The following is a 72,089-nucleotide window of genomic DNA, read 5'->3' on the forward strand; positions in this document are numbered from 1 at the left end:
TTTTTTTTCGTCCCCTATTATGTTGTGAGTCTTGTAATATATATAGAGAGTAATTTAAGGTTGAAACTTTGGACAAAATCACATCTTTGATGGGAGAAAATTTGATTGGAAATTTGATGCCAATCTTACTAATTTGGTCCAATCTATTTTTCAATCCTTTTGCCACAAATCTTCAATCAAATATTATGAGTATATTCTTAATAATTGATCACAAAATAAGCTCAAAACAAAATCTTTGATTTTTCATTATTTATTTTAACTAAAATTGAATTTAAATTAATTAAATCCAACAATAAAAAAAATAAATAAAAGGAAATCATATAGTTGGGCTTAGAGGTCGTGGATATGCTTAGGGTCATGATTCAAAACCAAATTTTAGACCCATGAGTCCAAAACAACAAGATTCACCACTTTGCGTTTCATGCATTCTCACAAAATTGTCCAACTTTAACAATCCATAACTTTCTCAATTTTAACCCGATGAAGGTGTTCTAGGAATTTTTGGAAAGCCCAAGATGTCCTCTTTAAACCACTTTGGAACCCTTTTTTCCATTTGAAGATTTTATCTTGATGATACGGCTCCTGACAAAAAACAGCTTCTTGCGAGCTTCTAGAAGGACCTGTACTATTTTGACTTATATCTCCTAGGCGGAAGCATTTCTTGACCTTGGGCCCAACATCAAAGTTGTAGAGAATTGAATTTCCTTGAGAACGTGCTTTGGTTGGGGAATTTCTGATAAAGCATGAGAGACTTATGGGAAGTCAAAGTTTAGTTGACTTTTGCTTAGAAACCCTAATTTAGTAACTTGGACTTTTGTTGATTTCTGAGCTTTCCTTGATGAATAATGATCAAACTTTGATCAAATGATGAACGTTACTTCAAAATGTTGATGTTTACCAAAAATTAGACTGTGATTTAACCATAGTTGACTTTTAGGTTAAACTGATCGATTGTTGACCATTTGAGCATTTGACTGAGATATCTTTGTAAACTGAGGCTTGAAACTTGTCATGGATATGATTTGAATCCTAAGAGATTATATGAAGCTTACTTGAGGCCTTGATACATCCTTTCTCCTTAGCAAATCCAAAACCCTAATTTGAGGACCCTTTGATCAGGGGAGTGTCCATTCAGTCAAGTCTTGAGCTTTTGATACTTGTATGAGCTTGAAAGTAAAAATGTGATGGGCAAATTTTGGGGTATGACAGCTGCCCTTGTTCAATCTTCTTGTACCTGGGGATGTAGATTGGCTTGTGCGCCTGCCGGAATCTGAAGGTGGAAGAGGATTGAACACTTGAATACCAAGAAATTTGCCTTTGATGATGCAGGACCTTTTTCTGGAGATGGGCTTAAAGATGCCATCCAGGAAAAGTATTTCTCGGAGGTGGGCTTAAAGATGCCATCTTGGATTGAATGGGAAAGAAGGAACGTCCTGCTAAAGCCTGAGATTTACATAGCGAGGATTCGCAGTTTGTCGTGTGAAAGATGGTCCACTTGCTATAGTGCTAGCAAGCTTCCGCATTTTGTATAAAAGGAAGGATTTACTTACTATAGTTCTAGTAAGCTCTTGCATATATCCTAGATGAGAAAGGGATCACCTGCTATGGTTCTAGCATGCTTACCTGCGTAAAAAAAAGATCACCTGCTATGGTTCTTGCAAGCTTACCTGCGTAAAAGACTCTCTTGCTATAGTGCTAGCAAGGTCACATGTGTAATAAGGACTTACTTGCTATAGTTCTAGCAAGTTTACTTGTGTAGAAAGATTTGCTTGCTATAGTGCTAGCAAGATGGAAAAGCTCCTAGAAAGGACGATGAGTGTTTTAGATCATTTGTGAACTGTCTTCGGATAATTGCTCAGAATTAAGCATCAAGATTGTATTTGTCTTGAATGAGTGTCAGGATAAGTCGTTGTCCTGATTGTCTTTGCATAGTATCTTAGATGATAATATTTATTTGATTGTGGAATGATCTGAAAAGGCAACGTTAATTTTATGCAATGTCATGATGCATGTGTTATGTAATGAGATTCTCAAAATAAATGAGAATCTTGTATGTTATGTATGTATTATGAACAATGTATGCATGAGCTAGTGGGATGATGTATGGACACCACTATGTGGTTGAGGCGCATTAGTAATTCCGTATAAAAATCTCTGATCGGGGAAAATAAATCCCAATTCGTTGCCGGGGATGATATTTAACCAGCGTGAAGATTTGAAGGAGATCACTACCGAGGGACCTATATGATGAATAAACGTAGCTATTAGAAGCGAGGGCTCGCAGTTTATTGTGTAGAAGGGATTCACCTGCTATAGTTCTAGCAAGTTTTACCTGCGTAAAAGGATTCACTTGCTATGGTTCTAGCAAATTTACCTGCATAAAAGGATTCACTTGCTATGGTTCTAGCAAATTTCCCTACGTAAAAGGATTCACTTGCTATGGTTCTAGCAAATTCACCTACGTAAAAGGATTCACTTGCTATGGTTCAAGCAAATTCACCTGCGTAAAAGGATTCACTTGCTAGGGTTCTATCAAATTCACCCGCGTAAAAGGGATTACTTGCCATGGTTCTGACAAGTTTACCTGCATAAAGATTCACCTGCTATTGTTCTAGCAAGCTTTCGTACATCCTGCATAAGAAGACTCTATTGCTATAGTGCTAGCAAGATCATCTGCGTAGAAAGATTCACCTGCTATAGTGCTAGCAAGCTTATCTGCATAAAAAAGATTCACCAGCTATAGTGCTATCAAGATCATCTGCGTAGAAAGATTCACCTGCTATCGTGCTATCAAGCTTATCTACATAAAACGATTTACCTGCTATAGTGCTAGCACGCTTATTTGCATAAAAAGATTTACCTGCTATGGTGCTAGCAAGCTTATCTGCATAAAAAGATTTACCTGCTATGGTGCTAGCAAGCTTATCTGCATAAAAAGATATACCTGCTATGATGCTAGCAAGATCATCTGCATAAAAAGATTTACTTACTATAGTGCTAGCAAGTTTATCTGCATAAAAATATTTACCTGCTATAGTGCTAGCAAGCTTGTCTGCATAAAAGATTTACCTGCTATAGTGCTAGCAAGCTTACTTGCATAAAAAGATTTACCTGCTATAGTGCTAGCAAGATCATCTGCGTAATAAGATTCACCTGCTATAGGGCTAGCAAGCTTATCTGCATAAAAAGATTTACCTGCTATAGTGCTAGCAAGCTTATCTGCATAAAAAGTTTTACCTGCTATAGTGCTAGCAAGCTTATCTGTATAAACTTCTTGACACATACGCAGAAGTCAGAAGTATAAGAACCAGTAACTCGATGTTGTACATTGTGTATGCACAGAGTGTAGCATGCATAGCGTAGCGTGTATGAAGCGTAGCGTGTAGAGCGTGGTGTGTAAAATGTAGTGTGTAAAGTGTAGCGTGTAAAATGTAGTGTGTAAAGCGTAGTGTGTAAAATGTAGTGTGTAAAGCGTAGTGTGTAAAATGTAGCGTGTAAAACGTAGTGTGTATGATGCTTGTATAAATATTGCGCACGTGCATATAACGGATGTACATGCATGTGACCCTGACGTTTGTACAATGTAGATGTATGAACTGTCTGTATGTAAATGTTATATGTGTGAGAGGATTTTGCTTACAGTATCCTATTGATGTATGAAGATGATGCTCGCGCGTATGTTTATGAGCGAAGATCTAATGATGTGACATGCCGGTTCTTGGACTAGGTTTGGATGCGTAATGATTATGCTTATGTATATGTTGATTGATAAATACCTATATGTGTGTGCTAGTTGGTATGTATATGCTAATGCTAATGCTAATGCTAATGCGTATGTATGCTGATGTTAATGCATATGTATATATGGTGATCCCCAGATTTTATCTCCTCATAACTGTCGCACGCTCGCGAAAAATGAACAACAGAGTCGCCACCAATATATTGGATCGTGAATGAAAGTGAAGAAGATTGAATCGAGATTGAGAGGTTGTTTTCTGATTCTTCTTGTTTCCCTTTTCAGATTGAAAAGACCGATGCAAATTGAGATGGAAGATTATTGATGGATATTGAAGAGAGAGTTCTTTTGGTGGTGATGATTCTTTTTGTGCCGGTTGATTTTGTGATGGTGATGCGATGAAGATGAAGATTGAAGGTTGATGTAGTGTGAAGATTAGAGAATGGAGGTCCTGCGAAGATTGAAGATGGAGGGAGTGATGTTCGATGAGGGTGAGTGATGATTAATGGGAGAAAGTGAATTGTGGCGTGATTTTTTCAGAGGGAGGTGAGATGAATCGAAGAAGAGTTTGTTACAGAGGAGTGAGAATGGTGAAGTGAATTGTGGAGGAGAATTATGGAGAATGAAGGGTGAGAATTGGTGGTTTGAGAATGATTGTGATGATTTGTGGAAAAGTGGTGGAGATGCAGAGAGATTGAGTATGGAGAAGATTGAAAATGGTGGTCGAGAGTGGAAGAATGATGGAGAGGCCTTTGAAGTGAAGCAGAGTCCTGATTTTATAGAACCAATTCTCAGGTTGGTTCAATCTTCCTCTTTTCTGTTACCTTGAGATCTCTTCCTCTCTCAATTTTTCTGTTGGTAGTAACTGAATTGGTTATGTGGTTAAGTTAGTTATGGATTCTGTTATGGGAAGTTAGGTTGTTAAGAAGTTAGTTAACAGTCAGTTATAAACTGTTAGTATTTCTGTTATGGTTTGAGAATTGGTTAGAAGTTTGTTAGGCCTATGTTTTTTGTTAATGAACTGGCTGCTGGTTTGAACTTATAGTGAACTAGTGTATGTGTTGAATAATGATGAATAAGCTTAAACTTGAATCTATTATGGCCCATATGCTGACCGATATTGCTGACTGAATTATGCAGGATTAAATGGCCAAGATGCAGAGTCGAAAGTGGAGAACTTGGAGCTGCTTCATGATGTGCTTTATGGAGGCTTGATGCATGGAGTTTAGTATGAGGACCTATTGGCAAATGGTGAAAATGGAATGGAATTGCATTGGTTTTGAATGTGATTGTGTGCAGGCTGTAGTAAATCAATGTATGAGCTGACTCTTTATGATTGTCTTGGTTGAATGGCTTGAATTTGTAATGAGGTGGATATGTAATGAAAATGGATTGAAATGTATGAACAATTGGTCTTCTTTTTTTTTTTGTAATGATTCGGACCTTTTGGGCTTTTCTTATAGAATTTATGGTTGAATGATGAATATAATACACACCATATTTGCAAATAGCCTTGACTCCAAGATGAACTTAGAATAATTATGGTATTTGAATACTTCTTCATATTCTCCAATTTGAATTACCTCAATTCACTTTGAAATTTGAATGAACGATTTTATAATTACTTCGCCTCTTCAAAGAAACCTTTAATTCAATCTTAAATCAACTTGAGTAAGATAAACTCCTTGAATAACCTTTGAATATAGATAAAAATTCTTAAGCAATAATGACTTCCAAGTCAACAAGATCTTTGATCCTCTGCTTGATTTATTGATTGGTAAAGCCTGAATGTTGAATGACCTGATGAATGTATGCAGATGAATGCAATGCTTAAGCCAGTTAGAAGTGAGATTAGATAGGCAAATTTTGGGGTGCAACAGCTGCCCCTATTTAATCGTCTTAAACCCGAATGGGAGATTGGCGTTAGCCATTCGAGCAATCAAGGTAGAAGAAGATTAAATACCAAGTGAACCTGAAAATTTGCCTGAAGAAAGATGAGATAGGATCCACTGGGGAAGGAATGGTGTCAACTCCACTGAAAAAGATTGTATCAATTCTGGATTGATTGAAATAACTCTGGGTTAGAAATGAACTCATATCAACTCTAAGTTGAAAAAGAAAAGTGGGTCGACTCTGGGTCGAAGAACAAAGGGAAGTCAACTCTGGGTTGGACAAGATGTAAACATCAACTCTGGGTTGAGAACGGAGAGGGAAATAAGTATTAGTGGGACAAGATATAGGCATCAACTCTGGGTTGAGATAGAAAGTAAGAACATCAACTCTGGGTTGAAAACAAGAGATAGACATCAACTCTGGGTTGAGAGAAAGTAATTCAACTCTGGGTTAGAAATGAAATAAACGTCAACTCTGGGTTGAAAAATAAACGTGGGTCAACTCTGGGTTGAAGGATAAAGGGAAATCAACTATGGGTTAGATAAGAGGTGAACATTAATTCTGGATTGAGAACAGAACGGGAAATCAGTATTAGTGAGACAAGATATAGGACATCAACTCTGGGTTGAGAAAAAAGTAAGGACGTCAACTCTGGGTTGAACAAGGAATTGGATAATAACTATGGGTTGAAAGGAGAAAGATGAACAATTAGGGATGACCGTCAACTCTGGGTTGAGTGGGAAAGAGAAATCAATTCTGGATTGAACCAGGGACAACCGTCAACTCTGGGTTGAGTGGGAAAAGAAGGAAGACAACCGTCAGCTCTGGGTTGAGTGGGAAAAAGATCAACTCTGGGTTGAATAAAAGATAACCGTCAACTCTGGGTTGAGTGGGAAAAGGATAAAGGATGACCGTCAACTCTGGGTTGAGTAGGAAAGACAAGCAATAACCGTCAACTCTGGGTTGAATGGGAATAATCAATTCTGGATTGGATTAGATTGAATAAAGGATGGCCGTCAACTCTGGGTTGAGTGGGAAGAAGATCAACTCTGGGTTGAATAAAAGATAACCGTCAACTCTGGGTTGAGTGGGAAAAAAAAAGAGAAGTCAATTCTGGGTTGAATAAAAGAGGACCGTCAACTCTGGGTCGAGTGGGAAAAGAAGGATAAAGGATAACCGTCAACTCTGGGTTGAGTGGGAAAAGGAGTCAAGAAGACCGTCAACTCTGGGTTGAGTGGGAAAAGAAATATAAGTCAATTCTGAATTGAACAAAGGATGACCGTCAACTCTGGGTTGAGTGGGAAAGGAAACAATAAGAAATATCCGTCAACTCTGGGTGAGAGGGAAATAGAAGGATCAACTCTGGGTTGAATAAAAGATAACCGTCAACTCTGGGTTGAGAGGGGAAAGATAATTAACTCGGGGTTAAAGGATGAAGGGAAATCAACTCTGGGTTGAACATAAAAACATCAACTCTTGGTTGAAGAAAGGTGAACATGATTGACTTTGGGAGATGACACCACAATGGTAACTCTGAGTGACCCAGTGAAATATCAATTTGAATGCTTGGTAGGGATCTCATCTGATGAGTAACTTGGCTTATGCTTCATATGCAATGTATGATTTATTTGTGCACTTCTGGAGATGCAATGTTATGGATTCTATATGTAGTGTATTGATTGATTTGTCAGGGTTTTTGCTTTGTGTGGAATAGATTAGGTGGAGTTCTGAAACTCTGCTTGAGAATCAAGGTGGGGTGGATGCCCCTGATTTGTTGATGATTGGATCATGCGGGAGAAATGTCAATGAGAATGCAATGATATGCATGATGTATGTGTGATTATGAATGGAATGATTGTTTCCAAGATACAGGGATCGATGGAGAGTGCCTTTGTAGAAATGTCATAGCTTGAAGGATAGCCCTTGTGAAGGTGAGGTGTTTAGCTTAACTCCTCGACACTTATCTCGACATCTGACACTTGCTTGAAGATGAAGAGATGAATTATTACTAGCTTGCCCCAACTTGTATGATCTTTTGATGTAGGATTTTGATAATGTTTGAATCATGGAGATTTGCAATGGTCTGCCCCAGTGTAGATCATGGAATGAATGCCCCAGAGTGAAAGGAACTCTTCCACCTAATGGATGTTTCAGATATTTGCTTAGTGGATGACCAACCTTTGCCTTTGTAAGATTACTCGATGGAATTTCAATGTTGAACTTTCCTTGGTATCAAGCACTTAATTTCATATTAGAGACAATTCTGTTTTGAAAGAGATAATGAGAATGCAATGCACATGTTAATCTCAAAAGAAAAGTTTTATTTGTCAGAATGTTGTATTAATACTAACTCAAGTGACACAGCAACATTAGGAGTCAGTTTGACATGATTTCACAGTTTGTATGCTTTCAGAACGAATCCTGCTTCAATTAGGACTTTTGAGGGTTGTAACGTGGCCGGTTTCACGGTTTAAGAAACAAAGGATAAAGGCTCAAGTTCTACTTAACCCACCCCTTCTTCGTGATGTCCTCCAGTCCTATGTTCAGCTAGTTCGACACGAGTATTCGCCTTTCAGGAAGGATTGTGATGGATGAGGATTCTTTATGGTTTTGATGGAGGTGGCAGTCACCCTTTGGTGCTTTCGTTGATGATTATAACAACTTGTCCCTTGGAGGATTTTTGTTCTTTTTGCTTTTTGCTTTCCCTAACTTTTGCTTGGACAAAAAGTTTCTTTTGAATTTGGTTTTTGTTGTCCAGCGGGATATGCCCTAATTTTTGCCTAAGTCAATTGCTTCAAAGCTTTTCTTTTTTCTTTTGACTTAGCGGGCTATTGTTTCTTTCTTTTTTTTGATCATGATTCATAACTTTCTTTTCATTCTTTTTTTGTCTCGTTCGGGAACAAGTTGTATGACTTTTGTGATTGAATTGATGAAAAGGTTGTGACTGCCTTCTTCTTAATGAATGAGAGACATCCATTGTGGATTGTGCTCTTATTTTTTGTTGTGAGATCTGAGATATGATTGATCCTCTGATGGAATACCTGAAAGTTGAGCGCTCGGTCGCACTAACTGAAGACTACCTTGCCCCTGGTTAAGATTGAGGGTTTTGTATTTTTTGAAAAGAAACTCCTACTCCTTAGGCTCAAAGGGGTTGACGAAGGTTTCACTCCCTTATAACTCCAGTGTTTAGGAATTGAAACAATGCCTGTACATCGTCAGCAGGATCTTTGTTCCAAAAGCATACAGTTAGAAGTTCATGTGTTTTTGATTTTTCATCATTCTCCTTTTTTAGTTGCTTAAGACAAATGAGTTGAGTATCAATGAGCATAATGACAAAGATAAAATGATTTGAGAAGACATGTATATTGAATTTTTTTTATTTATTCAAACAGAATGAGTTTCTTACAATGAGAAGTACTTGATAACAACAAAAGTAATACAGTTGAAAATGCTTGAGAAGTCTAAACAATGGCAAGATTGGCCTTATTATGATGTAAATGAATGTTCTCTGACAAACACAAAGTCTTTAGGCTCCATTGGTGGAAGGTGCCCCATGAGGAGGCATGAGATTCTTTGATAGTAGCTTGATCTTGTTTATAATCCCCCATGATTCTTTGTTTGTGAGCTCTTGTCAGATATCGGTGTTGAGGAATCGTCTTGACTGATCTGATGGAGAGGAGGAGTGGTAAGAGTCTTGATAACCATGGATGCACATGCATGAATGCAAAAAATGTTAATGAAGATGCAAATGTATCATAAATCGGGATCAAGGATCAAGGCCTTTTGGATAACAACTTCTCATGGTCAATAAGATATGGTCGAACCCTCCAGATTCAGAGGTTCGACGTTGCTTTCTGGATAAATAGCTTGTGCATAAGTCAAAGATGGTCGAACCCTCCAGATTCAGGGGTTCGACGTTGATTCTGATAGATAACTGATGTAGAACTTTTGTATAAGTCAAATGTCCCAGGATCAAAGGTTCGACGTCTTTTATTGAATAGCAGAAATCCGGGTATGATGGAGGTCAAGTTTCCTGTCTCACCCCAATCTCACGGGTATGTAGTCTAGACACGGACAAGTGGTCCCTAATGGTCACTAGGGTCTACAGTTCCCATGGGGTACAAAGTGTTTGAGGCAACAAGGGTGCCAGACACAGTGTTCCATGAAAGAACCTCGCCCAGTTGTGGTACCCCATGTCAAGCTCGATCGTAGCAAGGGCCACGGGAGTCAACATGAGCATCCACGCTAATCCTATGTGTCACTGGCCTGGGTAGTGGGCCTTTTACCTCATACAAACCCCCCACCTGCAAAACAGAACAGAAGACCCCAGGGAACACAGAATATAATCCATATGCATGATGTGCAAACAGAAATAAACATGATATGCAGGCAAAGAATAAGCATGCAAACATATATACAAGGTATAGACATAAAACAAGTAAACACCCAGTAAATAAACAAACAAACGCAGGCTAGGATCGACTCGCTAAGAATGGACCCGCAATAGGTCTAGCAACATCCCCAGCAGAGTCGCCAGCTGTCGCACGCTCGCGAAAAATGAACAACAGAGTCGCCACCAATATATTTATCCCTTAAGGGAAAGGAATATCAAAAAACCTAAGATGAATAAGAACGAGGTCTTTCGACCAGAGATAGGGTACGGGAGTCGGTTACGCAAGGGGAAGGTGCTAGCACCCCTCACGCCCATCGTACTCGATGGTATCCACCTATGTTTGTTGCTATCTAAAGGGTGTGTAAATCTAAAGCTTAATTACTAAGAGAATGCATGCAAATGAAAGAAAAGAAAACACGGGGAAAATAAGGTTTATAAATAGTTGTGCTCGCTTAGGCCCCGCGACCTAATGCCTACGTATCCTTTTCAGGAATCAGAGCGCCGTAGTTCGGCTCTTTAGTTTTTGTTTGTTTTTGTGTTTTTTAGTGGACGAAGTTACATTCGCACTCCGCTGCTCGACCTCTGGAGTCTTAAGCTGGGAATGGAGCGGAAATAACGTGTCCGATTAAAGAATGCCTCGGAGGCGAGATGAAGAAGAGATTTTGAACGTTTCGAGTGGAACCCTAAAGCAAGGGAGACTCGAGTTGCTCTTTGGTTTGTGTTTTTTAGAAGTTGGGAACTTACGCTTGAATGGAACCCTAAAGCAAGGGAGATCCAAGCACTCGAACGTTCCCTAAAGCAAGGGACGTTCAAGCTTCCATTCCCTTTTTAAGAATTTTCACTTTTTTATTAGTGCTTTTTAAGTGTTTTCTTTGTATTTTTTATGGGATTTAATTCAAGTATTTGTTAGATGTTTTAAGGTTGAAAAGGAAAAGAAACTAGCCTATGCATGAAGGGAATTCCTACCTAATGTTATCATGGTTTCTACCTAAGGTTAGGATTTAGAAGAATATGAAAATAAAGATCACAATTAGAAGTCAACAAGTAGGATACATGAAAATAGTACAAGAGTATGAAATAGAACAAGTCAAAATATAGCACAAAAGTGAATTAAAAGTACTATTATTTTTATATTGGTTTTTGTGAGAGAAAAAGAGTTCTAATCAAGTAAAAGACTAAAAAACAAATAGCCTAAAAGCTACTATTTTTATGATTATTTTTATGTCAAAAACTATGTGTCAAAAGTCCAAAAAATGATAGGAGAAAAATCTAAGTAAAAACTATATTCTAATCATTTTTTAATATGAATCAGGGGGTGAAAAGTAAATTATGGGTGCAAAGAGTAAATAGGGCGCAGGGCCCAAATGGTTGGCCCGGAAGAGATTTTTTGTTATGGTTTCCAGTACCAAAAACGTGGTACTCTGGGCCAGAGGGGGTGAGAAGATGAAATCAGGCCCAGGATAGTTCTTATTCAGATTGCAGTTCAAAACGCATGGGCCATGGGTGAGAGGCGAATTCGTTGGGCCCAAGGATTAATTATCTTGATCCAATTATTATTATTATTGTTCAAATCGTTTCAATAAAACCAGGAATTAAATCAAAGTTATGAAACTAAAATAATAATAATAATAATAATAATAATAATAATAAAAGAAAAGAAAAGGAATTAGGGTTCAAGGATTGTGTACCGATTGAACTTCTTCGTTCCTCTTCCTCTCTCTCGACGAACAAACGCGACGGCGCCGATAACACATCTCCGGCGAGAATCTCTTTGCTTCTTCCCTCTGATTCAATTGCTCAATAATCCCCTTTACACCTCCGTTCTCAATCTCTTATCATCGCGTCGGAGGCTTCAAAACCTATCCTCACAAAACGCGAGCGGCGCACGGTGGAGGAAGCTTCTTCTCCGACCAGACGCGCACCGTCGTGTATGACCACAACACCATATTAATCTCGCTCTTCCTTCTTAGTATCAATTTTCCTTCTGGAGATTTGCGAAGTTCTTGAAGGATTGAAGTAATGCATCGTGAGGATGATGAAGATTCGTTGTTATTCTTTGCCGATTTGCGTCATGGAGGTTATGGTAATTTGGATCGTGAATGAAAGTGAAGAAGATTGAATCGAGATTGAGAGGTTGTTTTCTGATTCTTCTTGTTTCCCTTTTCAGATTGAAAAGACCGATGCAAATTGAGATGGAAGATTATTGATGGATATTGAAGAGAGAGTTCTTTTGGTGGTGATGATTCTTTTTGTGCCGGTTGATTTTGTGATGGTGATGCGATGAAGATGAAGATTGAAGGTTGATGTAGTGTGAAGATTAGAGAATGGAGGTCCTGCGAAGATTGAAGATGGAGGGAGTGATGTTCGATGAGGGTGAGTGATGATTAATGGGAGAAAGTGAATTGTGGCGTGATTTTTTCAGAGGGAGGTGAGATGAATCGAAGAAGAGTTTGTTACAGAGGAGTGAGAATGGTGAAGTGAATTGTGGAGGAGAATTATGGAGAATGAAGGGTGAGAATTGGTGGTTTGAGAATGATTGTGATGATTTGTGGAAAAGTGGTGGAGATGCAGAGAGATTGAGTATGGAGAAGATTGAAAATGGTGGTCGAGAGTGGAAGAATGATGGAGAGGCCTTTGAAGTGAAGCAGATTCCTGATTTTATAGAACCAATTCTCAGGTTGGTTCAATCTTCCTCTTTTCTGTTACCTTGAGATCTCTTCCTCTCTCAATTTTTCTGTTGGTAGTAACTGAATTGGTTATGTGGTTAAGTTAGTTATGGATTCTGTTATGGGAAGTTAGGTTGTTAAGAAGTTAGTTAACAGTCAGTTATAAACTGTTAGTATTTCTGTTATGGTTTGAGAATTGGTTAGAAGTTTGTTAGGCCTATGTTTTTTGTTAATGAACTGGCTGCTGGTTTGAACTTATAGTGAACTAGTGTATGTGTTGAATAATGATGAATAAGCTTAAACTTGAATCTATTATGGCCCATATGCTGACCGATATTGCTGACTGAATTATGCAGGATTAAATGGCCAAGATGCAGAGTCGAAAGTGGAGAACTTGGAGCTGCTTCATGATGTGCTTTATGGAGGCTTGATGCATGGAGTTTAGTATGAGGACCTATTGGCAAATGGTGAAAATGGAATGGAATTGCATTGGTTTTGAATGTGATTGTGTGCAGGCTGTAGTAAATCAATGTATGAGCTGACTCTTTATGATTGTCTTGGTTGAATGGCTTGAATTTGTAATGAGGTGGATATGTAATGAAAATGGATTGAAATGTATGAACAATTGGTCTTCTTTTTTTTTTTTTGTAATGATTCGGACCTTTTGGGCTTTTCTTATAGAATTTATGGTTGAATGATGAATATAATACACACCATATTTGCAAATAGCCTTGACTCCAAGATGAACTTAGAATAATTATGGTATTTGAATACTTCTTCATATTCTCCAATTTGAATTACCTCAATTCACTTTGAAATTTGAATGAACGATTTTATAATTACTTCGCCTCTTCAAAGAAACCTTTAATTCAATCTTAAATCAACTTGAGTAAGATAAACTCCTTGAATAACCTTTGAATATAGATAAAAATTCTTAAGCAATAATGACTTCCAAGTCAACAAGATCTTTGATCCTCTGCTTGATTTATTGATTGGTAAAGCCTGAATGTTGAATGACCTGATGAATGTATGTAGATGAATGCAATGCTTAAGCCAGTTAGAAGTGAGATTAGATAGGCAAATTTTGGGGTGCAACAATAAACCATTAAATTTGTTTAAACCATGCAACAACTATGCTCGTGTCGACTAGTAATGCTTATGCATAGAATGTGTTCGAGCGGAACTTCAGGTTTCAGTCTCCTTCTAGACCATTAGGTCCTGAACCAATCCCTTGGTACCCTTTGTTTTTTTTGAATTGTCTAGACGTTTTGATGTATGAGATGTAATGTATTAACCAATGTATGTAATGCATGACCTATGTATATTTGCATGATGCTCCAATGATAGGTTGTTGATAACCAAAAGCGTATATAGCTCACTAATGTTTTAAGGTTGTTTGATAGGGTGGGGTGTGATGCTAGCTTGACTTCCCAATACCTTCTTTTGAACTTGAAGATCGTAGTTAGGAGAAAAATTTGTTGGAGGTTGTAGAGTGTGAGGACGTCTTTTCCTTTTGCTGTGCGTCTTGCCCTGGTTTGGCCTTTTGAATTACTCCACGCCTTTGACCTTTCGAAATTCTCCACGTCTTTAACCCTTTGCAATTCTTCACACCTTTAACCTCTTGAAATTCTCCACACCTTTAACCTTTTGAAATTCTCCACACCTTTAACCTTTTGAATTGTCCACCTTTTTAATCTTTCGAATTGTTCACCCTATGGATTTGATATACACTGCCCCAATATTTAGTTTTGTGGAAGAAGATGCCTCTGATCTCCAAGCCATGAAGGAAGTACCTCGAGAAATAACCATGTCATACAAATTTGATACATATGCTTCGACGTTTAGATTGAAGGGTATGCCCTCGATCTCCAGGACATGGAGGGCTATCCATAGTGTTCTATCCATTTGGTTTAAATTTCTCCATGTTTGACATGCCTCTGATTGTTATTGCTTCGAGATGTGACCCAAGTCGATTGAGCCTTAGGATGAATGCCCCTAGTTAATAGGATCTTTGATTGTATGCCCCTGTAATCTTTGAAATTTTCCCCCTGTTTAGGAGAACCCTCTGGACGTGGTTCCCCCATTCAAGAGTCTTTATTAGAAATGATCGCCTTAGAGTAAACCAATTTCGATATTTCCTTGATGCTAAGTGTGTATTTGTAGATAAAGTTGTACCCTTTTAGAAGTAACTCCAATGCAATGCGAATGCAAGTTTTGAAATCGAAGTCTGTTATGAATTAGAACTGGATGATCGGAGGTGAATGTTTGAAGAAACGTAGTGGTTAGGAACAATTTTAACAACCCTAGGAGTCAGTATAATAAAATCCTTCTTAGTATGCTTTCCTAGTTAACCTTGCCTCAATTAGGACTTTTGAATGTTGTAACTTGGCCTGGATCATGGTTAAAGAAACAACGAATATAAGGTTCAAAATTTATTTAACCCACCCCTTTCTCCTTGATGTTCTCCAATCCTAAAGTTCGTTTAATCCAATGAATGTGTTTCATTCGCAAGAGAATTGTTTTAGTTCCGATGATGAGCAGAAGCATTAGTGAAGATCCAAGCACCGATGAAAAGTGTTGTAGAGATCCCAGCCTTGATGGGAAGCTTCAATGATTTAGCAGTCGCAAGATTATCCTTTGTATTTTGCTTTTGTTTTTCTATCCCTTATTTTTGCATGAGCCAATTCCTTTGAATTTGATCCATCGGGATGCCCTAATTTTTGCCTAAGTCATTTTTGTTTTCTTTTATGGAATTTTCCATTTTGACTTAGCGGGCGCTTTCCTCCTCTCTTTTTTTGAATGCTCCTTTTGAAATATTGATCCTTGGATTTTGAATATTTGTGACTGCCATGTTGACTTTGATTTGTAAGCTTCGACTTTGATACGTCCTCGATGATGTATTGAGGAAGAAGATGTTGTGAATATTGTTTCCATTACTTCCTCATTTTTTGATGAACGCGGGGAATAAGATATGCACGAACCTTGCTTTGCTTGAATGATTATTTTGACCATAAAATACACCATTGAATTAATCGAAATCTACCCTGCCCCTGGTTGAAATGGTTTATTTGAAAAATAGAAACAAACTCCAACTCCTGGCTCGAGGGGGTTGACTACGGATTATCTCCTTATTTCTCCACTGTTTAGGATTTGAAACAATGCCTTACATTGTCGACTCCGTCTTACCTTGAAAGCATATGTTTAGCAAGATTTAGTTATTTGTGTTCGTCATTCTCCATTAAGTTTGTTAGTAATCACAATTTGAAATTGAAATAGAATAGAAGGGTGCGAGTGGAAAGTCGTAATAGTGATAGAATGAAGCGAATGAATTGACTCCAAAACCTGCATGGTTATCCCATTAGAATTGTTAATCATAAGGTACGACTTTTATCCTAGGTAACAACTTAGCGATCGTAGAGATTGAAATTCTGAGCTGATAAAACCTATTGATCCTAGGGGCAATCTCCTTTGTAAATCCATTGACCTTGTTTTACTCCTTAGTTCCTAGACTTGTAGAAGTAAAGGGTAACCTCGAGCTCTCTTTAGGCATGTCAAACCTGTCGGGAATAAATTGTTAGTGATGGGTTTTCGTCGTCCGGAACTTCATGAGTTTCCTTTGACTGAACCTCTTTCACTTTTTCTAAGGGTAGTATCACACCGTTTGCAACCTTTAGTGTTTGTAAATTGATATAGAAAACCTACGACCCTTTTTCCCCTTGGTGGGAAGTTAACATATGTCGCCTTCCCTTCATCGTAATTATGCATCTTTGTTCAGGATATTGCCCCAGTTGGACTGACCCTTGCCCCCCAAGTTATCATAGAGCGTCCTTGTAAGCTTTGCTATGTTCTAAGATGAACCCATTTATGACTAGATACCGCTTGAGTGTATCTATGGGGGAACTTCTTTGCTGAGATAATCCTTGCTCTATGATAACTTTTATTGTATTTACAATCCTGCTACGAAAAGGCTTGGACATGTGGCTGGCATGGTGAAAGGCATCCTTTTTATCTTTGTAAGCCCAAGTTCATTTTCATCTCTCAATAATTTATCCTCCTCTCTCCGTAGTTTGTGATCCTTTTGATTTTCTTCGTGAGTCTCGGGAAATCGGCTAGCACGGTAAGTATGGATACGGGCAAAGGTAGAAATGAAAATGTAAATGTATGGATGTATGATAATGCAAATGCATGTGTATGCAAAAGACTCCTCTTTTTGTGTATATCATGCCTCCTTATATGCAATGCAGACATGCGACAGATATAACCGCAAGGATGGTCTATGCGGATTTAGAGGTGACATTAGACCCTAGTGAAATCCTTGCAAACTAGATGTTATGACGTGCCAATGGAAATCCCTTAGATTAGGGAGTACGCAGAAGGTAGAAGCTGGTGACCGTTCAAGACAGTCACCAAACCTCATGGCCATTGAGGGGCCATTCGACGTGTACTAACGAAGTTGTCCCTCGTGGGAAGGTTCTCTCTGCAGAACACAACCTATCTAAGGACGATGCCGGACGAAGTGAAATCCCTACAGGCTAGAGATGAAAGATGTGTAAATGGAAATCCAAACCCTATAAGTTAGGGGGTGCGCGGGAGCAAGCATGGGGTGACCGTTCAAGACAGTCACTAGATCTCATGGCCATCGAGAGGCCAATTGACGTATGCTAACGAAGATGTCCTTTGTGCGAAGAGTGCGATCTTAGAAGTAGGATCCCTACCGGCTAAGGGGTGCATAGATGTAGGCACAGGGTGACTGTTCAAGACAACCACTAGGTCTCATGGCCATCGAGAGGCCAATTGACATGCATAAATGGAGATTTCCTTCGTGGGAAGGACATGATCTTGGAAATAGAATCCCTACAGGCTAGGGAACGCGTAGAAAGACCTGCAGAATTAAAATACAGATATTCGTGGTATATAAATTGCAAACATAAAATAAGCACCTAACCCTAAGTTCATAAGTTCGATATGAAGGCATAAGGTAGTCTACCATTCCCATAGGTGGTTCTAAAAAGGTCTCATGGGGTCGTTCGTAGCCTCCGAGACTTTTTGTCTCTTTGGATTTTAGAACAACTCATTTTCCCATGAGGTTCGAGTTTTAGGGGAAGGTTCCCAGAGAGATCAGCTAAATACCAAGTCATGCACTCAACAAAGTCAAGCCTCGTTTTGGACATTTCCGGATATCTAACCCACTCTGAGTGGAATTATCAATAAGACTCGTAGGCGATGCAAGTCTCCCCTGGTCTTAAGGATAATTCCCACACTTAGGTTTTAACAACAATTTATATATTACCCAAAAATGCAATAAAAAACAAATATTCAATTAAACAAATATTTATTTAAATTGCTGTAAATAAATAAAATTGTAAATAAATAAATAAAAAGAAAATTAAATATTTAAAAAAAACCTAAACCCTAACCCCAAAATCCTAACCCTGAAAATTTAGCCATAATTAACCATGTACCCTAAACCTTAAACCAAACCTAGGAGCATAATAATTCGCCTTTTTTTATCCCCAGCAGAGTCGCCAGTTGTATCAACCTGCCCTAAAAATTTAAATTTAGAGTCGCCACCTATTATGCCAAGGCGAATAGGAAACCCTACGAAGTTGAGAGATATGGATAAGTTATTATAATCAGGTCAAGGAAAGGTGTTAGGAACCCTTAACCCTTTCCTAAGGTTTTGTCTAAGGTAATGTTTGTGGCTTAAAATATTAAGGCAAGGTTCATGCTTTCAAGGGTTAACAGTAAGATTCAAACCTAATTGGAGTTTTGAAGAAGGGGACTCGCCCTGTTACCAAGTGCCTACGTACCTCCTTATGGAGGATCAGAGTCTACGTAGTTCGGGGTATGTTGGTGTTTTTTAGAGGTTGTATGCCTTTGCAATTTGTATGTTGAAGTGTGTTTTAAATTGCAGTTCGCAGTTATGCAATTATCGCAGTTTTGCAGCTCGTAGTTTGTGAAGATGTTAAAAGTTTATTATATGGCATAAAACCCTTTTTAATATTTTGAAATTTTATTAATTGCGTTGATCAATTAATTTGATCAACATAATTAATAAATTAGCAGGTATCGATTTTATTACTAATTATCATAATCGATTGATTCGATTACAACCGTTAGCAAATTAATTTGTTTTTTGGATTAGATTATTTGAATTGTTTTAAGGGTAATCGTAAATTGAATAATTTATTATTAATCATCGCAATCGATTAATTCGATCAAGACAATTAATAAATTGATCCTAACCTAAATTAGCTAAATTAAATTAATCCTACATTAAGTTAATTATTAACCTAAATTAAATTATATAATTAACCTAATTAAAATTTTCAACTAATTACCCTAATTAAAAATATTAACTAATTATTTATTAACTAATTTAAATTATGGATTGGTATATATATATATATATATATATATATATATATATATATATATATATATATATATATATATATATATATATATATATATATATATATATATATATATATACTCTTTTCATGCCTTGAAGATCACAAGCTTTAATGTTTATTTGATCCTTAGGCTAAGTCTTTATTTTGGTTGATTGTACACCACACTAGTGCTTCCTTCATAGGGCGTAGTAGTTGGTTTGTTTAGTTGAGTTGTATTCAACATTCATCAATGTGTTTATTAATGTTGATCAATTGGAATTAATGATTGAGAGAAAGTGAGACGAGGCTTCTCATATTTTGGAGTCCTAAATAGAAAGATACTAGGGTAGAATTAAGAAGAAGGACATTAAATAATAGGTTTGTTCATCTAAGACACTTTGTACTAATTCTATACTAGAGTTGATTTTCTTTCATGGGTATGGATGCCCTCCAAATGTAGGAGTAGTTTCTACTGAATTGGATTGTCGCTACTGCGAAAAAATAACAGAGTCACCACTAATATATTTATCCCATCGAGGGAAAGGAATATCAGAAAACCTAGCAAGAACAAGGTCTAATGACCAGAGAACAAGGTACGGGAGTCGATTACACGTGAGGAAGGTATTAGCACCTCTCATGTTCGTCGTGCTCGATGGATGTTAACTGGAAATTTTGACAGTAGCTGAGTCGAAAAGGAAAACACTATTACGTGGTTTTTGGGCTTCATTTCAATTAAAGTCGAACAATGGCCCAAGTTGTTTTAGGAATAGAAGATTATAAATTAAACTGTTCATTGGTGAATTCCAATTTGAAGTTTTGTCGGAAAGATGTCGGAGGTTTGGCGCCTGCAAGAAGAGAGGATTTGAATTCGAAATCGTCCAAGTCATCTGTCGAAGACGCGTGAAAGTTTATTATTGAAAAGGATCATGCAGACATCAAAAGTGGCATGTTTCTGTAGGGAGACCGTTAGGGTTGAATAATTATAAATAGGAGTCTTAATGTTAGGATTCCTGGTGTTCACTTTGTACAAAAATTACTCAAATACACTAAAAGTACCAGCGTAGAGAAAAGAGTTTTGCTGAGAATGTATGTATAAGAAACACCATCATTATCTCTCAAAGTTATTTTACTTTATCAATACAAGTTCTTTATATACCTTTTTCGATTCCTTTTACTTTTACAGTTGAAGTCTTTTGTTTTCAGAGTCATTTTATATGTCTTTTAATTTCCTTTAAACTTTCAATTTGAACCTTTATTCTAATCATTTAGAGTTTTGTAGTCGAAGTTACTTTTTTTCATATTCTCAAATAGTCGTAACATTTAGAGAAATTTTCAATACCTTTGTCAAGAAAAGTAGAATTAGAACATGAAGACAACCCAAATTTATGTAAAATCGCGCCCTGAATTCAAATATGAGGTCGTTTTTATTGTTTGAGGACCGTAACTATAGATCTGAGGGCTTGTCACATTTGTGCCCTAACCATGGTGATACATGTTCTGGGCTTCCAAGCTTCACTTTAATGATACAAACCTGTTCTAAATGTCCTTAGGAGCACGTTAGAAACACCAACTTTAACTAAAACGCAATAGCATGTGAAAATACAAAAATTGAAAATATGAGCAAAGTTATTATCCATGATATGTGCATTCCATGCGTGAACAATGCTTTAGGGATACCTGGATTTACCTTATGCACTCTCAGAAATTGAATGGGAAGGTTTGTTAGCTTTGAAGCTCTCTTGAATAGGCTGCACGATTTTTTACCTTTTCTTGAAAAAACTTTGTATTCTTGGAACCCTACTCCTCTTCTTCTCCTTCTTTTTTTTGTCCCCTATTATGTTGTGAGTCTTGTAATATATATATATATATATATATATATATATATATATATATATATATATATATATATATATATATATAGAGAGAGAGAGTAATTTAGGGTTGAAACTTTGGACAAAATCACATCTTTGATGGGAGAAAATTTGATTGGAAATTTGATGCCAGTCTTACTAATTTGGTCCAATCTATTTTTCAATCCTTTTGCCACAAATCTTCAATCAAATATTATGAGTATATTCTTAATATTTGATCACAAAATAAGCTTAACACAAAATCTTTGATTTTTTCATTATTTATTTTAACTAAAATTGAATTTTAATTAATTAAATCCAACAATAAAAAAATTAATAAAAGGAAATCATATAATTGGGCTTAGATTTTGTGGATATGCTTAGGGTCATGATTCAATTTTAACCCGATGAAGGTGTTCTAGGAATTTTTGGAAAGCCCAAGATGTCCTCTTCAAACCACTTTGGAACACTTTTTCCATTTGAAGATTTTATCTTGATGATACGGCTCCTGACAATAAACAGCTTCTTGCGAGCTTCTAGAAGGACCTGTAATATTTTGACTTATATCTCCTAGGCGGAAGCATTTCTTGACCTTGGGCCCAACATCAAAGTTGTAGAGAATTGAATTTCCTTGAGAATGATCTTTGGTTGAGGAATTTATGATAAAGCATGAGAGACTTATGGCCACTCAAATTTCAGTTGACTTTTGCTTAGAAACCTAATTTAGTAACTTGGACTTTTGTTGATTTCTGAGCTTTCCTTTATGAATAATGATCAACCCTTGATCAAATGATTAATTTTACTTTAAAATGTTGACGTTGACCAAAAATCAGGAGTTTTGACTGTGATTTAACCATAGTTGACTTTTAGGTCAAATTGATCGATTGTTGACCATTTGAGCATTTGACTGAGCAATCTTTGTAAACTGAGGCTTGAAACTTGTCATGGAGATGATTTGAATCCTTAGATATCATATGAAGCTTACTTGAGGCCTTGATACATCCTTTCTCCTTAGCAAATCCAAAACTCTAATTTGAGGACCCTTTGATTAGGGGAGTGTGCATTCAGTCAAGTCTTGAGCTTTTGATACTTGTATGAGCTTGAAAGTAAAAATGTGATGGGAAAATTTTGGGGTATGACAATATGTACTAGGATCAATCTAGTCGATCCTGTAAGTTACCAAAATATTCAATTTGGAATACTAGCGGTTGTTTTACCAAAAATCACTGTAAATAAATTGGCACGCTCAGTGTAACACCCCATTTCTATCCGGCGGAGAATATTAAAATCAGAGTCACAACACACTTAGGATGCCACATTTTTGTTGACTTAAAACATCAACATATAATCGCATGTAATACAGATACATAACATATTAAAACTTGGATGAATAAATAAGAACAACTTTATGTCTTCAAATTAAAACAACTTTTAAAATACCATGCAACAGATTCATAAACTTCAACTCAAAAGTGTAATATCTTTGTTTAACATAAACAACTTCAAAGCAACAAAGTATTTAACAAAATTCAACTTAAAATTCAGCAACGGAAATAAAACCAACAATAAAGAAAACATGCATTAATCCCCCCGAGTGCTACGTATTAGAGCGAAGACACCTGACTCGAACTAATGAAGGTAAGCAACCTTCACTCTGGATTACCTGCACGTTACCAACATAGGGGCAACATTCAAATAGAAGGGGCGAGATATCGAACCATATAATTGAGTGTATGGTAAAGTATATATTAGTTTAGATTATATAAAATTACCACTTCACAACTTTCAGGCAACATAAATCATCACAATTCAACCACACAACAATAACTTAATTATGCAACACCGGATGCGAGTCGTTACTATGCACATGCATGTGGTTCCAATGGAGCAAAACTTCCAACTTAGAATCCGCCAATTAATAGAGGCGTCATCAAGGCATAAGCCTTCAACTTAATATTTTCCAATTCAATCCAACTTACCAAGAATCGGCTCCCAACTTGATATGCTATGTATGCGACACATAATGAATGTAAGAATAGCAACAACAAAATTTCCATAGCAACACAACAACAAACCAACATTGGCCATAAGCCTACAACTTTGCCCATAAATAAAAGCAATTCGATAAAGAGCAACACCACCTGCAATTTCACATTTTTCAACAAAGACCACAACACAATGAATCAACCAAAATATTCTACAAAAGTTCCATAACTATTCGGACAAATCAACTATACGGCCAAACAATTATCGGCTAAAAGTCCTATTATTTCTCTTTTGTACTAATGCATGTTATTTTGTCTCTGTTAAATTAATTAAATCTACTACTTACACTACTATTAAAATTTAATTTTCTAAACCTGCTGTTAGAAATGCAAGAATATTCCTGCTATTATATTTCTGCTAGTTTGCTTCCTAGAGATACATACGGTCACTGATCTTTTGCTATGGTTAATCCTCTGTTACTGTTGCTAAATTTAATCAGCTAATCAGTTTTGTTTTCAATTACCTAATCACCAAGATTTTCATTACTAAATAGTACAATTACTAAGTACAATTAGAGTTTATTTAGGATATACACTAAGCTACATGCTACAAGATTAATTAAATAAATAAAAGCACTACAAAAATGGTGGCCCCCACCCCAGCACTAGGAGCCAGCGCTCCCTTTACTCTTTTCCTAAGGGGATGGGCGCCCCTTCTTTCACATGGTTTAGGGAGAAGTCGCTCCCCTCCTCTTCTCTTTCATGGGGTGAGCGCCCCTTTCTTCTACCACACAAAGGGAGCGGTTGCTCCTTTTTTTGTTTTATTTCAAGCTACACACACTTCATCAATTACCCAGTTTTTCATCCGATTCTCATCTCCGCCTAGCACTACAATTAATTACGATAACAGAACAACTACACTAACATCAACATGGAACAATCTTTCAACAACGAATTCATCAATAATAACTAATTTTCAGGATCAACCACATCAATAAAACACAAACAGAAGCAATTTTACAAACTCAATCACACATACTATCCATCATATACACTATTATAGAGTTATAACCCCACCCTTACCTTGGATTGAAGGTTGCTCTAACTCTCCGATTGAAAGCCTAGCTTGTGCCTCCTTTCCCACTTTTCCCTCTTCACAACAACTTCTACGTTCTCTCTTTCTAAGACTAATTCCACAGTTAACATAATTTCCTTTTATTCTAATTAACTATATAATATTCTATTTCTTTTATTGGGCCTAACATTCACACTCCCACTTTGCTACACATAAACATAAAATAAGCCTAACACAATTAATCTCCTATAATAATATTTATATTAATATTATTTCTAATATTAATAATACTAAATAATACTATTAGTAACCGACCGACTAATTAACTATATAACCAACTTAGCAACACAACGCAACGTATAACTACTTATCAATAAATAAATTCGAAAATGATTTAATTAAACAATTAATTAAATTAAGGGTGTTACAACTCTCTCCCACTCAGTAAAACAACTCGTGATAAGATTCTCGCATCTTACTTTCATACTCCCACGTCATGCTTTCTCCGGCAGCTCCTGACCAGACTACTTTCACCAACGCAACATCCTTGCCTCTTAGAGTCTTCATTTCATGATCCGCGATCCGTACAGGCATCGTCTCCACCGTAAGATTATCTCGTACTTGTAAATCATCCATATGAATCACATGAGACGGAGCTGAAATGTACTTCCGTAATTGTGACACATGAAACACATCATGTAAATTCGAAAGATTAGGGGCAACTCCACTCTATAAGCAATGTTTCCAACTCTGTCTGAAATCTAATACGAACCAATAAAACGAGGAGTGAGCTTCTTAAACTCCAATGCTCTCCCAACAACGATCACAGGTGTGACTCTCAAAAACATATGGTCACCTGCTTGAAATTCTAAATATTTCCTTCGCTTGTCATAATAGCTCTTTTGTCTACTTTGAGAAGTTTTCATCTTTTCTCGAATTAACTTCACCTTCTCAGTAGTCTCTCGAACAATCTCCGGTCCAAGTACTACACTTTCTCCAGATTCATGCCAACATAAAGTAGTTCTACATCTTCGACCATACAACGCTTCAAAAGGTGCCATTCCAATACTAGAATGGTAACTGTTATTATAAGATAACTCTATCAATGGAAGGTAAGTATCCCACAAACCTCCCTTCTCAAGAACACATGCTCTCAATAAAGCCTCCAACGACTGAATAGTCCTCTCTCTGACCATCCGTCTGAGGGTGATACGTCGAACTCAAACTTAACTTAGAATTCAACGCCTCTTCCAAACTCTTCCAAAAATCAGAAGTAAACCTCAGATCTCTATCCGACTCAATACACAAAGGAACATCATGCAGCTTAAAAATCGCACTAGTATAAATCTCTGCCAACTTTGATACTCGAAAACTGATGTTAATAGGAATAAAATGAGCCGACTTTGTGAGCCTATCAACAATCACCCAAATTGTATCATGTCCTCTTGAAGTATTAGGTAATCCTATCTCAAAGTCCATTGAAATGCTATCCCATTTCCATTCTGGAACTTCTAACGGTTTCATTAACCCTACACGCTTCTGATGTATAACCTTCGATTTCTGACAAGTTAAACATGCATACACAAACTGCACTACATCACGCTTCATCCCAGGCCACCTAGACAAATTCTTTAAATCTTGATACATTTTTGTCGCTCCTGGATAAATACTCAAATTGCTTCTATGACTTTCCTCAAGAATCATTCTCTTAATCTCTGGATCATCAGGAATACAAATTCGATTGTGGAATCTCAGCATGCCTTGCGCATCTAACCTGAAATCATTATTCTCGGACTGATCGATTCCAACCATCGAATTTACCAATTTCACATCTAACTTCTGAGCTTCTCTGATACTATCCAGAAAATCGTTGTTAATCTTCAACATACCCAACATTACACTCTACAGTGTCACTTCGCAAACCAAACTCATATCTCTGAATTGTTCAATTAACTCCAATTCCTTAATCATCATCGCCGACATATGCAAAGTCTTTCAGCTTAAAGCATCAGCCATAACACTAGCTTTACCTAGATGATAATTCAAACCAAAATCATAATCTTTTAGTAACTCCAACCATCTTCGTTGTCTCGTATTCAATTCCTTCTGATCAAATAAATACTTTAAACTCTTATGGTCACTAAATACTTCAAATATAGAACCATAAAGATAATGTCTCCAATTGTTCAGCACAAAAACAACTGCAGCAAGCTCTAAATCATGCGTAGAATAGTTCTTTTCATGAGTTCTCAACTGCCTTAACACGTAAACAACTAGCTTATCATTCTGCATAAGCACACTTCCTAAACCCATTTTAGAAGCATCATAATACACAGCAAAAGATTCTCCCGAATTCGGCAATGTCAAAACCGGAGTCTTCGTCAACCTTTTCTTTAATTTGGTAAAACGTTTTTCACATTGAATGTCCCACACAAAAGCTTACCCTTAAAAGTCAACTTAGTCAACGGAAGTGCCAACTTAGAAAAACCTTCGATAAACCTTCTATAATAACCAGCTAATCCCAAGAAGTTTCTAATTTTGGTCGCTGACTTTGGAGTTTCCCATTGCATCAAGGCATCTACTTTAGATGGATCTATAGCAATGCCACTACCTGAAATAACATGACCAAGAAAATTCACCTCCTTTAGCGAAAATTCACATTTGGACAGCTTTGCATACAACTTCTTCTCTTTCAAAACCTGCAATACTGGTCTCAAATGTTCAGCATGCTCTTCTACTGATTTTGAGTAAATCAAGATGTCATCAATAAACACCACTACAAACCGATCCAAATAATCATGAAAGATACGGTTCATGTATTCCATGAATACTCCCGGCGCATTAGTAACACCGAAAGGAATCACCGAATACTCATAATGTTCATATCGCATTATGAAAGCCGTTTTCTGGATATCTTCATCTTTCACTTTAATCTGATGATAACCAGATCTCAAATCAATCTTACTTAACATACGAGCACCCACCAATTGGTCCATCAAATCATCTGTTCTAGAAAGTGGATACTTGTTCTTAATTGTCACTTTATTTAATTGTCTACAATCAATGCAAAGCCTCATGCTTCATCCTTCTTCTTTTCTAGCAACACTAGAGCTCCTCACGGCGATACACATGGCCTTACAAACTTCTTTTCAAGTAAATCGTCCAGTTGCTTCTTCAATTGTGACAATTTAGATGTAGACATCCTGTATGGTGCCTTAAACACAGGTCTGGTACCAGGTACAAGATCAATGGTAAATTCAACTTCTCTTTCTGGCGGTACATCAAGAATATCATTAGGGAAAACTTCAGGAAATTCATGCACCACCTGCAACTTATTAATTATAGCTTGATTCTCCATAGATAACGACGCCATCAACGAGAACACCTGAACTTCCTCTTTCATTAATAGTCGCAACTATTTAGCAGATAACAAATCAACTCCCTCCTCTTTAGGAGTGGAAAACCTCACCGACTTATCATAACAATTAATATGAACATGGTTATACTCTAACCAGTTCGTACCTAAGATCACATCCAACCCACTTAATGGCAAACAAACTAAATCAACAACAAAGTCTCTGTCAAAGATCGACAAAGGACACTTTAAACACACGAGAAAAGTAGTCACCGATCCCTTAGCCGGAGTATCGACGACCTTCTCTCTATTCATAGAAGACAACATAAGACCCAATATTTCAACACAATCAGCACTAGTAAAGCAATGAGTAGCACCAATATCAATAATAGTGATTAAAGGAGTACTATTACTGAAACACGTACCTCTGATAATTCTGTCTTCATTAGCTTTCTGAGTCCCAGCCAAAGCGAACACCTTTCCACCAGCTTGTGCCTGCTTTGATTTGTGATACTGACTACCAATGTGTCCCTCTTCACTATAGTTGAAACAAACCATCTTCTTATGCTTGCACTCGGATATTGCATGCCCGGTCTTACCACAACAAAAAACACCTTTTCACCTTACCAGTACACACCGTACTCTTATGCCCATGTTTCCCACATCTGAAACAAACCACGTCAGCACGAGCATATCCCCTACTAGCTCTCTTACCATCAGCAACTTTAAGTTTACCTTTCCCAGCAGGAGCATCATAAGGCTTTCCAGATACTATTAACCAAATTAGCAAAGACACGGATCTTCTGGTATCCAACTGTTTTCTTGATCTCTGAGCGCAACCCATTCTTAAACTTGATGTACTTTGAAAATTCAGTAGTCGCCTCGCTATAGTGCGGATAAAACTTGGCCAGCTCAACAGACTCCACAACATACTCAGTAACCGACTTTTTTCCCTGCTTCAGTTCGAGAAACTCAATTTCCTTCTTTCCCTGAACATCTTCAGGATAATATTTCCTCATGAACTCCCTATGGAACACGACCCAAGTGATCTCTTTACCTGCATTTTCCAATCTTTGACGAGTCTCTAGCCACCAGTCATCAACCTCGATTGCTAGCATATGAGTACCGTATCGAAACTTCTACACTGGAGTGCAATCCATCACACAGAAGATTCTCTCAATCTCCTTCAACCAAGTCAACACTCCATAGCATGAACCCTTTAAGGTAGGCATATTCTCCCTCTGGAAAGTCACCAAACTACGAGATCTAGCATTCTCGTCAGCGTATCCATAGCATGAGCCATAGCCTCTAAAGCAGTAGCAATTGCAGCATCATTCCTTCCAGCCATTTCAACTTATCACTACACATAAACAACAATTATCAACTAAGTAACAATACTCGATTGTTAAACAACACTACAACTCGACGAATTGGTCAGACGAACCGACCTTCTTTGATACCACTAATGTAACACCCCATTTCTACCCGGCGGATAGTATTAAAATCCGAGTCACAACACAATTAGGATGCCACCTTTTTTTCAACTTAAAACGTCAACATATAATCGCATGTAATACAGATACAAAACACATTAAAACTTGGATGGACAAATAACAAAAACTTTATGTCTTCAAAATAAAATAACTTTTAAATTACCACGCAGCAGATTCCTAAACTTCAACTCAAAAGCGTAACATCTTTGTCTAACATGAACGACTTCAAAGCAACAAAGTATTTAACAAAATTCAACTTTAATACAGATACATAACACATTAAAACTTGGATGGACAAATAACAAAAACTTTATATCTTCAAAATAAAATAACTTTTAAATTACCACGCAGCAGATTCATAAACTTCAAATCAAAAGCGTAACATCTTTGTCTAACATAAACAACTTCAAAGCAACAAAGTATTTAACAAAATTAAAATTAAAATTCAGCAACAGAAATAAAACCAACAATAAAGAAAACATGCATTCATCCCCCCGAGTGCTACGTATCAGAGCGTAAATCTGGCTACGTAACAAAGTACATGTACCGCCAAATCCGTTGAACGGTTTGAGTTCACCGTGGCCGTTTGCAATGTGGAGGATTGATATGATAGGGATGATCGAACCGAAAGCTTCCAACGGACACAGATTCATATTGGTTGCCATAGATTATTTCACCAAATGGGTTGAAGCTGCTTCCTTCACCAACGTGACGAGACAAGTAGTCACTCGGTTCATCAAGCATAACATCATATGTCGGTATGGGGTTCCAAACAGGATTATCACCGACAACGGGATGAACCTGAACAACAACATGATGAGGGAGCTGTGCGAGGAGTTCAAGATTGAACACCACAATTCTTCACCATACAGGCCTAAAATGAACGGAGTTGTCGAAGCTGCAAATAAAAATATCAAAAAGATAATACAAAAGATGGTGAAAACATACAAGGATTGGCACGAAATTCTTCCCTTCGCCCTACACGGTTACAGAACCTCGGTGCGTACATCCACAGGAGCAACACCATTCTCCCTGGTTTATGGTATGGAAGCAGTCCTCCCTATCGAAGTGGAGATTCCTTCATTAAGAGTCCTAGCCGACACAAATTTAGAAGAATCCGAATGGGTAAAAACTCGTTTTGATCAGCTTAATCTCGTTGAAGAAAAGCGACTGACGGCTTTGTGTCACGGGCAACTCTATCAGAAAAGGATGAAAAAGGCGTTCGATAAAAAGGTCCGTCCTCGAACTTACAAAGAAGGTGATATTTTTCTCAAGAAAATACTATTACCTCGACTTGACGCCCGTGGAAAATGGACACCTAACTACGAAGGTCCATATATTGTAAAAACGGTGTTCTCAGGAGGAGCATTAGTTCTCACTACAATGGATGGGGACGAGCTACCGCACCCAATCAACTCTGATGCGGTCAAAAAGTATTACGCCTAGCAAAGGCAAGATTACCGGCTGTAAACCAAAGACGAACTACGAAGGATAGGGATTCGTGCACTTACCCACTTCTAAGGTCGAAGGATTACTGGGACCCTCGATAACAAAGAAGTAACGGTAGTATTAATATCATTTCTATTTGTCATTTTCTTTTCTCGCATTTTTGTACATTTGCCAATTCAAGGCTACATCAATAAAGTTTCTCTTTTCTTTTACATACTACGCCTTCTCTCTCATTTCAATACCATTTGCAAAGGAGAAATTACTTTCATAAGCTTTAACTTGAATTTAACATGAAAAACTTACAAACTGTCAATACAAAAGCAATAGTATAAAACTACGAAATCTCCGGAAGGCTACATACGCCCCACGCTGCGATCGTTCCGATCTACCACAATTCTTTCATAAAGGATGATATCAACGGATCATTCAAAATAATCCGAACTAGGATTCACGGACATTTCAAAAGGGGTTAAACAAAAAGCAATGGGTGATGAGGAGATAGGGTGTTGGGGTTATCATACTTATTCATTTGCATACACGTAACATTTACGTACGTAAATATTCATACATATACATCATACAAACAATAGGGGCATATACACGCGCATAATGCATACACGAGATGCATACGCTTTTGCAAAACAAATTTCTACGCAGGTGAAACTTGTCCGAACAAGGACAAATAATACTATTGTTGCAGGTAAGTTTGCGATAACCCTCGCAAATGATCTTATTGGTGCAGGCAAGTTTGCGATAACCCTCGCAAATGATCTTATTGGTGCAGGCAAGTTTGCGATAACCCTCGCAAATGATCCTATTGGTGCAGGTAAGTTTGCTATAAGCATAGCAAATGATCCCCTTGGTGCAGGTGAATTTGTCCGGACAAGGATAAAGGATCCTAATGGTGCAGGTGAAATTTGTCCGAACCAGGACAGATGATCCGAATGGTGCAGGCGAGCTTGTCAGAGCTATGACAAGTAATCCTATTGGTGCAGGTAAACTTACTAGAACTATAGTAAGTGGGGGTTCACAAACTACGGAAACTTACTAGAACTATAGTAAGTGGGGTCCACAAATTACGAAAGTTTGCTATCAATGGTAGCAAGCTGATCATACAACTAACTACAATTCCTCGCTATGTAAGACTCAGGCTTTAGTAGGACGATTCTTTCTCTCACACTCAAGCACGGGATAAATTTAGGGGTCTTCCATTATTTAATAACTCTTCGATCCGAACAACGTGAGACCTGCGTATTCTCACGCCATTCGATCCAAGGTAATTAAATAGGGGCAGCTGTCAAACCCAAAAATTTGCCTTCCATATTTCACTCACATGGATTCAATGCTCAAGGGTCTCATTAAGGAATTACACAAGGTTCTTCTGAAACTAGGGTTGGGTATCCTCCTAAGGTAATGGGATATGTGAAGTCCCAATGAAGTCCCCATGATTCACTATGCTCTAAGGTGCTTATATTACAAAGGTCAAGATTCAATTCCAAAGTTTGCTCATTCAATGGTCCAGATGATCCACAGTCAACTGGTTTGACCTAAAAGTCAACCATAATCAAAGCACAGTCAAAACCTCTCAATTTCGGTCAACATAAAGTATGAAAGGTTATATCCATCATTTGATCAAAGATTGATCATGATTCCATTAATAGAAACTCAGAGATGAACAAATACAAAAAGGTTCAAATTAGGGTTTCTCTAGGAAAAGTCAACTCAACTTTGACTGACCATAACTTTCACATGGAACATCAAAAATTCCCCACTCAAAGCCTATTCTGAAGGAAATTGGATTCTCTACAACTTTGTCTCTCACAAGCCAAGGCTAGAAATGCTTCATTTGAGAGGTATAATGCAAAAGATTACAGGTCCTTTTCAAGCATCCTTCAAAAGCAGTTTTTTGTCAATGAGGATATGATCAAGATAAAAGCTCCAAATGAAAAATATGTTCCAAAGTGGCTTGTAGAGGACCTCTTGAGGTTTCTATAAAGTCCTAGAACTCCCTCATAGCTTAAAAATTGAGTGAGATATGCTTGGTCAAAGTTGGGTAATTTTAGAGGACAAGATGTGAAATAAAGGAGGTTCAAATTGGATTATTTTACAAATGGGCCTATATTTTATGACATAAACTTGGTCCACAAGCCATTTGGGTTATCCAAACTGATTTGCCACGAATTTGACATTTTTATTTGATTTTTATATGATTTTATTCATTTAAATAATGATTTAAAATTGTATAAATCAAAGGAAATCAAATATTGGAAATAGGTCACATAATAACTAATTCCAATCAGCATTTATATCAGATTATTATATAATTTTCGTGGAGAATTGATTGGAAAGAGTTGATGCAAAATTGGATGAAAATAGAAAGTAAATAAAATCAATTTTCTCAAAATCTCAAGATTGGATTCAAAGGGCTTTTTGAAGATTGCTTTTGACTTAAATGAGTCTTCTATAAGTAGAGGGAATAGGCCACACGAATAAGGGTTGAAAATCTGGACCAGAGGCACAAGCTCAAGAACTCAAAAACTCACCAAAAACTTGAGATTCGGTTTTGGAGAATCAAGCATTTGCAAGGAGAATTAAGGATTGCAAAAGGTTCCTCAAAGGTTTCTGAAGGTGTTGGGATCGTTACTCTGCTTCAGCACCCCCAGAATTATCTCATAGTTGTCAAGGTAAGTCATTCTGAAAATCCCTTCGATCTGGACAATATATGCATCGTTATTGAAATCTAATTGCATATTCTTGTTTGTTTCAATGCCATGAACGTTTCTGGATTGGTTATTTTAAGCTTGCGTGCCTTAATCGTGTTTTGCCATTAGAGGCCGTTTTGAGTTTTTAGGGTTTCAATTTGGGGCTTTTAGTTAGAGGTAAAATTAGAATAAATCAAGTGCGTGGTTGAATTAGTATGACTCAGACGAGTGGAACGGGGGTGTCGCGAAATATTTTTGTGCTTCTATGTTCTATTCGCTATTTTTTGGGTTTTATTGCTACACAGAAAATCGTAGCAATTTTGTAGCTAATCGTTGCAGGTTTTACAGCTTCAATGGGGAAGACGATGACGTGTCTTCACGTTACTGGGTTGATTTGAATTTCGCGCCTGTTTTATTGGTTTTCTTTCGTGTTTTTATATATTACGTTGATAGCGTGTCCTTAACACGTGCGTATCATAGTTGGGGTGGCAAGAGTTGTGTTGGTTGAGTCTGGGGGTGTGGGTTCGATACCCAGCTCTCACATATATTTTTTTCTGGAATTCTGACCTTGATCCCATGAGCGCATGTCTATAGGGTTCATCATAAACCCTCCATATCTGACCATCTAATTTCCACTTACCTAGATTCAACGCACCCAGATTTAATCCCCATAACATGTACCTTTAAACCAACCACACTGAATTAAAAACTCTATAAATTAAAAATTATTTTAATTAAATTATTTGTTTTAATTAATTCCTTTTTAATAATTTTATTAATATAATAATAATTATTTTATAAATAAAATTAATATGATGTTAATATTAAAAATCATAATTTGTTGTTCGTTCCAATTAAATCAATTAATCGCTATGGTCAATAATAAGTTTAATTAAAATGTTATTTAATTAAAATATAATTAATTGCTATTTGGTTAAATGGTTTCGACTATTTTATTAGTCGCGATGATTAACTTTTTTTCTATTTTTCCCATTTCAAGGCGTTGTTCTTTTTAATCGAATCAATCGATTACGAGGGGTAACGATACAAATTAATTCATAAAAATTATTAAAAAATACTATAATTCATTATTAGTGATAATTGAATCAATCGATTAAAATTGGTAATGATATAACTATTAATCTTTTAACTATGGTAATTGAATCAATCGATTATTGTGGTTAATAGTACAAATTAAAATCAGGGTTGTACGCCCAAACCCTAAAATACTTCACAAACCCTTTCAAAACCACAATATCAAACTACAAATTACCAAACTACGATAGTGTAGCGGGGAAAATCTGATATCGAAGCCATGGGATTGACTCGAATCAATATTTCCTTTGAAATCGCCACCGCGCTTTATTTTTTCAAAGAAAAAGGGAAAAGAACATAAAACCCAAAGTTTTGTTTTTAAAACAATAAAGAGAACTCAGGTTCGGGTGTTGATTATATGAGGGGAAGGTTTAAAGCACCCCTCATATCTGTGGTACTCCACAGGAACCTTTTTGAAAATCTGTGTCGTGTGTGCTAAAAAACGGGTTTGTTTTATTTTTAAAATAAGCTCGGCAAAGCATTAAGCTTTGTGCCTACATACCTCCTCGGTGCAATGGAGAAGTCAGAGCTAATGTAGTTCCGCTTAAAGGGAAAAACGTTTTAAAAAAAAATGAATAAACACTTTATTATCGTCGGAGAGAAATACTCAGCCATTGATCTTGAGCATGAGAACAAATGAGTTCTTTGCATCGCAAATGAAAGAAGGGCTCCAACTCGGATAAAATCAACGAGTATGCCACTAGCTCTCTCACGCGGAAAAGATCTCATTATATCAATCAATTTCAAAATCGTAGGGTATAACCACTCGTTTCGACAATTAATAGTGTCTAAACTTTTGAAGAAAATAGGCCACTAAGGGCAAAAGATATTTAAGAGAAAAGGTTTTGAAAAGGTTCGCAAACATAAGAAGGTTTTGTAAAAAGAGAGAAGATTTTGAAAATTTAAGAATGGGAGGAGATGAAGAGGCTATCCTATTGCGTAAAATAAAAGCTAAGGAAAGAAACGGTCTAACCGAAGAAGAAGCCAACGCTTGACATTATGAGTCAAGGTAGATTTCCCATCCTTTGGACTTATCAATACCAAACCAACACATTATCACTTGGGGATCCAGATGAACTTATTATCTTAGCACCACTTTGCATTAAGGACATTAAAATTCTGACGGAAATCGGGCAGAGTAATGGCTGTTTTCGGGTAAAATCCTTACATCAACGCCTTGGAATTAACCATCAAGGGCTTTCAAGGAAATACCTACACACATAAACAGACAACAATCCAATGCCAGACAGACAGAACAATCACAGAGTAATAACAGAATGAGGGTCCAGAGGTCCTAAGTCTATAAGTCCGAATCACCAAAATGCTAGGGATAGTAACCAATAGTCCGAAATAGAGCCTTAAACGTTTTTTAGATTTTTGTTATTTATTAGTGTTTTAGCATAAAAGTAAAGTATGGTCCAAGTGGACAAAGAGAAAATGGCGGAAACATAAACATATGTCCAAATGGACAAAGGGAAAATAGCAGAATGTAAATATGTTGAAATGATAAAATAAAAGCAATAAAGCAAGAAATATAAAGAGCGGTATAATAAATTGTGGAAATTAAAGTCAATTGTTAGATGTTAAAGATAACCATCTTGAAACTTGTCAAGTATGTTATCAAAGTTAGTCGTAAAGATCGATGGTGAGTGAAGGATGTTCTCGGATTTAAATTCAATGGAACTTTATCAGAAGCTTGATAAAATCATAGCGACTACACGATAAATTTCCATAAGTCTTAAATCAACCGCATACAATTCTCTTCCATATTTGATCTTTTTTATTCGGGACACGAAATATTGCGCTATGTTAAGCAGATCGCCAAGTGATTTATGTAGAAATCACCCTACAACGAGGCCGGTCAAAACTTTATGTGCTAATGCATGCGAGAGAAGTGATATGTAGATCACTCTCCGAAAGCAATACCTCACGAAAAGAAAATAGGTAACGATCTAGTCTTTACCAAGAATCCATAAGAATTCTCAAGGTGTTAAGACTTTCATCGATCAAAAGAAAAAAAGGAGAAGAAGAATAAAATCATAAAAGATAATTAACTTACATTATCATTAATATCATTCATCTAATATTATAGATTTGGTCCTTTCAAACCTATCAACATCCTAGATCCAATGATATTAATGAAGTGGAGGAAGAAGAATAAAATTCACAAAAGATAATCAACTCACACTATCATTAATATCATTCATCTAATATTATGGATTAGGTCATTTCAAACCTATCAACATCCTAGATCCAATGATATTAATGAAGTGGAGGAAGAAGGAAGCCAAAACAAGCATAAAAAAGGCAAAAAAACCACATTCTCCCAGCAGGAAATCGATTTTACCGTCCCAGGTCAGAAAAGACAATAGGATTATTAGTCCTCCCTCTCACTTTGTTAGAAAAATATTTTCTTTTATATTGGTTATTAGGTTTTTTCCTAATGGGCCCATTGTCCAATTGATCTTTTTTTCTTTTAGCCCAAATAAATTACTACCCCATTAATCCATGGTATAACAATAATAGTTAAAAATAATTATAATAATCTTAATAATAATATTATTAAACCACTACTAATTAATAATAGTTAGTTATAATAATAAAATGATTAAACTAATTATAAATAATAAACCATGTGAATAATTTGTGAGAAAGGACTAAAAAAACCTCAAGAAGACGGAATAGATGAGCTAGATGACTGAGCTCAAACACTTTCTGATTTTAACCCCCATTTTGACTCAGAATATCTTATAAGAACGCAGGTTTGACAATAGGAATGTCAAACCCCATGATTCTTAATTTTGATCCTTGATGAATTAAAAGACACGAGTTGACCGGGCAAATTTGGGGGTATGACAGCTGCCCCTGTTCAATCTTCTTAAACTTGAAGAGTCAGATAAGCACGTCTGCCTATCGTGATCTGAAGGTAGAAGATGATTGGACACTGAAATGCCCTGAAATTTGCCTTTGTCGGGAAAGAATTCCGTGGGAGATGGGCTTAAAGATGCCACCCAAGGTGAATACCATTCTTCTAAGTGTGAAGCACACGCCTTTTGGAAGGGACCAGATGATTGATTTTTTTGTAGCGTAGCCTAAAGAGGCAACCTGAATTTTATGCGATGGTATGATGCATGTGATGCATGATGCAGTGAGCTTCTCAAAATAAATGAGAGCGATGTATGTATATGCATTATGTATGAATGAGATATGTTAGTTGGATGATGCATGATTATTAGTTATGTTAGTTAAAGTAAGTAATCTGAAAAGATAGAACCTTGTTTGTTTGTTGAAGTTTTGGAAAATATCACTGCCGAGGGACTAACGTGATAAACCCAATTGAAGAACGGTTTAAAAATCTTGTGTGCCTGAAAAAGCTCCTAGAAAGGATGGAATACGCTTTAAAGAAGACTGCCTGAAAAGGCTCCTGAAAAGGACTGCACCAACAGGGTTATTTGCGAGGGTTATCGCAAAATTTACCTGTACCAACAGGGTTATTTGCGAGGGTTATCGCAAAATTTACCTGTGCCAACAGGGTTATTTGCGAGGGTTATCGCAAAATTTACCTGCACCAACAGGGTTATTTGCGAGGGTTATCGCAAAATTTACCTGTGCCAACAGGGTTATTTGCGAGGGTTATCGCAAAATTTACCTGTGCCAACAGGGTTATTTGCGAGGGTTATCGCAAAATTTACCTGTACCAACAGGGTTATTTGCGAGGGTTATCGCAAAATTTACCTGCACCAACAGGGTTATTTGCGAGGGTCATCGCAAAATTTACCTGCACCAACAGGGTTATTTGCCCTGGTTCGGACAAATTTTACCTGCACCAAAGGAATTACCTGCCATGGTTCTGACAAGCGTACCTGCATAAAAGTAATCGTTTGCTATAGTTCTAGCAAGCATACCTGCATGAAAGAGATTCACCTGTTTGGAGACTCACGACTCGAGGGTCGGAGAAAATACACCTTTCACAACACGAGGGTTGGAAACTCACGACACGTGGTTCGGACAATACACCTATCACAACACGAGGGTTGGAGATTAGGCTTTTGTAGCGTGATTTGAATTTTGATGTAATAGTCAGACGGGAACTGACTACCAAACGAGAATTGGATTTGATGGTTTTCCAGTATGAGAACTGGACTTTGTAATGATTTGGATTGCCAATAGAAATTGGGCTTTTTGTATATGCTAATGCTAATGTGTATGTATGTATGCTAATGCCGATGCAACCCCGAGATTTTATCTCCTTAAGCCTATTGAACTTGTTTAATCCATGCTTGCACCTACACCATGACTATGCTTATGTTGGTTTTGTAATGTTTATGTATGCTTATGCATATAAGTATGTTTGGTTGACGTAATGAGTGGAACGAAGTAATGTCTTCTGTAAGATTACCTGAAAAGGTCTTTTGAATGGATGTGAATGTTTGTCTTAAAGAAGACTATCTGAAATGATTTAACGAAATGGTAGCAATTTGTCTTAGAGAAGACCACCTGTAAAGGCTCTTAGAGTAGATAGAAATTTGTCTTAAAGATCACCTGAAAAGGTTCTTAGCAAGGGATGAAGAATGTCTTTAAAGACGACTACCTGAAAAGGTTAAAAGATGTCTTAAAGAAGACTACCTGGAGAGGTTTCTGAGAGGGATGACGAATTGTTTTTTTGAAAGAGACTACCTGAAAAGGTACTTAGGACAAGAATGTCTCGAAGAAAACTACCTGAAAAGGTGCTTAGAAGAAGAATGTCTTGCAGAAGACTACCTCAAAAGGTACTCAGAAAAGGGAACGTCTTGAAAAAGACTACCTGAAAAGGAACTTTAGAAAAAGGAATGTCTTAAAGAAGACTACCTGAAGAGGTACTTAGAAAAAGGAATGTCTTAAAGAAGACTACCTAAAAAGGTACTTAGAAAAAAGAATGTCTTGAAGAAGACTACCTGAAAAGGTATTTAGAAAAGGAATGTCCTAGAGAGGACCACCTGAAAAGGTACTTAGAAAATGACGATGATTGTCTTAGAGAAGACTACCTGGAAAGGTTTTTAGAAAAGATAACGTCTTGAAAAACACTACCCAAAGAGGTTCTTGGAAATGGTGATCATTCGTCTTGAATAAGACTGTTTGAGGAGGCTCCTAGAAAGGACTGTGAGATTTAAAGAAGACCACATGAAAAAGTTACGGTGCAATGTATCAACCAATGTATGTAATGCATGATTTGTATGTGTTTGTGTGATGCTCCAATGGTAGGTTATTAATAACCAAAGCGTATATAGTTCGCTGGAGTTGCAGGTCTGTTTGCTAGGATGGGGTGTGATGCTAGCGCGATTTCCCAATACCTGTTTTGTTTGAGCTCAGAAGATCGTAGTTAGGAGAAAGATTTGTTCGACATTGTAAAGTGCGAGAACGCCTTTTTCCTTTTGTTGTGCGTCTTGCCCCAGTTTGATTTTTTTTTTAGAAATACTCCACGCCTTTAACCTTTGGAGGTTCCCCACACCTTTAACCTTTTGAGGTTCTCCATGTCTTTCACCTTTTGCAATTTGCACCTTTAACCCTTTCGAGGTTCTTCACAGCTTTAACCTTTGTGGTTCTCCACACCTTTAACCTTTGCGGTTCTCCACACCTTATGGATTTGATATCCCGTGCCACAGTGTTCAGTGGAAAAAGGTGCTTATGATCTTCAAGCTATGAAGGAAGTGCCCCGGGAAATAACCTTGTCATATGCTTTGACGTTTATATTGAAGGTTATGCCCTTGATCTCCAGGATATGGAGGGCTATCCTTAGTGTGCTATCCTTTTGAATTTGAATCCTTCCCATGTCTGACATGCCCCTGTTTGTTATTGCTTCGAGATGTGCACCCAAGTCGATTGAACCTTAGGAAGAATGCCCCTAGTTAATAGGATGTTTGCTTGTATGCCCCTGTAACCCTTGAAATTTTGCCCCTGTTTAGGAGAACCCCCTAGATGTGGTTCCCCCAACTCCAGGGTCTTTATTAGAAATGATCACCTTTGACTAACCCATTTCGAGATTTCCTCGATGCTAAGTGTATACTCGTAGATGGTGTTGTACCTTTTGAGAAGTAGCTCCAATGGAATGCGTATGCAAGTTTTGAAATCGAAGTCCGTTATGAATTAGGACTGGATGGTTTTGGAAAGAATGCTTGAAGAAGCACATTGGTTAGAGATAGTTTTAACAAACATAGGAGTCAGTATAACCAATCCTGCTTAACATGCTTTCATGGTTAACCTTGCCTCAATTAGGACTTTTAAATGTTGTAACTTGGCCTGATTCATGTTTTAAGAAACAATGGATATAAGGCTCAAAATTTATTTAACCCACCCCTTTCTCCTTGATGTTCTCCAGATCCTAAAAATTCGCCTAATCCAATGAATGTGCTTTGTTTACAAGAGAATTGTTTCAGTTCCAATGTTGAGCAAAAGCCTTAGTAGAGATTCAAGCATTGATGGAAAAAAAGTTGTAAAGATCCAAGCATAGACGAGAAGCTTCGATGATTTAGCAGTCACAAGATTGTACTTTGTATTTTGCCTTTGTTTTATTTATCCCTTATTTTTGCATGAACCAACTCCTTGAGCTTGATCCATCGGGATGCCCTAATTTTTGCCTAAGTCGTTCTTTTGTTTTCATGGAATTTTCCATTTTTACTTAGCGGGCGTTTTTCTCCTTTTTCTTTCGAATGCTCCTTTTGAAGTACTTGATCCTTGGATATTGAATGTTGTGACTGCCATGTCGATTTTGATTTGTAAGCTTCGCCTTTGATACTTCCTCGATCTTGAATGATGTAATGAGGAAGAAGATTGTTGTGAATGTTATCTCCATTACTTCCTCAATCTTTGATGAATGCGAGGAAGAGAATATGCTTGAACCTTTGCTTTGCTTGATCCTTTGCTTGGATTGAGTGATTCTCTTGACAACCAAAATACACCATTGAATTAATTGAAATCTACCCTGCCCCTGGTTGAAATCAAGGTTTATTTAAAAAGTAGAAGAAAACTGCAACTCCTGGCTCGAGGGGGTGAAGAGGGATTAACATCCTTATATCTCCACTGTTTGGGAATGGAAACAATGCCTGTACATCCTCGGCTCAGTCTTACCTTGAAAGCATATATTTAGCTGGACTTAGTTTTTGTATTCGTCATTCTCCCTCAAGTTTGTTAATAACCCTAAAAATAGAAGTGTGTGACTGGAAAGTCATGGTAGTGAGTGAATGAATTGACTCCAAAACCTGCATGGTTGTCCCATTAGAATTACTAATCCGAAGGTACAACTTTTATCTTGAGTAACACTTAGCGGTTGTAAGGGTTGAAATTGTGAGCACGGTAAACACCTATTGATCCTAGGGATAATCTCCTTTGTAGATCCACTGCCCTTGTTTCACTCCTTAGATTCTTAAACTTGTAGAAGTGAGGGCAACCTCGAATTTTCTTTGGACATGTCAAACCTGGCGGGAATAGATCGTTAGCGGTGGGTTTTCGTCGTATCGGAACTTCATGAGTTTCCTTTGACTGAACCTCTTTTGTTTTTCCTAAGGATAGTATCACTTATGACCCTTTTTTCTTGGTGTGGGGCTGACATATGTCGAATTCCCTCCATCGTAGTTATGCCTCTTTGTTCAGGATATTGCCCCAGTTGGACTAATCCTTGCCCCCAGGTTATCGTAGAGCGTCCTCGAAAGTTTGATATGTTCTAAGATGAACCCCTTTATAACTAGATACATCTTGAGTGTATCTATGAGGGAACTCTTTGTTGAACTAACCCTTGCTCGATGACAACCTTCATTGTATTCATAATCCTGTTATGACAAGGCATGGACATGCGGCTGGCATGGCGAAAGGCATCTTTTTTTTTTCTTTAGCGAGACTAAGATCTTTTATTCTCCTTGCTCCGTAGCCTACGATCCTTTGATCTTTTTGGGAGTTTCGGGAAACCGGCTAGCATGGTTGGTATGGATGCGGGCGAAGATAGAAATGCAAATGTGAATGTATGAATGCATGAAAATGCAAATGCACGCGTAAGCGAGAGACTCCTTATATTGTAACTTCGTGTATGCAATGCAGACGTGTAACATATGATCCTAGGGATAGCCTTAGAGGCGACATTAGACCCTCTTGGAATCTTTACAGGGTAAATGTTATGACACGCTAAGGGAAATCCCTTGGATTCGAGAGTATGCAGAAGATAGAGGCTAGTGACTGTTCAAGACAGTCACTCAATCTCATGGCCATCGAGAGGCCAATCAATGTGTACCAATGAATTTGTCCCTCGTGGGAAGGTTCTCTATGCGGAACACAACCTATCTAAGGACAACATGGACGAAGAGAAATCCCTACAGGCTAGGGATGTGATGTGTAAATGGAGATCCAAACCCTACAAGTTAGAGGGTGCGCGTGAATAAGCATGGAGTGACCGTTCAGGACAGTCACTAGATTTCATAGCCCTCGAGAGGCCAATCGAATGCATGCTAGTGAAGTTGTCCTTCGGGGAAGGACGCGTCGTTGTGAAGATACACGGGTGTGAAAGAAAATCCCTATAGGCTAGGGAGTGCGTAGGTGTAGGCACGAGGTGACCGTTCGAGACAGTCACTAGATCGCATGGCCATCGAGAGGCCAATTGACGTGCGTTAATGGAAATGTCCTTCGTGGGAAGGACACGTAGTTGTAAGAATACAAGGATATAAAAATAAAATCCCCACAGGCTAGGGGATGCATAGATGGTGATGTCCTTCGTGGGAAAGACATGGTCTTTAGAAATTAGAGTCTCTACAGGCTAGGGACCACGTGGGGATACCTGCAAAATCGAAACGCATAGATACTTGAAGTATGTAAATTGCAAACAAATAATAAGCACGTGAGCACGAAAGTCCTAGGTTCATAGGTTCGACGTAGGGGGCTCTAGGGAGCCAACCTTTTTATAGGGGGTGTTCTAGAAGGTCTCGTGGGGTCGTTCGTAGCCTCCGAGACTTTTTCGTCTCTTCGGATTTTGGAACAACTCATTTTATCCATGAGGTTCGAATTTTTGGGGTAGGTTCCCGGAGAGATCAGCTAAGTATCCAGTCCAGCCCTCCACAAAGTCAAGCTTCGTTTCGGACCTTTCCAAATACTCAACCCACTCCGAGTGGAGTTATCAATGAGACTCGTAGGCGATTCATACTCCCCTATTGATCTCAAAGTTAACTCCCACACTTAGGTTTAACAACAATTTATATTATCCAGAAGATGCAATAAGAATAGCAAATATTCCTATAAAAAGAAATATTTAACTAAATTGTTATAAATAAATGAACCTTAAAATAAGTAAATATATAAATAAATAAATTTAAATATTTAAACTAACCTTGAAATCCAGCCGCTCACAACTCGGCTGCTTACAGTTTAGAGAATGCATTAAAGCAGCAATTATTTAAATAAATATATATTTGTTTAACCAACGTAAATACTTGGAAAAAATAAATAAAAATTTAAATATTTACAAAAATAAATACCCTAAAATGGCTAATTAGCCAAATCCTAAAAAGAATTCGCCAAAAACCTAAATAGTTCGCCACAAACCTAAACCCTACCAAAACCTATAGGAGTATAGTAATTCACCATTAAGTTTCTCCCCAGCAGAGTCGCCAGCTGTAGCAACCTGCCCTAAAAATTTAGACTTAGAGTCGCCACCTATTCTGAAGGGCGAATAGGAAACCCTACGCAGTATAGAGATCAGGGTAAGATACTATATTCAGGTCGAGGGAAGGTGTTAGGCACCCTCAACCCTTTCCTATGGCTATGGCTTTGAATCTAAGGATAAAGGTTTATGGTTAAAATTGAGGTTTATAGCTAAGGAAGTGAATAGGGGGAAAATTGAGATTTTAGGGAAGGGGAAATATGCTAATCATCATAACCAATAAGATGGTTAAAACCATTTAGCAAAATAAATTTATTTTAATTTATAGGATTTGATTAATTAAATTAATCGATTATTAATCATCGCGACCAATAGATTTAGTCGAAACGAATAATAAATTAAATCCTAAAATTTCGGCCAAGTGACCAATGGGATTGGGCGAACCCTAATGCTTACAACTTTATAGGATTTTTTAAGATTTTATAATTAAGATTAATTAAATCAATTAGATCGAGTAATCGACATAATCAATTAATCGGGATAATCCTAAATAATTCTAAACCCTAGTTACACCCCTAATCCTAATTTATAAATTAATTTAATTAAATATAAGCAATTATTGTTTATCCTAACAAATAAAAATAAGATAGAAAAAGAAAAGAAAAAAAACACATGGGAACCTGGACCGGATCTTGTGTGTGTGGCCTATGGGATTCCATGATGCGGCTCCAATCTGTAAGCGTTGGATCTGGTGATGGCGGTCAATCGGACGGTCGTTGGATGAGGTGCGCAGTGGCCATACAGGTGAGCGAAGCACTGGATCTTTGATAAACAATTTACTAAAATTTTTGTAGCCAAGGGGAATCGATCCCAGGCTTTTCTGATTGCCAGCAACGATCCTTACCATTCATGTTGTGGTGTTTATTTGCTATGCTTTGCAGGCCTAAAGTAACTTAACATAACCAAAGTCAGAAAAATAAAAAACAACAACAGAACTGCGCCCCCCAATCTACGTCCTCTTCGCGAGGATTTGTTTTTACAGTGACTCAAGGTTTCGCTGCGTGATGGCGTGGGGCGATTGGCTGCGATGAGTTGGTATTGTTGTGAAGCGGTGGCTGCGTGTGGATTGCGACCGGAGGTGTGCGTCCGGTTTGGTGTTTGCCGCTGCGGTGATAGATGCGGTTCTGATCGGAGGAGATGGTCGCGGCTGAATCGGAGGGAGTATCGCGGCTGAGCGTGGTTGCTGTTGTCGTGGTCCGTCGAGGTTACTAGGGGGCATCCATGGGAAGCGTTGATGCATGTTAGCCTTCACCTATAAACAAGAAAAACCAACAAGAAGCAAGGGAAGAGCAAATTGTTGCTTTTTTATTTTTTACCGTCCCAGGTCAGAAAAGACAATAGGATTATTAGTCCTCCCTCTCACTTTGTTAGAAAAATATTTTCTTTTATATTGGTTATTAGGTTTTTTCCTAATGGGCCCATTGTCCAATTGATCTTTTTTACTTTTAGCCCAAATAAATTACTACCCCATTAATCCATGGTATAACAATAATAGTTAAAAATAATTATAATAATCTTAATAATAATATTATTAAAACCACTACTAATTAATAATAGTTAGTTATAATAATAAAATGATTAAACTAATTATAAATAATAAACCATGTGAATAATTTGTGAGAAAGGACTAAAAAAACCTCAAGAAGACGGAATAGATGAGCTAGATGACTGAGCTCAAGCACTTTCTGATTTTAACCCCCATTTTGACTCAGGATATCTTATAAGAACGCAGGTTTGACAATAGGAATGTCAAACCCCATGATTCTTAATTTTGATCCTTGATGAATTAAAAGACACGAGTTGACCGGGCAAATTTTGGGGTATGACAAGTTCAAGATCTGATAGAGTCAGGGGCAATCGCCTTTGACAAACCCAATGTGAAAAAAATCCTATGCCACACCATGATGGTGCAGTCAATGCAATAGAAGTCGTCAACGAGCAAGAGTTGGTTCAACAAAGGAACTCCCCCATAGATGCACTTAAGAGGTATCTTCTTATAAAGGGGTTTATCCTAGAACATAACGATGCTTTTAAAGACACTTTGCAGAGGCTCATGGACCAAGGGTTGATTCAGCTGAAGGAACATCCTGAGGAAGAGTATGTAGCTATGGTGGAAAGGAACGAGCCTTTAATGATACCCACTCAAGGGGCAAGAAAGACATTAATCATCCCATGCTCTAGACCACCATTAATGATACCTACGCAAGAGCGCACTAGGATCATCCCAATCAAAGAACCATATCCTTTGGACAAGATGAAAGCGGTACCATGGGAGTACGAGGCTGATACCAATACTGCTGTGTCGAGCATTGTTGGCCCTGTGGGCATGACATGTAGTGGGCGCATATTCAAAACCGCACAAGCACAACCAACGTCTAATGAAAATTTGACACAATCTGGTGACCAAGCTGTTATGAGACCGAATAACGAGGCTGAGCCCAAGGATAAAGAAGCTACTAACAAGGATGCTGAGGAGTTTCTTGCTTTAATCAAGAAGAGTGACTATAGGGTGGTAGATCAGTTGCAACAGACACCATCTAAAATATCACTCTTATCACTACTGATACACTCCGAGAAGCATCGAGATGCCTTGATGAAGATTCTGAATGCCGCCCATGTAACTAAGGACATCACAGTCGATCAATTCGATGGGATGGTGGCTAATCTAACTGCTGGGGCATGCCTGGGTTTCAGTGATAATGAGTTGCCTCCACAGGGAAAGACACACAACAAAGCCTTGCATATCTCCATACAATATGGAAAAGCTCATCTGGCTAGAGTTTTGATTGACACAGGTTCATCGTTAAATGTGATGCCAAAAGCTACACTTGACAAAATAGCCTTGGAGGGGCTTGTGGTTAGGCCAAGTCGTCTGATGGTTAAGGATTTCGATGGATCACAGAGTCCGGTGTTTGGAGAAGTGGACCTTCCTGTTATAGTTGGTCCTCACACCTTCTGCATCAATTTCCAAGTGATGGAGATGGAAACAGCTTATACCTGCCTACTAGGGCGTCCTTGGATTCACGCAGCTGGGGCAGTCACCTCCACCCTCCATCAGAAATTAAAATTTGTGGATGGAAATTCCATAGTGACCATTAATGGAGAAGAGGATATATTTGTCAGCAACCTGGATTCATACAGATATATCGAGGCTGGAGAAGGAGCACTGGGTACTGCATTCCAAGCACTGGAGATTGCAACTGCTGTTAAACTACCTGTGGAGAAGGTGCAAAGGGCGGTAACATCTTGGAAAGATCTACAAGACGTGGATATGGAGGGCTGGGGCAAGCTACCAGAGGTCTTGGAGAAGAAAGATCGCCTAGGGTTAGGATACCAACCATCAAGGATCATAAGCACTAAGAAGGAGGAACAACGATTCCCCCCAATTATGCAGACTTTTGTGACCGGCGGGTATGAACATGTGGCTATGGTGTCCAACAAGGATTCTCAGGAAGGAACGTCCAACTTCATCCGAGAGATCAGGCCAGGAGAACAGCTGCAGAATTGGACAAGTCTGGGGATACCGGAGATATTTTTCATTTCGAAGTAATTTTCTTTTTGTGTTTTATTTCCTTTCGTTTAAAAAAAAAACAGTAACGCTCATGCCTCGCCCGAAGCATAGAGTCTGTTTGTAAGGGCCCCATTTACTTTCAAAGTTTAAAGTTTATCAATAAAATTTGTCTTTGCATTTGGTATCGAAAACGTCGTCTTTTCTCGCATTTATTTCTTTTCTTTTCAAGAATGACAAATAAATTTCGCACATAAAAGCACAAAAACATGTACAGATCACCTTCTAACACTACCAGTAATAATACTGCTGAAACTCTATATAAACTCGAGGCTCTCGCTAATCAGTCCGAAGAAGGGGATGAGGAAGACGATGAACTTCTGGAAGAGTTGTCAAGGTTGATGGACAAGGAATCCAAAAGTATGCTCCATCCTCAAGAAGCCTTTGAAACCATAAATCTGGGAACAGATGAAGAACCCAAGAACATTAAGATTGGGGCAACACTAAACGAGGACGTGAAAGCAACACTAATCAAGCTTCTCCGCGAGTATGCAGAGATATTTGCTTGGTCATACCGTGACATGCCAGGGTTGGATAAGGATATTGTCATGCATAGGTTACCGCTCAAAGAAGGATGTGCACCCGTCAGACAAAAGCGCTGAAGAGTTCGACCGGATATGGATAACAAAATCAGAGAAGAGGTGCTCAAACAATTCGACGCTGGGTTTCTTGCTGTTGTTAACTATCCACCGTGGATTGCCAACATAGTGCCAGTTCCTAAGAAAGACGGGAAAGTACGCATGTGTGTGGATTATAGGGATTTAAACAAAGCAAGTCCTAAAGACGATTTTCCACTACCGCACATAGATGTGTTGGTGGATAATACAGCACAAGCGTCGGTGTTCTCCTTCATGGATGGGTTCTCTGGGTATAATCAAATCAAAATGGCTCCCGAAGACATGGAAAAGACAACCTTCATGACATCTTGGGGCACCTTCTGCTACAAGGTAATGCCTTTTGGATTCCGAAATGCAGGGGCAACATATCAAAGAGCCATGGTTACACTGTTCCATGACATGATCCACAAGGAGGTTGAAGTATACGTAGACGATATGATTGCCAAGTCTTGTACCAAAGAAGAGCATATCACACATCTGCAAAAGTTGTTCGAGCGCTTAAAGAAGTTCAAGCTAAGGTTGAACCCGAACAAATGCACATTCGGTGTAAGGTCAGGAAAGCTGTTGGGATTCATTGTAAGCCAACGAGGCATAGAGGTAGATCCCGACAAGGTGAAGGCTATACAAGAAATGCCTGCTCCAAGGACAGAAAAGGAAGTACGTGGATTCTTGGGTCGACTAAATTACATCTCAAGGTTGATTTCACACCTAACAGCTACGTGTGAGCCTATATTCAAGCTACTCAGGAAAGATCAGCCAATCAAGTGGAATGACGACTGTCAAGTAGCCTTTGAAACTATAAAGAACTACTTACAAGAACCACCGATACTCTTACCTCCCGTGCCAGGAAGACCGCTGATCATGTACCTCACAGTTCTCGAAAGATCTATGGGGTGTGTAGCAACCTGCCCTAAAAATTAAGACTTAGAGTCGCCACCTATTCTGAAGGGCGAATAGGAAACCCTACGCAGATACGAGATTTGGGGTAAGTTATTATAATCAGGTTGAGGGAAGGTGTTAGGCACCCTCAACCCTTTCCTAAGGTTTATGTTAAGGCAAAAGTTTTATGGCTAAAAGTTAAGGTTTAATAGCTAAGGAAATGAACAAGGTGAAAAGTGAGATTTGAACTGAATTGAGATTTTAGGGGGGGAGACTCGCCTTGGTTATCCAAGTGCCTACGTATCTCCTTATGGAGAATCAGAGTCAACGTAGTTCGGGCACAGGGTTGTACGCCTTAGAATTGATTATGAAAGTGTTTGAAGGCTTTTTGAATGGCCTATCGTAGTTTGAATTTGATTTGAAAGGCATTTTGAATTGCCTGATTGAAAAGGATGAAAATCCGTAGTTTGTGGTTTGATGTGTTTTAAGTGTTTGGGCGTACAACCCTGATTTGATATGGCACCGTTAGATGCGATGACCAATAGATTTGGTCAGTATAGCTAACGGATTATGGGCATTGCTGGTTACTCAGATCGATGGATTGATCGTCGCGGGCAGCAAATGAAATATGTTTTAAATTTTATGTATTTTTTTATCTCTCGTCTAATGCGACTAATAGATTTAGTCGGGTCGAGGAGAGAATTAAACTAGAATCGATTATATTATTAATAAATTAATTAGAATCAATTATATTAATAAATAAATTAGAATCAATTTATTAATAAATTAAATGATAAAATTTATTTCTCGTCTAATGCGACTAATAGATTTAGTCGGTTCGAGGAGAAAATTAGATTAAATCACCAAAAGAAAACAAACAATTAAAAATTAAAATTTTACAAATTTAATTAATTGTGTTTTATTATTTTTTTTTAGTGCAGGGGGGTGTATTTTACTTAAGGACTAGTAAATTGGGGTGTGCAGATAGCGAATGGGTTAAGCCCATTGGTTGTTCAATCCGTTTGATCCTGTGTAACGAGGGCGTATGGGTTGTGGTGCATCCTCAAAAGCGTGTACGGTTAAGATTTGCTTGAATCTTCATCAATGGCCTGCATGCGTTGAAATTGGAGGGTGTATGATGACACGCTTGTACAGGATCATGTCCTGATGCAGCAGCCAAGTGGCCATAGTTTGCCACGCGGCGTTCATCCGGCGGTGGGGAAGAGCTAACCCACCAAAACCCCCAACATCCCCCTTCATTCTCCCGATCCATTTTCTCTCTCAACCTCTCTTTGCTCACTCTCTTTTCTCTCTTCTCTGAACAATAACACAACAATAACCTTAGGCTCAACCCAGACAACCACAACCTGCAAACACCGTACGCCACCACAAACCGCCCCCATATCCAGAGTCCGATGAAGATTCCGATGAATCTTCATCGTTCCTTTCCCTTATCTTCATACCCAAACCCAATTTTCTTCAAAAACCCATGAACCCTAACAATTTTAAGAACCCTAACCTTAATTATAAACCCTAATCCCTTATCAATTCAAACAAACAGAAACGTAGCAATTGCGGTTGCTCATGCAAGCGATGCAAGCTTAAACTAAGTTCGATGGCATTTACCTTCTTGTCTTGCGTTTCTGGAACGTGTAAGCTCCACTTGATGCTAATCTTTCTCCGATTTTTGCAGGTTTCCAATCAGAGATCCAAGCTTTGAAGAGTTCGTATTCGCGGCGGTGCCTCAAGATTTTCTCCAGCCAAAATCCCCCCTTCTTCTCTTTTTTATTAGACTTATATAGTTAGGGTTTTAATTGTTTAGGTTAGATTCAATTAGGAAAACTTAGATTAGATTCTCAGTTTATTTTATTCAATCTTCAGATTTGATTTGTAATTGATATTGATTGTAATGAAAATCTTTTATTTGGTTTAAGTTTGATTTTATTTCCGTTTTCTAAAGATTCGATAGAGTTTTGTTTATTAAGATTCTCCTCTTGCGTTTTGATTTACCAATCTATGGGCCTGGGCGAAAATTTGGAGCTAGGGTTCTCTTGAAGTTGCAGCGGCATCGAGAGGAAGGAGAAGGTGAACAGGATCCGGGTCGGCTTGTCCCGGTCCAGTACCTTGGTTCATCCATTAACCCAGTAAACCGATCCAGGCCCAGTTTATTTTTTGCTCGTTTTTGGCCCAAACCGACAACCAAACAAATCAACAAACCAAAAACCCAATAACCTTATTTTACTTATTTAATCCTTTAATTAAAAATATATTAATTAGTTAATAGAAATCAACAATTAATTAAAAAAATGGCAGGGTTAATTTTCAACTAGTAGATAAATAGTAAGATTAACAATACACCCTTTTAATAACAGTAAAAATAAACCTTATTTAAAGTTAACATAAAAATCCTAAAAACAATTAATTAATTTAAACCCCACTTTATTTTACAAAAAAAAAAATTAATAGTAAACCCACCTAGTATTACGACTAACAATCCAAATGATAAAAACAAAAAAAAACAAAAATACATAATTTGTAGTAGAATATCAAAGAAAGAGTAAAATAGGAAATCCTATAGAAAGAGATGTTGGGCCAACAATTTGGGCCCTAATATCTGCTAATTACACATCTCCATTTACTAAAGGGGTTTTATAAGAGAAAAAATTTAACAATAGCTATGTTAAATCCCATGGCTCCTAATTTTTTAACACCCTTAATAAATTAAAAGATGTGAATCATGACGGGTAAATTTTGGGGTATGACAGGGTGTGTACTGGGGCAACAAGATGAAACAGGCAGAAAAGAACACGCTATTTATTACCTTAGTAAGAAATTCACGGATTGCGAATCTCGGTATTCACCATTGGAAAAGACATGTTGTGCCCTAGCATGGGCCTCCAAACGTCTAAGGCAATATATGTTGAACCATTCCACATGGCTGATATCGAGGATGGATCCTTTGATATACGTGTTCGAAAAACAAGCCCTCACGGGGAGAATCGCAAGATGGCAAATGTTACTATCAGAATACGACATACAATACGTCACTCAAAAGGCAATAAAAGGGAGTGTACTGGCAGAACATCTAGCCCACCAACCCATCGAGGAGTATCAGTCTATGAAGTTCGACTTCCCCGATGAGGACATTATGCTAGTAAGAGACTACGAAATACCAGGACCCGATGAAGGACCCGAACCGGGCTTGGTATGGACACTTATGTTCGATGGAGCTTCAAATGCACTAGGACATGGTATAGGGGCAGTCTTGACATATCCTGACAATCGGCACTTACCCTTTACTGCAAGACTATGCTTTGAGTGTACTAACAATATTGCAGAATATGAAGCATGCATATTGGGGTTAGAAGCTGCAATCGATCTGAGGATCAAATTACTTGAGGTGTATGGGGATTCAGCGCTGGTAATCCACCAAGTCAATAAAGAATAGGATACTCGAGATGCAAAGCTAATCCCATATCGAGACCTTATACTGGAGTTAATGGCTGAGTTTGAGACAATCACTTTTACTCATATCCCAAGGGAGGAAAATCAAATGGCTGACGCATTAGCAACACTTTCCTCTATGTTCAAAGTGACCTGGCCAAACCATGAACCACGGATAACGGTTAGACACTTTGATGAGCCTGCTTATTGTCTCACAATCGAGGAGCAGTCGGACAAGAAACCATGGTACCATGACATCAAAAGGTACTTGGAGAAACAAGAATACCCGGAGAACGCCTCTACGATTGATAAAAAGACACTAAGGAGATTGGCAGCTAAATTCTTCCTAAGCGGAAATATCCTGTACAAACGAAATTATGACTCGGTGTTACTAAGGTGTGTGGATAAAAATGAGACCAAAAAGATTATCAGAGAAGTACACGAAGGAACCTTCGGAACTCATGCAAATGGACACTCAATGGCGAGAAAAATACTGCGAGCAGGGTACTACTGGCTAACAATGGAAGCTGACTGTTTCCAGTATGCAAGAACATGTCACAAATGCCAGATTTACGTAGACAAAGTACATGTACCGCCAAATACGTTGAACGTTCTGAGTTCACCGTGGCCGTTTGCAATGTGGGGGATTGATATGATAGGGATGATCGAACCGAAAGCTTCCAACGAACACCGATTCATAATGGTTACCATAGATTATTTCACCAAATGGGTTGAAGCTGCTTCCTACACCAACGTGACGAGACAAGTAGTCACTCGGTTCATCAAGCATAACATCATATGTCGGTATGGGGTTCCAAACAGGATTATCACCGATAACGGGTCGAACCTGAACAACAACATGATGAGGGAGCTGTGCGAGGAGTTCAAGATTGAACACCACAATTCTTCACCATACAGGCCTAAAATGAACGACGCTGTCGAAGCTGCAAATAAAAATATCAAAAAGATAATACAAAATATGGTGAAAACATACAAGGGTTGGCACGAAATTCTTACCTTCGCCCTACACGGTTACAAAACCTCGGTGCGTACATCCACAGGAGCAACACCATTCTCCCTGGTTTATGGTATGGATGCAGTCCTCCCTATCGAAGTGGAGATTCCTTCATTAAAAGTCCTAGCCAACACAAATTTAGAAGAATCAGAATGGGTAAAAACTCGTTTTGATCAGCTTAATCTCGTTGAAGAAAAGCGACTGACGGCTTTGTGTCACGGGCAACTCTATCAGAAAAGGATGAAAAAGGCGTTCGATAAAAAGGTCCGTCCTCGAACTTACAAAGAAGGTGATATTGTTCTTAAGAAAATACTATTACCTCGAATTGACGCCCGTGGAAAATGGACACCTAACTACGAAGGTCCATATATTGTAAAAACGATGTTCTCAGGAGGAGCATTAGTTCTCACTACAATGGATGGGGACGAGCTACCGCACCCAATCAACTCTGATGCGGTCAAAAAGTATTACGCCTAGCAAAGGCAATATTACCTGCTGTAAACCAAAGACGAACTACGAATGATAGGGATTCGTGCACTTACCCACTTCTAAGGTCGAAGGATTACTGGGACCTTCGATAACAAAGGAGTAACGGCAGTATTAATATCATTTCTATTTGTCATTTTCTTTTCTCGCATTTTTGTACATTTTCCAATTCAAGGCAACATCAATAAATTTTTTCTTTTCTTTTGGATACTGCGCCTTCTCTCTCATTTCAATACCATTTGCAAAGGAGAAATTATTTTCATAAGCTTTAACTTGAATTTAACATGAAAAACTTATAAACTGTCAATACAAAAGCAATAGGATAAAACTACGAAATCTCCGGAAGGCTACATTCGCCCCACGCTACGATCGTTCCGATCTACCACAATTCTTTCATAAAGGATTATATCAACGGATCATTCAAAATAATCCGAACTAGGATTCACGGACATTTCAAAAGGGGTTAAACAAAAAGCAATGGGTGATGAGGAGATAGGGTGTTGGGGTTATCATACTTATTCATTTGCATACACGTAACATTTACGTACGTAAATATTCTTACATATACATCATACAAACAACAGGGGCATATACACGCGCATGATGCATACATGAGATGCATACGCATTTGCAAAACAAATTTCTACGCAGGTGAAACTTGTCCGAACAAGGACAAACAATACTATTGTTGCAGGTAAGTTTGCGATAACCCTCGCAAATGATCCTATTGGTGCAGGCAAGTTTGCGATAACCCTTGAAAATGATCCTATTGGTGCAGGCAAGTTTGCGATAACCCTCGCAAATGATCCTATTGGTGCAGGTAAGTTTGCTATAAGCATAGCAAATGATCCCCTTGGTGCAGGTGAATTTGTCCGGACAAGGATAAAGGATCCTAACAACGTGAGACCTGCGTATTCTCACGCCATTCGATCCAAGGTAATTAAATAGGGGCAGCTGTCATACCCCAAAATTTGCCTTCCATATTTCAGTCACATGGATTCAATGCTCAAGGGTCTCATTAAGGAATTACACAAGGTTCTTCTGAAACTAGGGTTGGGTATCCTCCTAAGGTAATGGGATAAGTGAAGTCCCAATGAAGTCCCCATGATTCACTTTGCTCTAAGGTGCTTATATTACAAAGTTCAAGATTCAATTCCAAAGTTTGCTCATTCAATGGTCCAGAGGATCCATAGTCAACTGGTTTGACCTAAAAGTCAACCATAATCAAAGCACAGTCAAAACCTCTCAATTTTGGTCAACATAAAGTATGAAAGGTTATATCCATCATTTGATCAAAGATTGATCATGATTCCATTAATAGAAACTCAGAGATGAACAAATACAAAAAGGTTCAAATTAGGGTTTCTCTAGGAAAAGTCAACCAACTTTGACTGACCATAACTTTCACATGGAACATTAAAAATTCCCCACTCAAAGCCTATTCTGAAGGAAATTGGATTCTCTACAACTTTGTCTCTCACAAGCCAAGGCTAGAAATGCTTCATTTGAGAGGTATAATGCAAAAGATTACAGGTCCTTTTCAAGCATCCTTCAAAAGCAGTTTTTTGTCAAAGAGGATATGATCAAGATAAAAGCTCCAAATGAAAAATATGTTCCAAAGTGGCTTGTAGAGGACCTCTTGAGGTTTCTATAAAGTCCTAGAACTCCCTCATAGCTTAAAAATTGAGTGAGATATGCTTGGTCAAAGTTGGGTAATTTTAGAGGACAAGATGTGAAATAAAGGAGGTTCAAATTGGATTATTTTGCAAATGGGCCTATACTTTATGACTTAAACTTGGTCCACAAGCCATTTGGGTTATCCAAAGTGATTTGCCACGAATTTGACATTTTTATTTGATTTTTATATGATTTTATTCATTTAAATAATGATTTAAAATTGTATAAATCAAAGGAAATCAAATATTGGAAAAAGGTCACATAATAACCAATTCCAATCAGCATTTATATCAGATTATTATATAATTTTCGTGGAGAATTGATTGGAAGGAGTTGATGCAAAATTGGATGAAAATAGAAAGTAAATAAAATCAATTTTCTCAAAATCTCAAGGTTGGATTCAAAGGGCTTTTTGAAGATTGCTTTTGACCTAAATGAGTCCTCTATAAGTAGAGGGAATAGTCCACACGAATAAGGGTTGAAAATCTGGACCAGAGGCACAAGCTCAAGAACTCAAAAACTCACCAAAAACTTTAGATTCGGTTTTGGAGAATCAAGCATTTGCAAGGATAATTAAGGATTGCAAAAGGTTCCTCAAAGGTTTCTGAAGGTGTTGGGATCGTTACTCTGCTTCAGCACCCCCATAATTATCTCATAGTTGTCAAGGTAAGTCATTCTGAAAATCCCTTCGATTTGGACAATATATGCATCGTTATTGAAATCTAATTGCATATTCTTGTTTGTTTCAATGCCATGAACGTTTCTGGATTGGTTATTTTAAGCTTGCGTGCCTTAATCGTGTTTTGCCATTAGAGGCCGTTTTGAGTTTTTAGGGTTTCAATTTGGGGCTTTTAGTTAGAGGTAAAATTAGAATAAATCAAGTGCGTGGTTGAATTAGTATGACTCAGACGAGTGGAATGGGGGTGTCGCGAAATATTTTTGTGCTTCTATGTTCTATTCGCTATTTTTTGGGTTTTATTGCTACAAAGAAAATCGTAGCAATTTTGTAGCTAATCGTTGCAAGTTTTATAGCTTCTATGGGGAAGACGATGACGTGTCTTCACGTTACTGGGTTGATTTGAATTTCGCGCCTGTTTTATTGGTTTTCTTTCGTGTTTTTATATATTACGTTGATAGCGTGTCCTTTAACGCGTGCGTATCATAGTTGGGGTGGCAAGAGTTGTGTTGGTTGAGTTTGGGGGTGTGGGTTCGATACCCAGCTCCCACATATATTTTTTTCTGGAATTCTGACCTTGATCCCATGAGCGCATGTCTATAGGGTTCATCATAAACCCTCCATATCTGGCCATCTAATTTCCACTTACCTAGATTCAACGCACCCAGATTTAATCCCCATAACATGTACCTTTAAACCAACCATACTGAATTAAAAACTCTATAAACTAAAAATTATTTTAATTAAATTATTTGTTTTAATTAATTCCTTTTGAATAATTTTATTAATATAATAATAATTATTTTATAAATAAAATTAATATGATGTTAATATTAAAAATCATAATTTGTTGTTCGTTCCGATTAAATCAATTAATCGCTATGGTCAATAATAAGTTTAATTAAAATGTTATTTAATTAAAATATAATTAATTGCTATTTGGTTAAATGGTTTCGACTATTTTATTTGTCGCAATGATTAACTTTTTTTCTATTTTTCCCATTTCAAGGCGTTGTTCTTTTTAATCGAATCAATCGATTACGAGGGGTAACGATACAAATTAATTCATAAAAATTATTAAAAAATACTATAATTCATTATTAGTGATAATTGAATCAATCGATTAAAATTGGTAATGATATAACTATTAATCTTTTAACTATGGTAATTGAATCAATCGATTATTGCGGTTAATAGTACAAATTAAAACCAGGGTTGTACGCCCAAACCCTAAAATACTTCACAAACCCTTTCAAAACCACAATATCAAACTACAAATTACCAAACTACGATAGGCCACTCAAAAAGCCTCCAAAAACCATATCTAATCAAATTTCAAATCCTAAGGGCGTACAACCCGTGCCCCGAACTACGTAGACTCTGATCCTCCATAAGGAGGTACGTAGGCACTTGGTAACAAGGCGAGTCCCATTCCTCTAAATTCTAATCATGTCAATATAATTAGCCCTATTATTAGTTTCTGTTACCTTTCTTTATAAACCTGGCCATAAACCCTTATCTTTGCAATGTTAGCCTTTAGGAAAGGGTTGAGGGTGCCTAATACCTTCCCTCAACCTGATTATAATAACTTACCCCGAATCTTTAAAACTGCATAGGGTTTCCTATTCGCCCTTCAGAATAGGTGGCGACTCTAAACCTTTAATTTTAGGGCAGGTTGCTACACCTACACGTCACCAACATAGGGCCAACATTTAAACAAAAGGGATGAGATATCAAACAATATAATTGAGTGTATGGTAAACGATATATTAGTTCAGATTATATAAAATTACCACTTCACAACTTTCAGGCAACATAAATCTTCACAATTCAACAACACAACAACAACAACTTAATCATGCAACACCGGATGCGACTCGTTACTATTAGGGGTGGCAAAGTGGGCGGCCCGCCCCATTTAAGCCCGTCCAAAAGCGGGGTGGGGCGGGGCGGGCCTACTTAGGTCTCTGAGCTCAAAAGTCATGCCCGCCCCGTTTACTAACGAGTCGGCGGATTGGCGGGCTGGCCCGCTAAATTTCATTTATTTTTTAATTTTACAATTTGATTTACCACATAATTTATAAAAAAATTAATTATTACCAAAAAGGTCGATAAAATATTTTTTTAACATCGCACAATAGAACTTCAACATGTCTTACGTCCAAACACTTCAAAAAATAAAACAAATCAAGATCAATTATAACAAAAAAAACGAAATAAACTCAACCACAATAAAAAAAACGTATCAAAATAAGTAAATAAAGAATACATATCACTCTAATCCATTTTAAAGACTAACTTCTAAAAAACCCAATTAAGAATTTACATAAGATAGACATTGATAACAATTACACTGCATAATACATCACGGTGCATAAAATAGTAGTTCATAAAATATCAACACCTAACTTTCTCACTAATTACTTCATATAAACTTTTAAATTGACCAATTCCTTAATAGTTAAATCCAAAATTTGTCACACTTATAGACTCATCAAATCCCTCCTTTTCTTAAAATCAACATCTATTTCTAAAGAAAATATGTGAGCTAATGTATTAACAACTTAATAATTATGCATGTTATACAACTATTCTTTTCTTTCAAGCTTTTCCAATCATCACATGTATTAGAAAGTTATAGAAAGAACGTTACAATTATAATTCAATTTGTATGTATAATAATTTAGAATACAATTCAATCAACATAATTATAAGAGAAGAGTGTTATTTTTATAGTTAAAGTTGTTTTAATTCTAAATAAAAAATAAATTTTTTTATAAAAAGCCCGCGGGCAAAACCCTCCCCGTCCGCCTTGGCCCGCTTTTTTAAGCGAGTTAGGCGGGGCGGGCCAACTTAAGGTACCGAGCCGAAAACCTCAGCCCAGCCCGCCCAAAATGGCGGGTCAAACGAGCCGACCCGGCGGGCCTGGCCTGTTTTGCCACCCCTAGTTACTATGCACATGCATGTGGTACAAATGGAGCAACACTCTCAACTTAGAATCCGCCAGTTAATAGAGGCGTCAACACGGCACAAGCCTTCAACTTAATATTTGCCAATCCAGGCCAATTTACCGAGCATCAGCTCCCAACTTGATATGCTATGTATGCGACACATTATGAATGTTAGAATAACAACAACAAAATTTCCATAGCAACACAACAATAAACCAAGATTGACCATAAGCCTACAACTTAATATATGCCCATAAATAGAGGCAACTCGACAAGAAGTAACACCACCAGCAATTTCACATTTTTCAACAAAGAGGACAATACAATGAATCAACCAAAATATGCTACAAACATTCTGTTATTATTCGGACAATTCAACTATACCGGCCGAACAATTATCGGCTAAAAGTCCTATTACTTCTACTTCGTACCAATGCATGTTGTTGTGTCTTTGTTAAATTAATTAAATCTACTACTTATACTGCTATTAAAATTTAATTTTCTAAACCTGCTGCTAGAAATTCCAGCATATTACTGCAGTTATATTTCTGCTAGTTCGCTTCCTACTGATACCTATGGTCAATGATCTTTTTCTATGGTTAATCCTCTGTTGTTGTTGCTAAATATATTCATCTAATTAATTTTGTTTTCAATTACCTAGTCACCATGTTTTTCATTACTAAATAGTATAATTGCTAAGTACAATAAGTGTTCATTTAGGATATACATTAAGCTACATGCTATAAGATTAATTAAATGAATAAAAGCACCACAAAAATGGTGGCCCCCACCCTAGCACTAGGAGCCAGTGCTCTCTATCTTTTCCTACCATGGGAGCCAGCGCTCCCTTTACTATTTCCCTAAGGGGATGGGCGCCCCTCCTTTTACATGGTCTAGGGAGCAGTCACTCCCCTCCTCTTCTCTCTCATGCGGTGAGCACCCCCTTCTTCTACCACATATAGGGAGCGGTTGCTCCCTTATTTATTTTTTTGTTTTATTTCCAGCCACACAGACTTCATCAACTAGCTAGTTTTTCATCCGATTCTCATCTTAGGCTAGCACTACAATTAATTATGATAACAAAACAATTACACTAACATCAACATGGAACAGTATTTCAACAACGAATTCATCACCAATAACTAATTTTCAGGATCAACCACAAATATCAAACATAAACATAAGCAATTTTACAAACCCAATCACACATACTATCCATCATATACCCTAATATAGAGTTAGAACCCCACCCTTACCTTGGATTGAAGGTTTCTCTAACTCTCCGATTGAAAACCTAGCTTGTGCTTCCTTTCCCACTTTTTCCTCTTCGCAACAACTTATACGTTCTCTCTTTCTTAGACTAATTCCACAATTAACTTAATTTCTTTTTATTCTAATTAATCATATAATATTCTATTTCTCTTATTAGGCCTAACATTCACACTCCCACTTTGCTACACGCAAACATAGAATAAGCCCAACACAATTAATCTCCTGTAATAATAATATTTATGTTAATATTATTTCTAATATTAATAATACTAAATAATACTATTAGTAACCGACCGACTAATCAACTAAATAACCAACTACGCAACATATAACAACTTATTCATAAATAAATTCGAAAATGATTTAATTAAATAATTAATTAAGTTATGGGTGTTACAACTCTCCCCTACTTAGAATATTTTCATCCTCAAATATTTATCTCGTTCAAACAACTTGGGATATGATTCCCACATCTTGCTTTCCAACTCCCACATCATGCTTTCTCTGGAAGCTCCTGACCAGTCTACGTTTGTAACACCCCAAATTCGATACTAAACAAACAAGGCATACATTTGCATAAATCAGAGTAAAGAAGCATGCATCTCACGAAGGCGTTACACATATTTCAAATAAAAAACATTTTATCTTTTAACATGCAATGGTCATATCCAAATAACACGGGATTTAAAACAACATGCAAAACCACAGCGGAATAATCATCTCATCAAATAAATGGTAAAATCGAATGATTCCCATATATCATCCACCATGTCTCAACATCTCGGCTCAAGGCCACTCATTTACAAAATAACGTATTTAAATACGAAATACAATATGAGTAAACAAATGTCTCATAACATCGATTTCTGACAAGTTAAACATGCATACACAAACTGCACTACATCATGCTTCATCCAAGGCCACCAAAACAAATTCTTTAAATCTTGATACATTTTTGTCGCTCCTGGATAAATACTCAAATTGCTTCTATGACTTTCCTCAAGAATCATTCTCTTAATCTTTGGATCATCAGGAATACAAATTCGATTGCGGAATCTCAGCATGCCTTGCGCATCTAACCTGAAATCATTATTCTCGGACTGATCGATTCCAACCATCGAATTTACCAATTTCACATCTAACTTCTGAACTTCTCTGATACGATCTAGAAAATCGTTGTTAATCTTCAACATACCCAAAATTACACTCTACAGTATCACTTCGCAAACCAAACTCATATCTCTGAATTGTTCAATTAACTCCAATTCCTTAATCATCATCGCCGACATATGCAAAGTCTTTCAGCTTAAAGCATCAGCCATAACACTAGCTTTACCTAGATGATAATTCAAACCAAAATCATAATCTTTTAGTAACTCCAACCACCTTCGTTGTCTCGTATTCAATTCCTTCTGATCAAATAAATGCTTTAAACTCTTATGGTCACTAAATACTTCAAATATAGAACCATAAAGATAATGTCTCCAATTTTTCAACACAAAAACAACTGCAGCAAGATCTAAATCATGCGTAGAATAGTTCTTTTCATGAGTTCCCAACTGCCTTAACACGTAAACAACTAGCTTATCATTCTGCATAAGCACACTTCCTAAACCCATTTTAGAAGCATCACAATACACAGCAAAAGATTCTCCCGAATTTGGCAATGTCAAAACCGGAGTCGTCGTCAACCTTTTCTTTAATTTGGTAAAACTTTTTTCACATTGAATGTCCCACACAAAAGCTTACCCTTAAAAGTCAACTTAGTCAACGGAAGTGCCAACTTAGAAAAACCTTCGATAAACCTTCTATAATAACCAGCTAATCCCAAGAAGCTTCTAATTTTGGTCGCTGACTTTGGAGTTTCCCATTGCAACAAGGCATCTACTTTAGATGGATCTATAGCAATGCCACTACCTGAAATAACATGACCAAGAAAATTTACCTCCTTTAGCGAAAATTCACATTTGGACAGCTTTGCATACAACTTCTTCTCTTTCAAAACCTGCAATACTGATCTCAAATGTTCAGCATGCTCTTCTACTGATTTTGAGTAAATCAAGATGTCATCAATAAACACCACTACAAACCGATCCAAATAATCATGAAAGATACGATTCATGTATTCCATGAATACTCCCGACCCATTAGTAACACCGAAAGGAATCACCGAATACTCATAATGTTCATATCGCATTATGATAGTCGTTTTCTGGATATCTTCATCTTACACTTTAATCTGATGATAACCAGATCTCAAATCAATCTTACTTAACATACGAGCACCCACCAATTGGTCCATCAAGTCATCTGTTCTAGAAAGTGGATACTTGTTCTTAATTGTCACTTTATTTAATTGTCTATAATCAATGCAAAGCCTCATGCTTCATCCTTCTTCTTTTCTAGCAACACTAGAGCTCCCCACGGCGATACACATGGCCTTACAAACTTCTTTTCAAGTAAATCGTCCAGTTGCTTCTTAAATTGTGACAATTTAGATGTAGACATCCTGTATGGTGCCATAAACACAGGTCTGGTACCAGGTACAAGATCAATGGTAAATTCAACTTCTCTTTCTGGCGGTACATCAAGAATCTCATTAGGGAAAACTTCAGGAAATTCATGCACCACCTGCAACTTATCAATTATAGCTTGATTCTCCGTAGATAACGATGCCATCAACAAGAACACCTGAACTTCCTCTTTCATTAATAGTCGCAACTATTTAGCAGATAACAAATAAACTCCCTCCTCTTTAGGAGTGGAAAACCTCACCGACTTATCATAACAATTAATATAAACATGGTTATACTCTAACCAGTTCGTACCTAAGATCACATCCAACCCACTTAATGGCAAACAAACTAAATCAACAACAAAGTCTCTGTCAAAGATCGACAAAGGACACTTTAAACACACGAGAAAAGTAGTCAGCTATCCCTTAGCTGGAGTATCGACGACCATCTCTCTATTCATAGAAGACAACATAAGACCCAATATTTCAACACAATCAGCACTAGTAAAGCAATCAGTAGCACCAATATCAATAATAGTGATTAAAGGAGTACTATTAATGAAACACGTACCTCTGATAATTCTGTCTTCATTAGCTTTCTGAGTCCCAGCCAAAGCGAACACCTTTCCACCAGCTTGTGCCTGCTTCGATTTTTGACACTGATTACCAATGTGTCCCTCTTCACTATAGTTGAAACAAACCATCTCCTTATGCTTGCACTCAGATATTGCATGCCCGGTCTTACCACAACGAAAAACACCTTTTCACCTTACCAGTACACACCGTACTCTTATGCCCATGTTTCCCACATCTGAAACAAACCACGCTAGCAGGAGCATATCCCCTACTAGCTCTCTTACCATCAGCAACTTTCAGTTTACCTTTCCCAGCAGGAGCATCATAAGGCTTTCCATGATTCTGCTGGTGCTTACCTCTCCTCTCATTGAAAATCTTATAATGAGCATTATTATCCTCCTCATAGATCCAGATACTATTAACCAAATCAGCAAAGACACGGATCTTCTGGTATCCAACTGTTTTCTTGATCTCTGAGCGCAACCCATTCTCAAACTTGATGCATTTTGAAAATTCAGTAGTCGCCTCGCTATAGTGCGGATAAAACTTGGCCAGCTCAACAGACTCCATAACCTACTCAATAACCGACTTATTTCCCTGCTTCAGTTCGAGAAGCTCAATTTCCTTCTTTCCCTAAACATCTTCAGGATAATATTTCCTCATGAACTCCCTATGGAACACGACCCAAGTGATCTCTTTACCTGCATTTTCCAATCTTTGACGAGTCTCTAGCCACCAGTCATCAACCTCGATTGCTAGCATATAAGTACTGTATCGAAACTTCTACACTGGAGTACAATCCATCACACTGAAGATTCTCTCAATCTCCTTCAACCAAGTCAACACTCCATAGCATGAACCCTTGAAGGTAGGCATATTCTCCCTCTGGAAAGTCACCAAACTACGAGATCCAGCATTCTCGTCAGCGTATCCTTAGCATGAGCCATAGCCTCCAAAGCAACATCAATTGCAGCATCATTCCTTCCAGCCATTTCAACTTATCACTACACATAAACAACGATTATCAACTAAGTAACAATACTCGATTGTTAAACAACACTACAACTCGACGACTTGGTCAGACGGACCGACCTTCTCTGATACCGCTAATGTAACACCCCATTTCTACCCGGCGGATAGTATTAAAATCCGAGTCACAACACAATTAGGATGCCACCTTTTTTTCAACTTAAAACGTCAACATATAATCGCATGTAATACAGATACAAAACACATTAAAACTTGGATGGACAAATAACAAAAACTTTATGTCTTCAAAATAAAATAACTTTTAAATTACCACGCAGTAGATTCCTAAAATTCAACTCAAAAGCGTAACATCTTTGTCTAACATAAACGACTTCAAAGCAACAAAGTATTTAACAAAATTCAACTTTAATACAGATACATAACACATTAAAACTTGGATGGACAAATAACAAAAACTTTATATCTTCAAAATAAAATAACTTTTAAATTACCACGCAGCAGATTCATAAACTTCAAATCAAAAGCGTAACATCTTTGTCTAACATAAACAACTTCAAAGCAACAAAGTATTTAACAAAATTCAAATTAAAATTCAGCAACAGAAATAAAACCAACAATAAAGAAAACATGCATTCATCCCCCCGAGTGCTACGTATCAGAGCGACGACACCTGACTCGAACTAATGAAGGTAAGAAGCCTTCACTCTGGATTACCTGCACGTCACCAACATAGGGCCAACATTTAAACAAAAGGGATGAGATATCAAACAATATAATTAAGTGTATGGTAAACGATATATTAGTTCATATTATATAAAATTACCACTTCACAACTTTCAGGCAACATAAATCTTCACAATTCAACAACACAACAACAACTTAATCATGCAACACCGGATGCGACTCGTTACTATGCACATGCATGTGGTACAAATGGAGCAAAACTCTCAACTCTCAATCTCTAAGGTGAGTCCCTAGTTAGTAACCATCGGGTTTTTGCAAGTGGGGATTCAATTGGGGTTTAGGGTTTGTGAGTAAAGTATGAATCAATAATGCTAATCATGTTAGTTCTGCTATAATCCTTGTATACTGATGTTCCTAAATGTGTTTGTATGATACATTTTCGTTAGGACTGTATTGGGTGTGCAGGGGATCCATTATAGGGCATTTGGGACTGTTATAAACTCTTTAAAATGCAGAAAAATGATTCTGGTACAGTGTAACCGGTTACGGGTTTTGGTGTAACCGGTTACGCTGTTGAAAATTGGGAAATCTGGGCATTTTGCGTGTCCGTAACCGGTTACGGGTCCTGGTGTAATCGGTTACACTGAGTGGGAAAGGAAAAATTCAGCAGCTTGGGAAATTCATATCTCCCGTTTCATGTACCCGTTTGACGCGTACCATATACCGTTAGAAAGCTAATGAGATGTACTATTAAGGAAAATTAGTCTTGGATTCTAAATAATATTTTTCGATATATCTGACGCACCTCCAGTTAAGTGCGACACTGATAACATGTGAATTTTTGTATATTTGGACTGAATTTACTTCATTATCCTTAACTGTTGTGTTATATCATTATGTGTTATACGTGAAAATATGAGGACACCATCGTCTTGGTTAAACGATTGGTTTGATTGTATTGTTTGTGACCTTGACATTACGTCATATTTCCGTATGCTTGAATCGAAGTGACCGGAAGGCTAGATTGGGATGCTACTCCGAATTTGTGGTCAATGAGTCTTCCCGGACCGTGTAGTACAATGGAATAACACGTTCATGTGTATTGTTCGATAAGGTGTGCATCTGAGCTACCGTTGCAGTGTGCTCGTGAGTGCCGTACGGGGTTCTTACTCACTTGGCGTTAACACACTTGCGTGCTCGGTATGGTGGGGTTATGCGGCCATGTAGGCTAATGCATAATGAGGTAACTCACCTCTAGTGAAGTCACGTAGACTAATACTAGGCTTTCGCCCGATGGGCTCAGACGTCAAGGTGGCGGTTTGTACTCGGCGTAACTCACTCGCGTGAAGAAGGTTGATGGGACAATGACGCCATTTAGGCTAAGGTCATCTCGCGGCCATTTAGGCTTGTGCGAACCCGTTTAACCATCTTGCAGTGTGCTTGTACAAGTCCCTTGACAATAGGCAGGAGGTTACTCATCGAGGATGCATTCATTCCATAATCTAACCGAGGTTTATTTACACTTCTGGATTCCCCGTGTGTGGATGCAGGTTTGCATACTTGTTTGTTATACGGTGTGTCTTTGTTTGAGGCAAGTCCAATGGTGGATGAGCCACTTTGTTTACTCCGTATGTGTACCGGAAGTGAGAATAACCCCGAATCCATGGTGGATTCGCTCATTATTTATATGATCCCTATAGATTCGAGCGGACTAATAGGATAGGCGGACTCACTGAGATTTAGTAATCTCATCCCATTCCAATTATTTCTTTTCATGTGGCTCGAGGCAAGATCACGGTAAGGGAAAGATGGATTAGATCTTTTTGCGATGCTTGGATGTTTCTTTTAGTTCCTTATCGTGCTTACTAGTTATTGTATTTTGGATATGTACTGATATGATGTACTTATATTTTGGCCATGATACATTCGGCTTATGTATTCGTGTACTTCTATTCCCGCTGCAAACATTATGTAACTGTTGTCTTATGAACCATATTTAATACTTTATGCATATTATTCTAGACATATATGTGTGGGGTGTTACAGTTGGTATCAGAGCAGGTCGATCCTCGACTTTGATAAGACGCATCATAATGCAGTACAATTCTGCCTCATATGTGTGTAATCAATATGATTCCTTATGTCTTATTTATGGCATTGAGTCTGATCAAATTGATTCCATGCGTAGGACAGACAGGGAGATGGTTGAGCAACGCAGAGGTCCCAGAAGGCCCAGAACTAGGAATGTGGAGCCCGAGCAAACATCCGGAAGTGCACGCGTGCCTTGGCAACAGATGATGCAGAAAAATCAGATGATGGCTCAAATGATGCAAGGCATGCAGGGACAACAACCTCCTACTCAAGTTCCCGTTCCTCAAGCTGCAGCTGGACCAGACTTTCGTGCCTTCTTCAGGATGGATCCTCCAGAGTTTGTTGGCGGACTTGATTCTCTTTTGGCTCATGACTAGTTAGCTGGTATGGAAAGGGTGTTCCAAACTATTCAGTGTACTGAAGAGGAAAAGGTGATCTTTGCTACTCAGAAGATGAAGGGACCAGCTCTTAGGTGGTGGAACATTGCATCTACCTATTTCACCACACAAGAGATTCCTAAGGATTGGCAACACTTCAAAGTAGCATTCTTGGAGAAGTATTTCCCTAATAGTGTGAGGACTCAGAAGGAGCGAGAATTCCAGAACTTCAAGCAAGGTGACATGTCTGTTTCAGAATATGCAGAGAAGTTCGAAGAGTTGGCTGATTACTCCCAACAAGCCGTTTATGCTCCAGATGAACTATGGAAGATCGATCAGTTTATGATGGGTTTGAGGGCGACATTGCTCATAGTGTTTCCCAAAGAGAGTTCACTACTTATGCTGAGTGTTTGAGGCAATGCTATGTTGCTGAAAACAACTTGAAGAGGGTCCAAGAAGAGAGGAACCAAAACAGGGCTAATTTTAGGGAGCAAGGAAGATCTACTCAACACTTGAGGCCCCGTAATCCTCCATCAAAGAAGAAGCAGGTTTATGGTGATCAATCGGCTCAACCGCCGCATTGTCGCAAGTGTGGTAGGAAGTATACCGGAGAGTGCAAGTACGTTTCTGTGACTTGTTTTAGATGAGGCGAGTAGGGCCACATAGCCCCACAATATCCACAAAAGAAGATTCCTGAGAAGACTGCAGGTCGTGTTTACACTTTGGATTCAAGGAAGGCTAAGAGAAACCACAACCTCATTGCGGGTACGTGTTATGTTAAAAATCAACCTTTATGTGTTTTAGTTGATTGTGGAGGCACTCAATCTTTTGTCTCCACCGAGTGTGTTTACCGACTTGGTTTGGAGGTTATTCCATTTCCCGATCCCATGATTATTTCTTCGGCAACGGATGATACCGTGGAAGCTCGACTAGTTTGTAAAGACTGTTCGGTGTCTTTTAATGGTCGTGACTATCCAAATGATCTGATTTGCTTACCCCTCAAGAGGCTTGATGTTATTCTAGGGATGGATTGGTTGTCTTTTAACTCAGTGTACATTGGTTGCAAAGAGAAGGCCATATTCATTCCTGCAGAAGATACTTCTTCCGATGATGCAATTACCAAGTTAATAGAAGGTACGATCAGCGCGGTTAATTATCTCTTTTCTCAAGAAATATCCTTTCTTTTAGTTCTTTCTAAGGAACCTTCTGTGAGAGTTGAATTTTCGGAGATTCCGGTGGTGTGCGAATTTCCTGATGTATTTCCTGCGGATATCACTTCTCTCCCTCCAGAAAGGGAAGCAGAATTCTCAATTGATCTTGTTCCTGGAACGGCCCCAGTTTCCATCACTCCATATAGGATGTCTCCTATTGAACTCAGAACTGAAGAGCCAATTAGAAGAGCTTCTTGGTAAGCATTTTATCCAACCTAGTGTTTCTCCATGGGGAGCTCCTGTTCTTTTGGTAAAGAAGAAAGACGGAAGTATGCGCCTGTGCATCGATTACTGTCAGCTGAACAAAGTTACCGTAAAGAACAAATATCCTTTACCACGGATTGATGACCTCCTAGATCAGTTGAAAGGAGCCAGTGTGTTCTCGAAGATTGATCTTAGGTCAGGGTACCATCAAATCCGAGTGAAAAACTCAGATGTGCCTAAGACTGCATTCAGGACTCCATATGGTCACTACGAGATTTTAGTTATGCAATTTGGTGTGACTAATGCTCCGGCAGTTTTCATGGATTACATGAATCGAATATTTCAGCCATATCTGGACCATTTTGCGGTGACTTTCATTGATGATATTCTTGTGTATTCTCGTACTCCCGAGGATCATGAGGAGCACTTGCGAATTGTGTTATCAACTCTTCGAGACAAGCAATTGTATGCCAAGTTCAGTAAGTGTGAATTTTGGCTATCCGAAGTAAGTTTCCTTGGTCATGTCATCTCAGGAGGAGGCGTGGCAGTAGATCCTTCTAAAGTAGAAGCGGTGATGAATTGGGATCGACCAAAGAGTGTGACTGAAGTCAGAAGCTTCTTAGGTTTGGCAGGCTATTACCGTAGATTTATTATGGGGTTTGCTAAACTAGCCTTACCATTGACGAAGCTTACTCGTAAGGAAGTTGCTTTTGAATGGAATTCCGAATGTGAGCAGAGTTTTCAGAAGCTTAAGAAGAAGTTGACTACTGCACTCGTATTAGTGATTTCGGATCCAAACCGATCCTATGAAGTGTTCTGCGACGCTTCTAAGAAAGTTTTAGGCGGAGTATTGATGCAAGATGGACAGGTGGTAGCTTATGCGTCTCGGCAGTTGAGATCTCATGAAGAGAATTACCCGACCCACGATCTTGAGCTTGCTGAAATAGTTTTTGCACTCAAGGGGTGGCGACATTATCTATATGGCGTTCACTTTGAGATGTTCAGTGATCATAAAAGCTTGAGATATCTTTTCAACTAGAAGGAGTTGAATATGCGACAAAGGAGATGGATGGAGTACCTTAAAGATTTTGTCTTTGAATTGAAATACCATCTAGGAAAGGCTAACAAAGTGGCAGATGCCTTAAGTAGGAAAGAATTTCGAGTTGCTGAACTGATAATGTTAGAGCATGGATTGTTGGAGAAGTTTCGAAAATCTTAACCTTCAGTTTGAATGGACGCCCAATGGTGTGTTTATTAGTAACTTGAGCATCCAGAATGAGCTACGAGAAAAATTCGGATATCACAGGGGTATGATGAGCTATTGCAAGCGAGCGGAGGCATGCCTGATTTTGTGAGGGCACCTGATGGAGTAATCTTGTTCAAGCAACGAATGTGTATACCGAACGATTCTGAGCTGAAGCGTTTGATTCTTGATGAAGCACACAAGAGTAGATTTTCTATTCATCCTGGATCGACCAAAATGTATCAAGACTTGAAGAAAGACTTTTGGTGGCCGGGAATGAAGAAGGAGATTGCAGAATATGTAGCACAATGTTCCGTTTGCCAACAAGTTAAGATTGAACATCAGAGGCCAAGAGGAATGTTACAACCACTGGAGATACCGATGTGGAAATGGGATTCTATCTCCATGGATTTCATTGTGGGATTACCTCGTACTCGAGGCAGACATGATTCTATATGGGTAATAGTGGACAGGTTGACTAAGTCTACTCACTTTTTACCTGTAAAGACCACTCACAAGGTGATTCATCTTGCAAGGCTTTTCATAGCAGAGATTGTACGGTTGCATGGTGTGCCATCTAGTATAGTGTCCGATCGTGATCCAAAGTTCACTTCGAGATTTTGGAAGATGTTTCATAAGGAATTGGGAACTAGACTGGATATGAGTACATCCATCCATCCTCAGTCCGATGGGAAAACAGAGAGGACAATCCAGACGATAGAAGATACGTTAAGAGCTTGCATTCTAGAAGAAGGTGGGAGTTGGAAGGATCATTTACCGTTGTTAGAGTTCGCATATAATAACAGTTACCATGTTAGTTTGGGTATGGCTCCCTATGAGGCTCTATATGGGAGAAAATGTCGATCACCACTATGTTGGGCCGAAGTGGGGGAGAAAAGTATTCTTGGACCGAAGATTATACAAGAAACCACCGAGAAAGTCAAAATGATCCAAGATAATCTTAAGAAAGCCCAAGACCGACAGAAGAACTATGCGGACAAACGGAGGAGACCTTTAGAATTTGAAGTTGGTGATCATGTGTATTTGAAGGTCACTCCAAGATTGAGGTTGGGAGGACCGTTCAAAACCCGTAAGCTCAGTCCGAGGTATGTGGGACCATATCAGATTGTGAGCCGGGTAGGTGAAGTGGCTTATCAGTTAGCACTACCACCCTCACTATCCGGGCTGCATGACGTATTCCACGTATCTCAGCTCCGAAAGTTCGTGCCCGATACTTTCCATCCTATTCTTCCAGATTCTGTTGAAGTAGAACCAGATCTTTCCTATGATCCTCAACCTTGCCGTATTTTAGAACGTGCTAGCAAGTCTCTACGGAGTAAGGAGATACCTATCGTGAAGGTGATGTGGGATGAGACGCGTCCTGAGGAAGCTACGTGGGAGCTTGAGTCAGAGATGCGGGAATCCTATCATCACTTGTTTTGGTAAGTTTCCGAATTCGAGGACGAATTCTATTTAAGGGGGGAGAATGTAATACCCGGTATTATAATTGTCCAATTACCAATTCTAAATTAAATTGAAATAAGTAATGGAAAAATATGATACACATTCTTGCAAATGAGTCACATAAATCATGCCAATTAGTAAGAATGAGGCCATTATGGATATTTCCCACTTAAATGAGAATAAGGACTTGTTTGGTTCTTGGTGATATTCTAACCATTTGAACAAAAATCAGAATTTGATAGAAAGAAGAGAAAGAAACGTGGAAGAGGGAGGAAGAGAAGAAGAAGCCTCCAAACTTGATCCAAACTCAGCTCCATCCTTGCATGCGCTAAATCTGTCCAAGCTCTATCTCTATCATCATCTTCAATTATGCTCTCAGCCCTATT

General features: G+C 38.0%; 4 protein-coding genes across 4 annotated transcripts; 1 reads left to right on the forward strand and 3 right to left on the reverse strand.

The window, feature by feature from the left end:
- Positions 1-22,898: 22,898 nt before the first annotated feature.
- Positions 22,899-25,889, reverse strand: LOC131613397 (uncharacterized). Its single transcript, XM_058885072.1, has 4 exons — positions 25,298-25,889; positions 24,766-25,038; positions 24,473-24,649; positions 22,899-23,074 (listed from the first exon to the last, which is right to left on the reverse strand). The coding sequence occupies exons 1-4, from the start codon at positions 25,887-25,889 to the stop codon at positions 22,899-22,901; spliced, it is 1,218 nt and encodes a 405-aa protein (XP_058741055.1).
- Positions 25,890-27,408: 1,519 nt separating this feature from the next.
- Positions 27,409-28,696, reverse strand: LOC131613399 (uncharacterized). The gene is made up of 4 exons (XM_058885073.1): positions 28,610-28,696; positions 28,164-28,487; positions 28,025-28,108; positions 27,409-27,942 (listed from the first exon to the last, which is right to left on the reverse strand). Exons 1-4 carry the CDS (start codon positions 28,694-28,696, stop codon positions 27,409-27,411), a joined length of 1,029 nt encoding a protein of 342 aa, XP_058741056.1.
- Positions 28,697-63,282: 34,586 nt separating this feature from the next.
- LOC131613400 (uncharacterized) lies at positions 63,283-64,009 on the reverse strand. Its single transcript, XM_058885074.1, has 2 exons — positions 63,686-64,009; positions 63,283-63,603 (listed from the first exon to the last, which is right to left on the reverse strand). The coding sequence occupies exons 1-2, from the start codon at positions 64,007-64,009 to the stop codon at positions 63,283-63,285; spliced, it is 645 nt and encodes a 214-aa protein (XP_058741057.1).
- A 4,124-nt stretch (positions 64,010-68,133) lies between these two features.
- LOC131613401 (uncharacterized) lies at positions 68,134-68,993 on the forward strand. Its single transcript, XM_058885075.1, has 3 exons — positions 68,134-68,200; positions 68,386-68,715; positions 68,770-68,993. The coding sequence occupies exons 1-3, from the start codon at positions 68,134-68,136 to the stop codon at positions 68,991-68,993; spliced, it is 621 nt and encodes a 206-aa protein (XP_058741058.1).
- The last annotated feature ends 3,096 nt before the right edge of the window (positions 68,994-72,089 follow it).

Source organism: Vicia villosa, linkage group LG6, assembly GCF_029867415.1.
Source record: "Vicia villosa cultivar HV-30 ecotype Madison, WI linkage group LG6, Vvil1.0, whole genome shotgun sequence".
NCBI lineage: Eukaryota > Viridiplantae > Streptophyta > Magnoliopsida > Fabales > Fabaceae > Vicia > Vicia villosa.

What these genes read in the sequence shown, in the direction of transcription:
- LOC131613397 (XM_058885072.1), bottom strand. Translation starts at nt 25,889, where the DNA reads ATGTTGGGTATGTTGAAGATTAACAACGATTTTCTGGATAGTATCAGA. An exon ending in GCTGCATGATGTTCCTTTGT is followed by an intron (nt 25,039 to 25,297) that starts GTATTGAGTCGG and finishes CACCTTTTGAAG; the next exon opens with CGTTGTATGGTCGAAGATGT. An exon ending in GCTCACTCCTCGTTTTATTG is followed by an intron (nt 24,650 to 24,765) that starts GTTCGTATTAGA and finishes AGTACATTTCAG; the next exon opens with CTCCGTCTCATGTGATTCAT.
- LOC131613399 (XM_058885073.1), bottom strand. Translation starts at nt 28,696, where the DNA reads ATGGCTGGAAGGAATGATGCTGCAATTGCTACTGCTTTAGAGGCTATG. An exon ending in TGACGAGAATGCTAGATCTC is followed by an intron (nt 28,488 to 28,609) that starts GTAGTTTGGTGA and finishes ACTCCAGTGTAG; the next exon opens with AAGTTTCGATACGGTACTCA. An exon ending in GCTCAGAGATCAAGAAAACA is followed by an intron (nt 28,109 to 28,163) that starts GTTGGATACCAG and finishes GTATCTGGAAAG; the next exon opens with CCTTATGATGCTCCTGCTGG.
- LOC131613400 (XM_058885074.1), bottom strand. Translation starts at nt 64,009, where the DNA reads ATGGAGTCTGTTGAGCTGGCCAAGTTTTATCCGCACTATAGCGAGGCG. An exon ending in GATATGCTCCTGCTAGCGTG is followed by an intron (nt 63,604 to 63,685) that starts GTTTGTTTCAGA and finishes CGTTGTGGTAAG; the next exon opens with ACCGGGCATGCAATATCTGA.
- LOC131613401 (XM_058885075.1), top strand. Translation starts at nt 68,134, where the DNA reads ATGGTGATCAATCGGCTCAACCGCCGCATTGTCGCAAGTGTGGTAGGA. An exon ending in AAGTATACCGGAGAGTGCAA is followed by an intron (nt 68,201 to 68,385) that starts GTACGTTTCTGT and finishes TATGTGTTTTAG; the next exon opens with TTGATTGTGGAGGCACTCAA. An exon ending in AATTACCAAGTTAATAGAAG is followed by an intron (nt 68,716 to 68,769) that starts GTACGATCAGCG and finishes CCTTTCTTTTAG; the next exon opens with TTCTTTCTAAGGAACCTTCT.